This window comes from Vipera berus, assembly GCF_964194415.1.
Source record: "Vipera berus genome assembly, chromosome: W".
In the NCBI taxonomy this organism is placed as follows: Eukaryota; Metazoa; Chordata; class Lepidosauria; order Squamata; family Viperidae; genus Vipera; species Vipera berus.
The window spans coordinates 64,154,630-64,226,718 of NC_138210.1; the positions used below are offsets into that span (position 1 = coordinate 64,154,630).

General features: G+C 41.6%; 3 protein-coding genes across 3 annotated transcripts; all 3 read right to left on the reverse strand.

Moving 5' to 3' along the window:
* Positions 1-3,135: 3,135 nt before the first annotated feature.
* Positions 3,136-22,652, reverse strand: LOC308676781 (zinc transporter ZIP2-like). The gene is made up of 5 exons (XM_081342804.1): positions 21,844-22,652; positions 21,455-21,740; positions 11,229-11,359; positions 9,635-9,691; positions 3,136-4,080 (listed from the first exon to the last, which is right to left on the reverse strand). The coding sequence occupies exons 2-5, from the start codon at positions 21,567-21,569 to the stop codon at positions 3,484-3,486; spliced, it is 900 nt and encodes a 299-aa protein (XP_081198930.1). The 5' UTR covers positions 21,570-21,740; positions 21,844-22,652; the 3' UTR covers positions 3,136-3,483.
* A 3,885-nt stretch (positions 22,653-26,537) lies between these two features.
* Positions 26,538-46,333, reverse strand: LOC308676056 (ribosome assembly protein METTL17, mitochondrial-like; the record flags this gene model as incomplete). The annotated part of the gene is made up of 14 exons (XM_081341764.1): positions 26,538-29,172; positions 29,271-29,455; positions 32,648-32,740; positions 33,210-33,251; positions 33,859-33,927; positions 35,979-36,086; positions 37,116-37,186; positions 38,274-38,368; positions 38,924-38,997; positions 40,221-40,302; positions 40,772-40,859; positions 42,752-42,907; positions 43,640-43,793; positions 46,268-46,333. The coding sequence occupies 14 exons, from the start codon at positions 46,331-46,333 to the stop codon at positions 29,016-29,018; spliced, it is 1,440 nt and encodes a 479-aa protein (XP_081197890.1). The 3' UTR covers positions 26,538-29,015.
* Positions 46,334-55,612: 9,279 nt separating this feature from the next.
* LOC308676348 (ribonuclease-like) lies at positions 55,613-56,059 on the reverse strand (the record flags this gene model as incomplete). The annotated part of the gene is made up of 1 exon (XM_081342157.1): positions 55,613-56,059. The coding sequence occupies one exon, from the start codon at positions 56,057-56,059 to the stop codon at positions 55,613-55,615; it is 447 nt and encodes a 148-aa protein (XP_081198283.1).
* Between the last annotated feature and the right edge of the window lie 16,030 nt (positions 56,060-72,089).

The window sequence follows — 72,089 nt, forward strand, 5'->3', positions numbered from 1 at the left end:
GTTAAAACAGGGGGCTTCAAACTTGGCCCTTTTATGACTTGCGGACTTCAACTCCCAGAATTCCTCAGCCAGCGTGCCTAAGGAATTCTGGGAATTGAAGTCCACAAGTCATAAAAGGGCCAAGTTTGAAGACCCCTAGGTTAAAATAACTGTTCAAGACAACACAAGAAATGCAGCTTAATTTTCCGAGACTGATCATTTCACAACTACAAGTTGTTCTATGAAAATTTCTCATACCTGTGGAATCTTGTAGGTGTACAAAATGTGGGCTATGTGGACAGAGCTGTGAGAGGTGATGCCACCAATGACATCCCAGAGCTTGCTTTTCATCCTTCTGACACAGTTATAGTTTAATGCATTCCCTTGCTTTAAAAAAAGAAATTTTAGAATGTTCCGAATGGCAAATTTTGCTACAAGACTATGCTCAAAAATTGCCATTTCTAAGGTACTATTGGGTAACAGCTTAATGTTCTTGTCGATCTCATGAATGGCAAAATACATAGAAAGAACCTGTTGGTAGTCTTTGGTGATCATTCTGAAATCAAAATGCGTAAATGCACATCATTATGCCAGAAAACAAAGTGAAACAATTATAAACAATGTAGGTAATTTCAGCAATTTGCGCTGGTATTTAATTTTAGATTTTTACTTAAAGAAACTCTGTCCTTTTCACACTATGCTCACAATATCGAATCTGGCATCACCTTAACCACCGGGTAGAACCATACATTTCAACCCATTGTAAATGAGCAAGTATTCTTCTGCCTAAATAGACAGTCATTTAATCTTGTTGCTTTCCCATTATAAAAATGTAATGTCATTTCTACTCTTTGGATTCTTAATACACATGAAAAACAGTTTTGTCAATGAAAAACCAAGATAAATCAGTCTTATTCTTTCTTAGAAACACATATAGCAAAATAATACATTTGCTATTAATCATGTAGTTAATATCAACTTCATAATAAGGTAGCAACTCTTCAAATTTATTTTAATTGGGGTTTTTAATCGTACAGGGTTGGGTTTAATCTTTTTTAAATTGGTTTTTTAACTTTTGTATGGTTGATTTTTAACTCCCTGTAAACCGCCCTGAGTCCTCAGGGAAAAGGGCGGTATATAAATGCAATAAAATAAATAAATAAATAAATAAATTATTCAGGATGAAACATTCAGCAAGCTATTCAGGCAAGAGAATTGGAGGAGCATTTTGGAAGTCCTTTTCTAGATCCTATGATGCCTAAAGTTTTAAATAGATGGTAGATATAGTATCTACTAGCATATAAACTTTTGCAGTCAACACAGAGGGTATTTATGTGAAACCTCAGCAGTAAATTACTCATTAAAGGTATCAGGCAATTTCCTCGCAAAGAAAGCTACAATGAAACTGATACTGGCCAGAAGTCCCAAGTAACTCAGGACAATATAAAACATGAAATCTGAGCCTTCATTACATTGCACAATGATTGTATCCATTTGGGAGTGCATGTCAAACTCAGGGAAAGGAGGAAAGGCAAGACATGTTTCAGGAAGTATCCAGGAAGTACATATTGTGGGGTCTTCTCTGGTGTGGCTCCCTCACTTTTCAACATCATTACCCAAGAGATAAGATTCAACTCCACCTTGTTGCTTTCCTACAAAGCCTTGAAGACATGATTTTTTCAGTGGGCCTGGGACCCTATTCAGAGCTGATCAGGCGGCTTGTTTGAATCTGTTGTCAGTAACATGCGTTGGGCAGGATGGAGTTAAACTGTGAACTTTTAACTGTAGATTTTTAATGTTGCAAATCATCCAAAGTCAAAGTACGTGAGTTGGGTGGCTATATAAAATTGTTTAATAAATAAATGGTGAGGAAACAAATGGAAGGATTAGGTTCAGTGATTGATAGTGTTCTATCTAAATTGTAAAGGACTTTTGCTATCAGATTATCATCGCCTGCCTATTGAGAGTGATCCTTATAATCAAACACTGAAACCATTGTGCTGTAGATAATGGACATGATGAGTTACAGGGTGCTTACTTGGGTGCTGACTGAGTAGTACAAGGCCAACTAAAAAAAGTGAAGGAGTGGAAGCCTAGAAGTTCATATGGCAAACTAGGGTTTATTGGACAGAACAGTCATTATTTCTTCCAAAGTTTGGGAAGGATAAATGTTCTTTATAATGATGACCAGCTAACATGATAGAATTTATACAATGGTGTTGGATGTATAGTTGTTGTCAATCGCATAAGTTCTTTTCCTAGTAGGATAGTATCTTGAATGGGTGTGTGAGTAAGGTATATAGTAAGGGGGACATCAACATGACTATGTCCTTATGTTTAATTACAGAATGAATGTTCACCAGAAAAATGTTTTTTGTGTTATTTTTCAAAGTATATTGAATTAACATTTCCTTTACCTCTCCTTTTCTCATTCCAGGTACAATGGCCTGTCTTCTCTTTATATGACTTCCTAAAAAAGGAAGGGGCCATTCAATTTTTTGTTTACATCCCATTCCCAACCCTTAAATATTCTTCCCAGCCAAGTCCTGGACTTAGCAATAATAAGATGGTAGTTATTGCCTTCTTCTCAGAGATGTTTTCAAGAATCGATGTTTCGCAGAATTATGATAGTAGTAGCTATGCCCCTTTCGTGCATCCATCCAGTAGCACAACACATGTAGATAAAGATGGCACTTGTGTTGAGACAACACAACACCGTTTTCAACATTGACCTCCACTGCAGAAGGCTCTGCTTCTTCCATTATGTTTTGTTGTTGTTGTTGATTTTTTGTTTTACTCTACAGCAGACATGTCAAACACAAGGCCCGGGGGCCGGATCCGGCCCGCGAAGTGGTTTCATGTGGTCCGCGAAGCCATCCTGGAAACAGTGAGGGAACGGCCCCCACTGCCTTGGCCCTGGCCCAGAGACCCTCCTTCTGCCAGAGACCCTCAGATCTGTCCAACTCCTGCCCAGGCCCCCATAGGCACTCTTGATGCAAATGATGTAGAGCTGGCCACGCCCACCCAGTAGGCCATACGCACTCTAGCCATACCCACCCAGTAGTCCATGCCCACCCTGGCTATACCCACCCGGCCCCCTGAGGGCAACCTCAATGCTGATGCGGCCTTTAATGAAATTGAGTTTGACACCCCTGCTCTACAGTCTTCAGTTTTATGCAAGACAAGTGATTGAGAAGATTGAATTACAGCCTTCCAGTAGCTCAAGAAGTGAAAATGAGTCCCTTTGATGTCTTAATTTGTCACAGTCAACTATTTTTAAGTAGATCTCTGAGTTCTCTCTTGTACTTCCTTGGAGGATTGTTATTTGTCTTCTTACTACATTTTTGTCTACTTACTCAAGGCAAGTATGGTGGCATAAGCAGCATTAAAAGATCACAACACAAAGTGCCAGAGAAGACAAAAACAAACAGCTCTGTGTATCGACAATGGCCGATGGGCAGCCTGGAAGGCAGGTTTCCCATGTCCCTTAGCATGAGCAATGTTTCATGCCCAAATGGCAATGACAGCCATTATCGAGAAGCCTAGGCTGATAAAAAGGAACTTGGTGAGAGGGCTTTCGTGTGAACTCAGCTCGTAAGGAAGAATTTCCAGGAATGTGATGTAGAGAAAAGTTCCTGCTGACACCCCTTCAAGGACTGCTTGAGCCAGACCGCTACCGTCCCCATTGGAAAGAGAGACGCCGATGCCCACGCTGATACCGATAGGAGACATCAGAGCAAAGACCACCAGGTAGAGCATCCTCCATTGGAACCTAGTGCTACTCTGCACCAGCTTCAAAGACAAGCTGAAACTCATGATGGCTTTGTGGATGAGCACGGCCAGGCAAAGTTGGATGGTGTCTGTGGCCTCCTTTTGCACACCAATGGCAAGTCCTTCAAAGACTGAATGAAAGGACAGCGACAGGAAGAGTATAAATGCCCGGAAAGAACTGTGAGAAGGTGGGAGCTCCTTGTGATCCTCATTGTTTTCATGGTTGCCATGGGAGTGAACAGCCTGGGGGCAACAGTGGAGCACCATGCTTTCGATAAAAAACACCAGGAAGAAACCCAGTGAAATTATGAGCTCTCCATATGGGTACAGCTGCCAAGGGAGAAAGGGAAGAGAGTGGGGAGAGAAACAGAATCATTAGGAATTCACATATAAATTACATCACTGTATAATTTATAAGTTCAGGCTAAATTTCAAGAGCCTTGGTGGAGCAGTGGGCTAATGCCTCCTTAAGTAACACCAGCTGCCTGCCATTAGTGCAGGTTCGCATCCCACCAGGCTCAAGGTTGACTCAGCCTTCCATCCTTCCGAGGTAGGTAAAATGAGGACCCAGATTGTTGGGGGCAATTAAGCTGACTTTGTAATAATGCCGCTTGGGCGGGTGGTGAAAGCCCTAATAAGCAGGCATATACATAGAATGAAGGCTACTGCTAAGCTTGTAAGCCGCCCTGAGTCTTCGGAGAAGGGCGGGATATAAATGGAATTAAATTTAAAAAAAAATCTCCCCTTCCCTCAATTAGCACGTCCTTAAGTTTCTTACAGCGTTTTCTGGAGTTGGTTGAACTGAAGAAGAAAAATCCATTCAGGAAATTCGCCTGCCTAAGGATGAACCTGAACCTGGGCAAAACTGAATTGTTAAGCATGGGAACAAACTCAGATCTGTCTAAAGCAATCATGGAATCATAAAGTTGGAAGGGGTTGCTAGGTTGGCAGGAGCTGGGACGAGTAACAGGCTCTCACTCTGTTACGCGGCACTCGGGATTTGACCTGCCAAACTGCCGACCTTCTGATCGACAAGCTCAGCGTCCTAACCCACTGAGCCACCGCGTCCCTTTTAAATCTAACATAACTGAATCTAAAAAAAAAAGTTGTAAAGGATCTTGGAGATTTTCTAGTCCAACACCCTGCTGAAGCAGGAGACCTTATACCAGACAAGTGGCTGTCCAGTCTCTTCTTAAAAACCTCCAACTTCTGAAGGCAAGCTCTTCCACTGATGAATTGTTCTCACTGTTAGCAGTCAATCTCCTCTTCTTTGTGACAGTCCCTCAAGGCTATCATGTCCCCCACCCCTAATCCTTCTCTTAAAAACATGGGTGTTTTTGAGTTCTTTGGAACTCTAATAAAAAAAATGGGGATGCTAGAAAGAAGAAGAAAAAAAACTAGCTGGATGTTTAAACAATTTGGCTGAATATTGAAAGTCCTCAATTCCAAGGCAAAGGTTGCAAGCTCCCTTTGAACACAAGCTGCTGAATGAGGACTTGTATTACACATTACGCTCAGTTGTAAAGGAAACCAACTCCCCTCAACAGGTTTCCTGCCTGAGCAGGGGGTTGGACTAGATGACCTCCAGGGTACCTTCCAACTACTACTATTACTATTACTATTATTATTTTAAAAAAGAGCCTTGGTGGAGCAGTGGGCTAATGCCTCCTTAAGTAACACCAGCTGCCTGCAATTAGTGCAGGTTCGAGTCCCACCAGGCTCAAGGTTGACTCAGCCTTCCATCCTTCCGAGGTAGGTAAAATGAGGACCCAGATTGTTGGGGGCAATTAAGCTGACTTTGTAATAATGCCGCTTGGGGTGTGTGTGTGAAAGCCCTAATAAGCAGGCATATACATAGAATGAAGGCTACTGCTAAGCTTGTAAGGCGCCTTGAGTCTTCGGAGAAGGGCGGGATATAAATGGAATTAAAATAAAATAAAAATAAAATAAATAAAATATATTATTATTATTATTATTATTATTATTATTATTATTATTATTATTATTATTATTATTATTATTATTTTACAGAGGCATCCATAAATATCTCTGACCAACAGTGATGCGCACTGGCAGCTTGGCCTGGAAAACCAAACAGACAAAATGTCAGTCACTACTGCAACCAAGCTACTGTATACTGAATACTGTAATTTGGATTTTAGGCTGGCCAAAATGAATGTGATCCATCCAGAGAATCCCATGAATGACCATTGTTGAATGGAGTCTTGAATCTGGATTTTGCTGGCCTCATGACTATGCTCCATTTGCTCCAAGGATCCAAGACCAGGAGACTTATTTAGTCATGAACAACTATAGTTTTATTCCTACATTGAAAAATCTGGAAAAATACCCCAATGCTACTTTTCAAAAGTCATCCATCAGTCTGCATGGCAAAGCAGTTGTTAAGGTACACAAAGGATTTCAAATCTTTCAAGATTAACAGGCAAATGTTTGTTACATTTTTTCAGGGTTTTTCCTCCCCTCTACTTGCCAACCTCTGCCAAGAAGTGAAAGCAAAACTAAGGAAATCTTATATGTAGTAGCTACTAACTTTCATAGTTGTAATTTCAACTTAACTTCTGTTGACCTCATCCCATATTTAAGAAGTTCCTTAAGGTCCCTAGTGTGTAATGCACTAATGTGCCTACCGTTCCTGTCACAGGTTTTTCATTGTGTTTGCTCAAATTTGGAATTTTGGTTTGATGAATAAATAAATAAATACATTTTAAAGTGCTTTTACTACTGATTCTGGAGAATTGATGGGTGGCAATACTAGGATTGGAACAGCAGATGGCAGTGAAGTATCCCTGAACGGAAACTCTTCCTTCATGGATACTAATTCCTTACTCTCTAAATTATCAACATTTCTACTGGGAACAAAACAAAGATCTTCCACCCAGTATAGAAAGGCACTTGAAAAAAAGTATATGAACATTTCCAAGAATGCAATCTTGTGTGAGGCTGAATTCTCCACATCATAATTTAAAGGATGTGTCCGTGTGAAGCAAATTTTAATCTTGCTTTTTTGTTCTCTGTGGAACAAGAATGGAAAAACAAAACATGTTCTTCTAACACCCATTTATTATCTCAATTGTCCTAGGATCTACGTGAGGTTGAGCAGTGGCCCAGTTTCCTAGATCTTAAATCTGATGTCACCCGTCTTGGACTGACGTGAATCAATATACTCGTAGGACGCCTCCCAGGGGTGTAACCTATTGTCCTGATGCCAGAGACCAAGTTCTGAAGAAAAAAACATAAATTAAAGCAGGGGCAAGCAAGTTGTGATAAAAAAAATAACTTTTTACTAACTTCAGCCACAGAATAATAGTGTTTATTTTTTTTTAAAAAAGGAAATTATATTACTCTTGGGGGGGAACCCTCTGAAAATCAGGAAAGTTCAGCTCCTACCCATGTTTACATGCCCCTCCCCCATTTTCCCCCCATTCTTCCATCCATGGTAGCCTCCTCCTCAAAAGAATTTGGCTGATTTTTTGGCCATTGAAATGGGTTCCCTTCCCCAGGTTTGCATCTTCCCTCCTGTTATCTGTCAGAGTAAGCAAGAGAAATGGAAGGTGCACGGTGGCTCAGGTGGTTAGAATGATGATTAGCAAGCCTGCATTCAAGACCCGAGCGCTTCTATAGGTGACCATCATTCACTCCTGCTCCTGCCCACCTAGCAGTTCCAGAGAGAATATTGCAGGTAGATAAATAGGTACCACTTCAATGGGCATATTAACGAGGATATGAAAGGAGCCCCCAATCAGGCATCCCCCGAGGAACAGTGATGTCCCCAGCTAATTCTTTCAACTTGGAACTGTCTTAGGTGCTTCTGGCACAAATGCAAGCGAACAAGAGAAGTAGGAAATACTGCCAATGATGAGGAATGCTGGGAACTGTAGTGCAGCAATACCTGGAAGGCCAAGAGTCACCTCCTCATGGCCTACGGACAGGGTATTGTTGAGTCAAAAAGCCAGTTTGTGAAAGATTACATATTGGTTCCTAAATCACTTATAAATAAAGAAGTTCCTAAATTACTTATCCCCATCCTAATGCCTTGTGAACATGTTAGCTTACAGTTTTTACTACTCTGTCCTAACCCAGCCCCCACTGACAAAGTTCTTACTGAGTGGTGAATTCTGGAGATTGAAGTCCAATGACGTAGTGGAATCTGGAGCTGACGTGAATCTGGGAGGAATGAAAAGACTGACTAGCTTGGAACTGCTAAGGGGGTGGTGGAAAGCAATCCTCCCTAAAGCTTGCAGTACTTATCTAGTAGTTTCTGTCACGAGTGCATTAGTCTGGCAAGATTCCTGTCAACAGGTGAGCAGCAATAAACATGTCCTTCTGATCAACTGTGCAGTGGTTAGAATGCAATATTGCAGGTTAACTCTGCCCACAGTCTGGAGTTCAATACTGAGAGGCTCAAGATTGACTCAGACTTTCAACCTTCTAAGGTGAGTAAAGTAAGGACTCAGATTGTTGGGGAGAATCATTCCTGTAGCCAAGATTATTATTGTAAAGCCACTTCTGCTTTAAAGGCTTTGCAATGCTTTGGATATGACTCTTGAGCAAGTATTTTGGAGTGTACCTCTTGGTGTTTTAAAAGCAGCCATGTCTTTTTCATAATTGCTGCATGATGCTGAGAAAGTATCACTAATTTAATGAAGAGCTGGCAAGTGAAGCATATACTGTATATGCCTGAATACCTGGAAACAACTTTTCAAATTTAAATCCAAAATACTACATTGCCCTAAGAGCGATTGTTCAAAATGTGTGTATTTCAATTTACTTGTCCTTGTTTTAAAGCTTGGTTTTTAAAAAGTCTTCTAGAAAAATGACAACCACAAATTAAAAAAAAAGATTAAGTCTCAAACAGGATACCAAATCAAGAACAGTTTTCTCACATGATAAGTTATCACACCAGGTGGACCAGTGACATAAAAGCAGTGATTAGAAGAGCTCTAAGACAAGTCAACAAATAATTTAAAGTTGTCTAATCTAATCAAAACTCAAAGTATATAGCTCTTTGAAAGCTCTAAAGCCAAGTGAAAGCTGAGCTTGAGAGATTAAATAATTGAAAATATTGCAAAATGGGGAACCAATACAAAATTTAATCTTGCAAGCTATCCACACCCATTCTGTTACAAATTTGAACACTCTGCCAACTATTGGAGTTACTGGTTCTACTTCAGCTAGAATGATATAAAATATGATTCACAGAGGTAACAGTCAAGTAATTTATTTCTCTCTAACCCGGTGTTTCTCATCCATGGAAACTCTACGATGTATGGACTTCAGCTTCCAGAATTCCCCAGCCAGCATGCTGGTTGGGGAATTCTGGGAGTTGAAGTTCATACAACTTAAACATGACAAGGTTGAGAGACATTGTTCTACCCACCTATGTAGCAACATCTAGCTGATGTTAGCGGCTCTCCATTAGCTAAGCAGGATCAGACCTGGTTAGTTAGAAAGCAATGGGAAGTTACTCTGTATTTTTCAGCTACACCCCTGAAGTTCTGAACTCAAATCACATTTGACTGAAAGAATGGATTGCCTTCCCTCTGCTGACTTCATGATTGTCAAATCTCGATCATGATGAGGAATCTGTGGAATTCAAGAACATTGGAAGTTCACAGGTTCCTCATCATGATCAAAGTTTGAAGGTCATGATGTTGGCAGAGGGAGGCAATACATTCTTTGAATCAAACATGATTTTCAAACTCCAACTTCAATCATCCCAGGAAGCATGCCCAATGGCCAGGAACAATGGGAGTTGGAATCCAACATCTGGAAAATTACAGGTTCCCAATCAGTAGTAAAATCATCTGATTAATAAATGCCAAGATGAAGGGAAAGCGAAGTTCTCAAACAATGGGATACTTACCTCTGAATCATTAACAGTGTCTATGTAGGTGTTATTTTCTTTATGTCTGGCACTCTCCTAGAAACAACACAACATCAGTGTTTTGGACACAAAACTGTATTCAATCAAAACTACTGCAGAAATGAAAGGAAGATATCAGTCTGAAGGTGATATATCCCCATGTACTGAATTTGGCTTTCCAAGCAATTAACGTTTTGCAACATCACTGTTTCATACTGACTCTTAAGAATCAGTTGCAAAAGGCATCATTCTTTTAAATAGTTACACTATTTAAAGGCATGCATACACATGCAGGGAGAAGAAAATCAGATTTTCTTGCTGTCTTAAGAAAGGCAGTCTTAAGTCACTGTTCTTACTAGGTAAGATTATTGCTAACTCTGGTCCAGAATTGCTGCAGTAATTGGCAATAATTAGTTAGCAGGGTGATGTGGTCAGAGGGGGATTTGACCAACTTATCCAGGATCATCTACATACAATCTAGTTCACTGTCATTAAAACAAATAACAACATGTCCTAAACCTCAAGAGATCATAAGGTTTCATGTGATCTTGTGCATGACAGTGTAGTTGTTTTTTTATTAATATTATTATAAAACCTTTATTCGTAAAACATGAAACTCAATCAACTGAACACTCAAATTGACTGGCACTAATGGTTGACACAGGTTGCTGCCAGCATCCTAGGTATCAACCAGGTATCTCCTTAAAATGTAAGATGTTCCAAGTAGCGCAGTTTTTTGTAGCTTTGCTGGAGTTATTGCAGGAAGCCGCAATTTCTTGATGTATTTTGCAAAGTTTTGGACATAGTTCCCAGTCCCCTGATGACAATGGGTATCACTGTTACACGTTTCATCCATAATCCTGCAGTTTCAATGGCCAGGTCACAGTATTTCATAATTTTTTCCAGTTCTTTTTCTTTGACTCTGGCATCTCCTGGTACAGCGATATCAATCAACTGTACGCTTCGGTTCTCTATGACTGCAATATCTGGCGTGTTGTGTTCCAAATGGCGATCTGTTTGTATTCGGAAGACCCACAAGATCTTCATCCTCTCATTCTTGACAACTTTTTCCACCCTATGTTCCCATGACTTTTTGGACACAGGCAAGTCGTATTTTTTACACAATGCCCAGTGATAATTATAATTATAATTATTCTATATGGAAACCTATAAATTGGGTCAGGTCACTGAACAGGAAAATCCAGGCTCAATTCTTTGGGCCAGTCACTTTCATATCAATCTACATCATAAGAGTCTTGCTGTGAGAGTAAACCAGGGGTCTTCAAACTTGGCCCTTTTATGACTTGTGGACTTCAATTCCCAGAATTTCTCAGCCAGCATGCCTGGCTGAGGAATTCTGGGAGCTGAAGTCCACAAGCCATAAAAGAGGCAAGTTTGAAGACACCTGAAGCAAACAATAGCCAAGGAGATTATTACATTGACTTGCAGAGGAGATCACTGAAGTACAGTAATTGGTAAATTAGAATATCAGAATTTTTTCCTGTCCTACATTGACTTATTTTTTTCTAAATAAGCACAATCCAGTTCACATGATGGAAAAAAATGGGAATCTAGTTCTTATTAGAGCACTCACCACGTGCTGTCGTTTTCTTATTTCTGTTTCAATATCACCCAGAGCATCAGCCACCATGTGCATAATACAGGCACCAAGGAAGACCCCCGCAGCGAAGCAGCCAATAAAACTGAGGATGCGCCGATGCTTCCCTGAAAATAAATGGAAGAGAGAAAGATATTTAAGATTACCTGCCCAGGTAGGTTTGTTTTGGTAATTTGTTTGGTGATTTGTTTTGGTGATATTGTTATGTTTTCCTTGTTATTGTTTGTTTTGGTGATCATCTACTTGAATGCATCAAGCATTTCCCCCCCCCCTAATTTCCAGCACCATGGACAGTACGCCAACCGAATGTTTGTACTCAATCCATTGTAAAGGTAATCCTTGATTTACGAACGCAATCAGGACTACAATCCACGGCTAAGCAATGTGGTTGTTGAGTGAGTCATCACATCACCACACCCAGTTTTACAAGCTTTTTTTGCCAGGGTGATTAAGTGAATTATATACCCTTGTTAAGAAACCTGGCTTCCTCCACTGACTTTGCTTGTTGGAAGCCAACTGGGAAGGTTGCAAATAACATGACCTTGAGATGCTGCAAAATTGTAAATATATGCTGGTGAGCAAAGTGCTTAAATCACAATCAGATGGGAATTCTGCAGCGGTCATAAGAGCAAAGACCAGTCACAAGCCACATTTTTTTCAGTGCTGTTGCAACCTTGAACAGTCACTAAAGGAATGATTCGCAAGGACTATCTGCATCAGTGAGGATGTTGTCAAAAGTGGAAACTTATTTACATTTGTGGTGGTCCAACATGAGAATTCAGGATTGTGAAAAAGCTTTCTTTTACTGAAATAGGAAATAACTAACTGGAACCTAGATAAACTCCATTATTGGCATTCAGAGGAGCAAATGAAAACTTGCTACATAAGTACGTGCTTTGTGTTAATGGCTGCTAGACAATTTATAAGAACCATGGTGGTGCAGTGGTTAGATGGCAGTATTGTAGGCTACAGCAATTCGATTCTGACCAGCTCAAGGTTGACTCAGCCTTCCATCCTTCCATAGTTGGTAAAATGAGAATCCAGATTGTTGAGGGCAATAGGCTGACTCTGTAAACTGCTTAGAGAATCCTATAAAGCACTGTGAAGCGGTATATACAGTCATGGCCGAAATTGTTGGCACCCCAGAAATTTTTCCAGAAAATCAAGTATTTCTCACAGAAAAGTATTGCAGGAACACATGTTTTGCTATACACAGGTTTATTCCCTTTGTTTGTATTGGAACACAACAAAAAATGGGAGGAAAAAAAGCAAATTGGACATAATGTCAAACAAAACTCCAAAAATGGACCGGACAAAATTATTGGCACCCTTTCAAAATTGTGGGTAAACAAGATTGTTTCAAGCATGTGATGCTCCTTTAAACCCACCTGGGGCAAATAACAGGTGTTGGCAATATAAAAATCACACCTGAAAGCAGATAAAAAGGAGAGAAGTTCACTTAGTCTTTGCATTGTGTGTCTGTGTGTGCCACACTAAGCATGGACAACAGACAGAGGAGAAGAGAACTGTCTGAGGACTTGAGAACCAAAACTGTGGACAAATATCAACAATCTCAAGGTTACAAGTCCATCTCCAGAGATCTAGATTTGCCTTTGTCCACAGTGCGCAACATTATCAAGAAGTTTGCAACCCATGGCACTGTAGCGAATCTCCCTGGTCGTGGACAGAAGGGAAAAATTGATGAAAGGTTGCAACGCAGGATAGTCCGGATGGTGGATAAGCGGCCCCAAACAAGTTCCAAAGGAATGCAAGCTGTCCTGCAAGCTCAGGGAGCATCAGTGTCAGCGTGACCTATCCGTCGACATTTAAATGAAATGAAACGCTATGGCAGGAGACCCAGGAGGACCCCACTGCTGGCACAGAGACATAAAAAAGCAAGATTACAGTTTGCCAAAATGTACTCGAGTAAGCCAAAATCCTTCTGGGAAAATGTCTTGTGGACAGATGAGACCAAGATAGAGCTTTTTGGTAAAGCACATCATTCTACTGTTTACCGAAAATGAAATGAGATGTACAAAGAAAAGAACACAGTACCTACAGTGAAATGTGGTGGAGGTTCAATGATGTTTTGGGGTTGTTTTGCTGCCTCTGGCACTGGGTGCCTTGAATGTGTGCAAGGCATCATGAAATCTGAGGATTACCAAAGGATTTTGGGTCGCACTGTAGAGCCCAGTGCCAGAAAGCTGGGTTTGCGTCCGAGATCTTGGGTCTTCCAGCAGGACAATGACCCCAAACATACGTCAAAAAGCACCCAGAAATGGATGACAAGAAAGCGCTGGAGAGTTCTGAAGTGGCCAGCAATGAGTCCAGATCTGAATCCCATTGAACACCTGTGGAGAGATCTTAAAATTGCTGTTGGGAAAAGGCGCCCTTCCAATAAGAGAGACCTGGAGCAGTTTGCAAAGGAAGAGTGGTCCAAAATTCCGGGTGAGAGGTGTAAGAAGCTTATTGATGGTTATAGGAAGCAACTGATTTCAGTTATTTTTTCCAAAGGGTGTGCAACCAAATATTAAGTTAAGGGTGCCAATAATTTTGTCCGGCCCATTTTTGGAGTTTTGTTTGACATTATGTCCAATTTGCTTTTTTTCTTCCCTTTTTTGTTGTGTTCCAATACACACAAAGGGAATAAACCTGTGTATAGCAAAACATGTGTTCCTGCAATACTTTTCTGTGAGAAATACTTGATTTTCTGGAAAAATTTCTGGGGTGCCAACAATTTCGGCCATGACTGTAAGTCTAACTGCTATTGCTATTGATCTAACCCCTGACAGAAAGACCAGAAAAATCTTTTAATACCATTCTGGTTTCAATGATATTGGCAAATAGCCTTTAGGGAGAAATTGATGAAAAAACAAAAAAAAGACAAGTAAAGATTTAGTATAGCTGTAGGTTGCTACTTTCAAAGTTTAGTATATAGCTGTATTATATACAATCTGCATATGACATAATACACATATTAAGATCAGCATCTGTTGGAAGTGCGAAAGAGCATGAGGACGGTACAAGCTACACTGTGGTTTTCTACATGTGTCACGAAGTCATGTACATGTCCCAAAGGAACGAAGCCGACACCACTGTCGTCATTCTGAGAAAGTAGTAAGATACTGTGAAAGCTACTTTATAGATTTTTTTTGTATTTTGTGTGGTGTGTGTGTGTGTGTGTGTGTGTGTGTTGGGATCTTCAATTGTTGGTTGTCTCTGCTCTAGTGATCTTTCTTAAAGGATTTCCTGTTAGTTGCAAGAAAGCACACTTTTATATTAAGCCTGAATCTAACATATTTAAACACTGTAGAATAAGTTGTCCTTGAGGATGGAATGGAGATGAGAGGGGAGGGGAAGGCAGGGGAGAGGAGAGGAGAGGGAGAGGAAGAGGAAGAGGAAGAGGAAGAAGAAAAGGAAGCCTTGAATATAGTTAGACTACTGACTAAAGGAGAACATGCCCAGGATTAAGCTGAAAAGGCATTGCTCAAAATGAACCTCGTTCTCACTCCCACAGTCATTCCCACTGCAATCAAAGGGCTATAAATATATTAAGTGTAAAATTATACTAATCACAATGGGATTAAACAGCAGATCAAGGTATATTTCCTTTGAAGTGGGATTATTTTTTTCTGATCAAATGAGTAAGAGGGCAACTTGTGATCAGATATTAAGTCTATCAGAACAACAGAGCACTGCATACTTAAGGGATCACAATAGTGTCTGCCCAGCTGTTTCCATCTGCAGGAGTGGTGTACTCGAGGTCCCTTCAATTAAACAATGCCAAATCTCGGGACCTTTCAAGCACATCCCCCTTATCACACTACCTTCCCTCTGGAATGAGGTTTCCTTGAAGAGCTAGCGGAGACCAGCAAAAACACCAGAAACTGGCCAAAAAAAAGTCACAAATCAGAGTTACATGACAACATAACATTGCAACTGGTTGTAAATGCTAGCCGGTTGCCAAATGCAATCACATGACTGAGATGTGTGGCAGTCATAACTTCAAGGATGGGTCATAAACATCATTTTAAAAGTCTGTTGTATCTTCGAATTGCCATCAAACAACCGGTAAGTTGAGGACTACCTTTCTTGCATAAGCCCCGAAAAATTGACTTATGACCATTTTTCACAATTATGACCATTGCACTGTGGTCACATGATCAAAATCCAGGCACATGGCAACTGGCACGTATTTATGATGATTGCAGTTTCTTTCTTTTTTTTATTGAAAAGTTTTACAATACATTTTTTTAAAAGACAAAACCCCTCCCATCCCCCTCCCCTCTCCCCAACCCTCCCCAACACCTCCCTCCCATCCCCCTCCCCCCTCCCCGACTTCCCAGAGCTCAATACAGGGTATAAAAATACAAGCAATCATAGTCTACCTTATGCAAACAATAATAAAATATTAAATCTATCGCACTTTAACTCTTATAAAATAACTACAAGCAATATAAATATCACATCAGTACTTATTCAAATGCTAGATGAAACTTTTTAGTCCCATATTTATTCTGGATATAATCAATCCATCTTCTCCACTCCACAATATATGATTGCAGTTTCATGTGGTCACCTTTTGCAACCTTCTGGCAAGCAAAATCAATGAGGAAGCCTGATTCTCTTAACAACTGTGTTACGAACTTAACAACTGCGGTTATTCATTTAACAATTGTGTTAAATGGAGCAAAACTCACTTTCTTTGCAACAGAAACTTTGGGCTCAATTTTGTCATACATTGAGGACTACCTGTACTGGATTTGAATCAGCAAATTTGGTCTTCCACAGGGTTAAGCAAGATTACACTTTGTATAATGTTTGAGTGTTGATTGTGATTGCATTTACATGCAATTGTTCTTCATCCAAGTTTTTACGCTTGAGATTGTGCAAACATGAAACTTCTAGTTACTTAACTCATACATATTAATGTATCTATGCCTTCTTCCATTTCCATCCTCTTCTTTTGCTGTTTGTTTCTATGCCAACTAAAGCTGAGTGTTGTGATTCCTCACGAGCCAGTGGACCTGGCTGCTAAGTCTGAGGAATCAGATGAGGAGGGGCCTGAAGTGATATTAGAGTCAGAGGAAGGCTCTGAGGAGCTCCAAGACATACAGGCGGATGAGGAGCCTGGCCCCTCTACTCGCGCTCAGGCTGAGACACAGCTGTGCTGAGAGCCTGAGTTGGACACTGATGAAGAACAGTTGGGAAATAGCCAGGATGCACAAAAGCATAGGCAAGAGAAGTGAGTAGGACAGAGGAATGCAATGGGGCGGCTCCAAAGGCAAAGGAGAAGGCATTAGGAAGCCACACCTTAGCTGAACTATAAAAGGGAAGGTGTGGGAAGTGCTGGTTGCCAAAGGCAACCAACCGTTCATGTTGAGGATCGAGTTTCTGTGGACTGTGGTTTTTTTATTTATAATATGTTATCGGGAAGGTGTTTGTTTGCCTTGGATGTTGACTTAGGTCTGTGAGAATAAAAGGGGTTGGTTTTTTCTTGTTGTTCCTGCCTGTTTCTTGGAAGAGGGGTTTTTCCTTGTGAGCATAACAAGGACTCACGTGGCTGGGACAGAACACTGATAAAGAATTTCTTTCTAACATACAGAAATACTTAACTGTTAAGAAAAACAATGTAGCAATGCTATGTTGCTTACTCCAAAGAGTAGGCAGGAATAAGACAAAGAAATGGGAAGGGCCAGGAGAAAAAAAATTAAAAGGGGTTTAATGTACATTTCAACAGGGTTACGTACCGGCATCTTGGGTTAACCAGTTTGTTCCATCATTAAGGATGGGGAGTGAGGTGTTACCCCCCCGTTGATAGGGCTCGCAACTTGGGCGTCCTCCTGGACTCACGGCTCAGCTTTGAAGATCATATAGGAACCGTGACCAGGGGGGCTTTTGCCCAGGTTCGCCTGGTGCACCAGTTGCGGCCCTATCTGGACCGAGATGCCCTACGCACAGTCACCCATGCACTCATGACCTCCTGGTTAGACTACTGCAATGCTCTCTACATGGGGCTGCCCTTGAGGACCACTCGGAGGCTTCAACTGGTGCAGAATGCAGCCGCACATGTTGTGATGGGAGTTCCCCAATACTCCCGTGTAACACCTCTTCTCCGCGAGCTGCATTGGCTTCCGGTTGCCTTCTCAGTGAGATTCAAGGTGCTGGTGATGACCTATAAAGCCCTAAATGGGCAGTATCTAACGAGAGGAAAACGATGAAGTTGGCCGAGTACATTTGGGAAGAGTTCGATCCTGTGACTCCAGATGAAGTGGACAAGATCATGGGGAAACTAAGTGCCGCCACATGTTTGTTGGACCCGTGTCCCTCCTGGCTAGTCTATGCATCTCGGGAGGTTACACGAGGCTGGCTCCTAGCAGTTATCAATGCCTCACTGAGTGAAGGGTACTTCCCTGCTGCCTTGAAAGAGGCGGTGGTAAGGCCCCTCCTCAAGAAACCGGCACTGGACCCAGCTGTTTTAAACAACTTCCGTCCTGTCTCCAACCTTCGCTTCCTTGCGAAGGTCGTTGAGAGCGTGGTGGCACGACAGCTCCCTTTGAACCTGGAGGAAGCTGAATATCTAGATCCGTACCAATCGGGTTTCAGACCAGGGCACAGCACGGAGACGGCATTGGTCGCGCTGGTGAATGATCTCTGGCGGGCCCGAGATAGAGGTTATTCCTCTGTCCTGGTCCTATTAGATCTATCAGCGGCTTTTGTTACCATCGACCATGGTATCTTGCTGCGTCGTCTTGAGGGGCTGGGAGTGGGAGGCACCGTTCTGCGTTGGTTCTCCTCCTACCTCTCGGACCGTTAGCAGACGGTGTTGGCAGGAGGGCAGAGGTCAAGCCCTAGGCCTCTTAATTGTGGAGTGCCTCAGGGTTCGGTGCTCTCGCCCCTCCTGTTCAACATCTATATGAAGCCGCTGGGAGAGATCATCCGTAGCTTCGGGGTGAAATATCATCAATATGCTGATGATACCCAGCTATTCATCTCCACCCCGAACCAACCCAGTGATGCCCTTGATGTGATGTCCCGTTGTCTGGAAGCGGTACAGATTTGGATGGGAGAAAACAGGCTTCGACTCAACCCGGCCAAGACTGAGTGGCTGTACATACCGTCATCTCGTTTAGTCCAAGAGGTTCCATCTCTGACTATAGGAGGAGAGATGTTACCTCCCATTGATAGAGCACGCAATCTGGGCGTCCTCCTAGATTCACGACTCAGTTTTGAAGATCACATTGGAACCGTGGCTAGGGGGGCATTTGCACAGATTCGTCTTATATACCAATTGCGCCCCTTTTTGGACCGAGATGCCCTACGTACAGTCACCCACGCACTCGTTACCTCCCATATTGATTACTGTAATGCTCTCTACATGGGGCTGCCCTTGAAGACCATCCGGAGGCTTCAGCTGGTGCAGAATGCAGCTGCACGGGTTGTGATGGGAGCTCCCCGATACTCCCATATTACACCCCTGCGTGAGCTGCATTGGCTACCAGTTGCCCTCCGGGTGAGATTTAAGGTGCTGGTACTTACCTTTAAAGCCCTACATGGCTTAGGTCCGGGATACTTGCAGGACCATCTGCTGCCGGGAACAAATTCCCATCGTCCAGTACGCTCACACAGAGAAGGCCTCCTCAGGGTACCGTCAGCTAGGCAATGTCGGCTGGCGACCCCCAGGGGGAGGGCCTTCTCTGTGGGAGCGCCAACCCTATGGAATCAGCTCCCCCCTGAGCTTCGGATAGCCCAAAACCTCCAATCCTTTCGCCGCGGCCTCAAAACACACCTGTTCCACCAGGCTGACCTAGACTGACAGGCATTTTAATTAATTTATATTTAGTATTTTTAATTCATTTTTAAATTCTCTAATTTTTATTGCACTGATGTTCTCAATTTCATTTTATCTTGATTTATGTACTTATTATATGTTTTGTTGTTAGCCGCCCTGAGTCCTTCGGGAGATAGGGCGGGATATAAATCCCATCAATAAAATAAATAAATAAATAAATAAATAAATAAATGGCTTGGGTCTGGGATATTTGAGGGAACACCTGCTGCCGGCATCAACTTCCCATCGTCCTGTATGCTCCCACAGGGAGGGCCTTCTTAGGGTACCACCGGTAAAGGATTGCCGGCGGGCGACTCCCAGAGAGAGGGCCTTCTCTGTGGGTGCACCTGCCCTCTGGAACCAACTTCCGATTGAACTTAGGACTGCCTCCGACCTCCGCTCATTCTGCCGGGACCTGAAAACATGGCTCTTTGAGCTGTCGGGTCTAGACTGAGGGGTTTTAATGTTTTAACTTTTAAATTTTGGGCTCTAAATTTAATTAACTGTTTTAAATTTTTTAACTTTTGTATGGTATGATTTTAATTGCCCTGTAAACCACCCTGAGTCCTACGGGAATAGGGCAGTATATAAGTTAAATAAAATAAATAAATAAATTAAAATTAATTACAATTTTTATATATAATTTTTATTAAAGATTTTTAAAACATTTCAACAATACATTTTTTTCTAGTCATCAAATCCCTACAACACAAGTTTATTTTTTTCTTTTTCAACAAAAATTCCCTATTTGATTTCCAGGGATCAATAAATGTAATTATTGCTCTCTCTCTCTCTCTCTCTCTCTCTCTATCTATCTATCTATCTATATATCTTCTGGAACTCTTTTCTAATTGTCTATCCATTAGTCCCAACATGAAAAGTTCATTTCAAATGAATATAAAGCTTTAAAATTCTTTGAATCGCCTGTATGCATTTAAACTTAAAATTTTCTGGCTTTTTTGCAAGTCCACAGGTAAAACACAACGATCCTTCATTTATTCCACATTTTCAACATAGGTTAAGAAGTACTTTTATACACTCTAGACAATTTTTATGGAGTCGTGGCATACCATTTCATAAAAGTTCTCTTTTAAATTACAATACAGTGTTAATTTCAGTCCTTCCATATTTTATCATTGTTCCATCAGAATATTATGTCCAAAGTTCTTAGCCCAGTTTTTATCATAAGTCTTTCACTTGTTTTCCCATTCCAAGTTTCCAAAAAAATAAATAAATACACATTTTAGAAGTTACACGTTCATCATTTGTACACGTATAAAATTTTGTACGGTTTCATATCCTGTCTTGTGCTGTTCAATTTCCAAATATCCTATTATATGTTTCAAATCTTTCTCTTAACACATTGAAAACTGAGTGGGGAGGCAGGTCTCCTCACCTAAGGAGATACATCTGGCCTTTTCTGTGGTGGCTCCCTGTTTGGAACATCATCACTGCAGAGATTAGATTGGCCCCCACTATAACAGTCTTTTGCAAGACTCAGAAGATCTGGTTTTGCCAACAAGAACCCAGTAAAGGATGGAGCCCTTCAAGGGGCTTGTTTGGTTGTTGTCACCAGGAGAGGTGGGTGATTACTGGTTTTTTTTATTGTTTGTGTATTGGGGTTTTTATTTTTGTAAGCAACCCAGAGTTACTGAGAGGGAGTAGAGGGCCATACAAATATAAACAAACACAAATCTGTAGTCAATTGATTTTTGATTTCCTCTTATATTCTCCATTCTCTTGTTCTCACAATTTTCAATAGGTTAACTGCTGATTTTTTTCCTATAAAATGCTTCTTGTGCTGAGACCCATAAAGACATTTTTTAAACACAATCTGGGTTTATATCTACTCTGTATCTTCACTACGGCACTTCTAATACAATGACGTATGGACTTCCAACTCCCAGAATTCCCCAGCTAATACATCATGGCTGGGGAATTCTGGGAGTTGACATCCACACATCTTAAAAGTTGAGGAACAGTGCCTTAAGTTATTAAAATTAATTATACTTAATATGACTTGTTGGAAGTTTTCAATAACTTATCTTCACATAGAAGTAAGGGAGGCTAAATTAAAGGCTGTGGGAAAGCTTTACCTCTGTCTGAAAGGCAATAACCTATAATCCTATCAGTTATAAGGCATCCTACATGCCAATGTTATCCTAAGCACTCAGTCAAAATAAGGATACTGATTCACCAAGAGGAAAAAAAACTTGCTACAGTAAATTAGGGCCTGTCTAAGTGACACAAATTCATAACAAATTACGAGACAAAAAAAAATGAATCCCAGTTTCTTTATGGTGCTGTCTCTACATTTTCTATTATATTAGTCCCACCTAGCTGGAAATCATGATAACTGTGAATTCCTCACCTCTGGCCATGTTGATATGGAACCACTTGATCTGGGCTGGGATGAGGCCGCACAGAAGAGTGAGAAGCAGCACTCCTACCAGGCAGCCAATTTTCACAGCCAGCAACTTCTCCATCTTTGCAACCGGAAGGATTAGGGCAAAAGACACCAGATGAAGAACAGGTAAGGACCACCTACTGTTGGCTTTCGGTTCTTGTCAGGCCAATCTGCTCCTAAAGCTTCTCAGACCAATTAGTTTGGAGTGAAGAAATCCAAAGGGTCCTTCTTCACTCTCTAGATCTTCTTTCTTTAGTAGACCAAAGATCAAGGAAAGACATTCAGACTTGTGCACTCATGATGCCCACCTCCACTCACAGCAAATTTGAAAGTGTATTGGCTTCTTCTTTTACCTTCAGTCTCTTTTTAGCTCCACTACAAAATGACTGCCATTCTCCAAGTTTCTTCCTGTTCTCTCACTGTCCTAGTTTTCTGGAAGCCTTGTTACTTCTATTCCACCTTCCTTCTTTTTTCTGACTCCTTCTCACCAGGTCCTTCTCTCCTCTGCTTGCTTCCATTCCATCTTCCTCCAGCTCTTAACACTTCTCTGGATCTCTGTGAATAATCACCTTGCTACTCCACAAGGGAACCTCCCACCAATTTGGGTGTCCCAGCCCATTCCAATTGCTCTATTAAACATTAATACCCCATGGTTCACATATAGGAAACAGCCCGTCAAGGAAACTTTCCTCCTAAACCTAAGGTCACTGGGCCACAGTAGCAGTAGACAAAGGCTCCACCTTTATTTTCAATAAAATAAGTAATTAAAATTGGAGTTTGTTGACTTAACAAAAAAAATTGGACTGATCTGCAACTAGATCAGGATCTATAAATGCATGAGTCATGTCATTTACTATGCCATGCATCCAATTTCAAAGTAGTTCTCACAAAAGATTATAAACAGTCTACATTCCTGGAACAAAAATGGGCAGAAATCAACAGATCAAACTATACCAAGTACAAGTCCCAACAGCTCTTCAGATAATGGAACAGATTCGGGATACTAAGCTATGCTTGGCTAAGTATGTTATATGAACTTGGTATAGTTTGTAATATATGACTGCTTAGTGAAAAATCTGAACCCTACAAAGTATTCAGCAAAGTAGCACAGAGCAATCCATGACTTAGCTTGGCATGTATCCAGTGCATGTACTTATATTGTTAATTAGAATACTTTGTGGAATTATTCAACATAAGACTAAAACCATGACAGGAAGGATAAAATTTGAGTGGCTGGGGCTGGCCCTAATATTTTTGCAGAAGGCAGCAAAGGCTACAGTGAGAATGGCAATAATTAGAAATGCTAACTATTCCATGTATGAATTACTCTATACATGGGGTGGGTGGAGAGGAGAGGTGCAAAAATTGCCTATAGCCCTGAAGGTTATACTACCCACCTTTGCAAAATAGGTTATTTTTTTTTCCAAGTTAGCAATTGTATTGTCAATTGAAGCTTAGAAAGATACTTCAAATCTGCTACCTGTTCAATGAAGTAATCCATAGCCAAATCCTACAAAATAGGTAAGGGACTCTTCGCCTTTGATCACTGGCCATGCTGTTTCAGGCTGATGGGACTTGGAATGCAGCAGTTCCTGGCAGGCCCCGTGTACCCCTCTTCTAAATACACAGGTATGTGAATGAGCAAGTTGCACCTCTCCTCCAGAAATATTCCATAAGCAGGATTGGTGCAACATGCATGCAGCCAACTTAATAATTAGTATGCTTGCTGAATAATTGCATTCTGCCAGTGAAGATCCATTGCAGCACCAAGTCAGTTTAAAAAAAAAGGAATTCCCAGCCCAAATCAACAATCCACCATTAATGCAAATGTATACAAGCAATAGCCGCCTTTAATGATCCAAAAACAAATTCAGAAGAATCTAAATAATCAGTTGGTGATGGATAGATACCAGCAGCAAATTCTACAAGTGAACCAGATTGGTCTCAAACTGTATTAGAGGCTCAATGTTAAATCAATCAATCAATCCAGATCTGAATAGATTTAATTTTTTTTTACTGAATCTGACCATGCAAGTGAGCTGCTGATGACTAGTTTGTTGAGCTGGATACAGGTAGTTCTCGACTTAACAGTTTGTTTAGTGACTATTCAAAGTTATAACAGCACTGGAAAAAGTGACTTAGGACCATTTTTCTCACTTATGACCACTGCTGCATCCTGATGGTCAGGTGATTTATATTTGGATGTTTCACAACTGACTCACATTTATGATGATTGCACTGTCCCAGGGTCATGTGATCATCACCCAGTATGACCTTCTGACAAGCCAAGTCAACGGGGAAACCAGGTTACTAACTTTAACAACTGTAGTGATTCAGTTAACAAATGTAACAAGAAAAATTGTGAAATGGGGCAAAACTCTCCAAACAAATTTCTTAGTGTTCTGTCCCAGCCTACGTGAGTCCCTGTTATGCTCACAAGGAGAAACCCCACTTCCAAGAAACAGGCAGGAACCGCAAGAAAAAAACCGACCCCTTTTATTCTCATAGACCTGAGTCAATGTCCAAGGCACACACAGTCCACAGAAACTTGATACTTAACATGAACAGTTGCCTTCAGCAACCAGCATCTCCCACACCTTCCCTTTTATAATTGAGCCAAGGTGTGGCTTCCTAATGCCTTTTCCTTTGCCTTTGGAGCCACCCCACTGCATTCCTCTGTCCTACTCGCTTCTCTTGCCTACGCTTTCATGCATCCTGGCTATTTCCCAACTCTTCATCACCGTCTAACTCAGGCTCCCAGCACAGCTGTGTCTCAGCCTGAGCGCGAGTAGAGGGGCCAGGCTCCTCGTCCGCCTGTAAGTCTTGGAGCTCCTCAGATCCTTCCTCTGACTCTAATGTCACTCCAGGCCCCCTGCTCCTCATCTGATTCCTCAGACTCAGCAGCCAGGTCCACTGGCTCGTGAGGAATCACAACACTTAGCAACATAAATGTTGGGCTCAGTTGTGCTGGTAAGTTGAGGACTACCTGTAATCACTTTTTTTTACAACCAATCTTTTAGTTTTATGGACCGCAAACAGAACTCTATTACTATGTTAATGCAGAGCTATGTCAGATTACAGCTTCAAGCTTGACCCTTCCTTCTTAATTCAAGGTAAAGCCAAACTGCTCCATCAGTATAAAATCCATCAGCATCAGGACTCATACCAAAGCTGCCACTTTTAAGATAATGAGAGCAACAACTTAGTATGCCCTCATTTATTAGATAATATATAGCCTTCTGGGCATACGTCAGAATAAACATAAAAGGTATAGCACCTTCGCTAGAGAGTTTATAGAGTTTACTATTAAAAATTACCCCTACTTTGCTCCACAGTTCTTCAGGTAGCAAGCGTGGCCTTTGGAAAGTATTATTTGCACATAGACATTAAAAAAAACACACAACTTTGAATTGTTTGCATAAAAAAAGATGCTGTTTTTTTCAAACCTGTTTTATGAAATCGTTAATGCAATGCAAACACCTTCACAATTCATCTGCAGAAAAACAGCAGTGTATCTTCCAGATAAATGTTTGCCAACAAAGACAGAAGAAAATCCTATTGATTGTTGGGGGCAAGGGGGACAGACACTTTCCAAAACGGACAGCAAAAAACACCCCTGCATAAGGCATAGATTAGTAGTGTTTCAACAGATACACAGGTTTCAACTCCCAGAAACCCAGCATGCTGGCTGAAGAATTCTGGGAAGTGAAGTCCATATATCTTCAAGTTGCTGAAGTTGGGAAAGACTCATCTGGCATCATTTTTCAGTCATGTCATGACAGTACGCTGACATTCTAGAAAGATGACTTTGCTTTGCTTTGAGTAATTTTGTTCTGGTTGAACCAAATTCTATGTAGGTTCACTGATGGGCCAATGGGAGACTGGTATGTTGTCCTTTTCTCTTTTCTGCTTTCTCCCAAAAAGGTATGAATGGGTTGGCTGTTTTGAGGTATTGTGGGTGGGTGGGAAATAAAACTTTCACCCTTATGGGGATCTAATTGAAAATTAGTTGGGTTCTTCCCCTTTCTCTCAGAAAAAGCATCATCATCATTGGACGTTTTAACTTTCTCCCCATATAATTTTGGGCTTTTAAAAAAAATCTAATCCCCAATCAGGTTGCTCTCATATCAAATCATACCTTCTTCAAACCTAGATCAGAGCGGCTTCCCCAAGCCCTACTGAACATTGACATATTCAGGTCTTTTAGGACCCCATTGAATTCCTTGTCTTCAGGGCTACAACACTGTCCTTTAATGTAACTGTCCAATCACCCAGGAGACTGAAAAGTCAGGTTTGCTTTTGTTTTTTCCACTAGCCCTCTCAGAGATATCTGCTCTAACTTTATCACACCCATTTTAAATATCACACTTGGCAAAGCAATTAAATGGTATGTACTTTACCTTTTGTCTGATCAACAACCACACAGCTCTAGTTCAGTGGCCAAGTTTCAGGCTAATGTGTATACCACAACGTAACAGCTGATAAGTTTTGGTATTTATCAAAGTTAGCAACGTATTAGTAGAATTTTAATGGATAATTAATTGGGGTCAAGATACTACTGGACATGCGCACAGTGGATGCTTTCTTTTGTTTGATGGCTGTTATGCACCATTCTAACTCAGGACTCTGGAAAAATCTCAGGATGGACGAAGGAGGGGACAGATTCCAATTAAATAATTCCCCCCCCCCAAATACTTTATCTGCTATCAAATATTAATAGTTGTGACCAAAAGGATTCAAAAGAGCCTTGATGGAGCAGTGGGCTAATGCCTCCTTAAGTAACACCAGCTGCCTGCAATTAGTGCAGGTTCGCATCCCACCAGGCTCAAGGTTGACTCAGCCTTCCATCCTTCCGAGGTAGGTAAAATGAGGACCCAGATTGTTGGGGGCAATAAGCTGACTTTGTAAAAATGCCGCTGGGGGGGGGGAGGCGAAAGCCCTAATAAAGCAGGCATATACATACAATGAAGGCTATTGCTAAGCACATTGTGCTTTAGATTGTAAGCCGCCCTGAGTCTTCGGAGAAGGGCGGGATATAAATGGGATTTTTTTAAAAAAGAGGCAAATATTAGGTTCATTTAACCCATGTCAATTAGTTTTAAATAATTTTTTAGCCCAGTTTCTCTTTTTTTGCCTTACAGTATGCCATCAAATACCTGAAACAGGTCTCCAGATACACACTCAATAGCCAACTGGAATTTGAATTGCCCAGGTTAAAACAAAAACACTGGGTGAGATAGATCACCAATGTAATCCGCTCAAGTGTCAAATGCTCCCTAGACTGGCAACTTTTCAAACTTGGCAACTTCCAAGATGTGTCGACTTCAGCTCCCAGAATTCCCCAACCAGCAAGAGATCCTGAAGCCAGCAAAGTCTGAGAACTGAAATCCTCTTCTGATTTAAGAAACTGGACCTCTAATTTCTCCCTTCAAGCACAGTGGATAAGAACCAGATTCAGGCAGGGGTTACCAGAGATTTGTGTGGCTAGGAGACTGGAGGGGAGAGAGAGAAAAAGTTGACTAGAGCATTTTGGTGACCTAACCAAAAGATCACCCAGGTTCTTCATGGCAAAACAGGAGGCCGGAAGCCAAGGACACTGGAGACAGAAAGATTCAACCAGCTAGGCAGAATAAAATATAGAATGGAATGGAATGGAATAATTTGGCCAAGTGCGATTAGACACAAGGAATCTGTCTTTGGTGCAGGAGCTCTTGATGTGCATGGAAAGAAACAGAGTAATAATAATTATAAGAATGGCACCAATAATAATGAGTTGCTGTGGCAGCAAAATATCCACAATTTGCTTTGTTAATATCACTGGTATTAAGAATACCAAAGAGGCCTCTGGGTGCATGCCTGCGTGCAGGACAGCTTAAAAAACAATGAAACTATTAAGTGCCCAAACCTTCCTCCTTAAGTAACCAATCCAAACCAACTAAATCCCAGGATCCCTCCTATATTATTCCTTCTCCAATTTCAACCTACTTAGCATCTTTTTTCAGAGCTGGGATTAAGTGGTCATAAGCACACACCCTTTTGCATCAACCTGAAGCCAAAACTGCCTCCCACTTCCTCTTCAATCAGGATCTCCCAAGCCACTTTATTTGAACACACACTACCAAAGCCTTCTCTTAAAAAAAAAGTGTTGGAAAACATTTGTGCCCTTCTTTAGCCAAACACTTAGGAAGGCAGAACAAGGAAGGAAGCACCACATCTAACCCAAGCTTTTGAAATTGCTCATCGGCATTTCTATGCAATCCAGAATTAGGTAGGAGACATATTTGTGAGTTTCAGGGCACCCAAATGTCAGAACAGAAAAATATCATGCTGACACATATAATTTGGGCCTTTATTTCTTCTCCGAAAGGGAGTGTTACTGCATTTCTTGTGTAATACACTCCTACTGTATGCAAAAGTGTTAATAAGATAATTTTTATCACCTTCAATTAATCTTATAGATGATGTTTTAAAGGATGAGAAGATTTAAGCAGTCCATTTTCAATCCAAATGGAATAATACAGAAAGAGATATATGCAGTGTAGACTTTGGCACCCTCACGCTCACCAAGCCTTTGTCAGGCACAACAAACTCTCATAGCCAAGGACTAGAGATGGAATCTGTAATCTAAATTCTTAGTAGACCACAAGACTGAAGAAGTCGACCAAAGGGTTTGTCTCTGTGTCTTGTGAGAATGTTCAAACTGCCCACCATCTTGATCACAACTAATTAAATCTCTGGAGATCCGACTTGGCTTGCTATTATATCCAAGAGAGAAACAGCTGAATTAAATCCACTGCATCTGATACTGGCTGAAGTTGTTCCACGAAAATCAGCATTATCCATGTAACACGGATTGAGGGGTACCACCATTTGATCCTCTTGATTATACACATGCTGCCAAGCAGAAAGCTTAACAAATTTGGCTCTACAGCTCCAAACCGCATAAGGAATTTCCATTCTGGAAATCAGCAATCTGAGATAGACATCCGGTTGAATACCAAAAGGAATCATTACAAGTATGCTGGAAGGGACCTTGTTAGGCATATGGTTATAGCCTACCTGGTTGGGTTGGAAATATATAAACCATGGTGTTATAACCTTAAGGTGCTAACTGGCCAATGGGTGTGTAAGTTTTTCCAACGGCCATAAGAGGGAGCTAGAAACGTGGCTTCTTTCTCTCTCTCTTTGCTCTGTTTTTGCTTTTTGGCTTACTACTGTGTTAAACCTTAGGAACTGTGTACTTGACCTTCAGACCAGTGAGAAGACATTGTATTTTGGATACTCCATGGACTGTTGCTGTTGCTTATCTGTTGCTATTCGTGTATGACCTGGACTGTTTATTCGGATTGTGTTTTTGCTTTTACACCTAATAGTAAAGTATTTTTCTGTTTATCACAACTCAGTGTATCTGTGTGGTTACTGTGTGACTCTTTACTATTCTCAGTATGCTTTTACCTGTGCAGGTTCTTGATAACTCAAGAAGCATTTTGCACAACAATTTTTCTTATTTTGCTAACAGACCTCATTAATCCTGATCCTGGCAAGGAGCAGTATTAACTTTTTGAGAATTGTTTATCTGGTCTTCGAGGATTGCTTTGTCCTCCAAAATGGATTTGATTTCTGGAGTCAAAATAGGAAGACGATCTCCACAATTACTGTTCCGGACACATCGATAGAGATCCCTGCAAGAAGTAAAGACAGGTGATGACCCCGGGACTACATTCATGGGCACAGGCCTCGTTGATCCAAGGTGCCAGAGCCTCAAGGGGGAACTGAGTACCTGCTATGTTTCTTTGAAGTCACAACAGCATGCTGAAGGGTGCCATCAGGACAACACAGGTGCACATGGACGTGGTGTTTGCGGCAAAGCACAGGCTGGGTGATGCGGGGCCAGGGCTCCATTGACTCCCCTGATCCACGGGCCAGGATCAAGAAAAAAAACCTCTCAATTTTCTGTGGAGGATTCTGGAGAGACACATAGACATAGGAGAGAATGATCTTAGAAAGTTAGGCCCTCTTCTCACAATCCAGGGGAGAAAAGCTAGCAGAAATATTAGACTGACACGCTAATTGCTGATGTCATCTTTTTTCCCCAATAAGTCCAGAAAATGATCAGGAGACAACAACATATAACTTCTAATCGAAATTGACTGGAATGTAAACGCTGGGGAAAAAAGAAGGATGTGGGGGTAGGGTAGAAATTGGGACACCCTCCGCCCCCAAAAGTTTGACTTCTATCTATAAGCCAACAAAAAGATCTGACTGGGGCAACTGGCCTTGGGAGGCATCATTAGGAATCCTATAGCAATCTCTCGTTCCCTTCATCCCAAAGTTTGCAGATAGTCTTCAGTATACTGTATGAGAGACTTACAGAGAACAACAACTCTCCCGCTTCCCAACCAGGATGGCTTTCATTGCTAGGGAATGGTAACTCAATCCAAGTTAGGGAACGCTGAATTAAAACACCTTTATCTTTCTTCATTTATAAAGTCGTTGACTAAGGTGGGTGGCCAAAGGAATTGAAATAAACAAATAAATAAACAGAGGTGCAAAATGGTGCAATTTGTCTCCAGAACTCAGAAATCATCTCAGCAATAGGCTGATGTGTGATTTTTTTTGTGCTGAGTCATGGTGGCACAGTGGTTAGAATGCGGTATTACAGGCTAATTCTGCCCACTGCCAAGAGTTCAATCCTGCCTGGCTCAAGGTTGACTCAGCCTTCCATCCTTCCAAGATCAGTAAATGATTGTAGAGAGCAATATGCTGACTCTGCAAACCGCTTAGAGAGGGCTGTAAAAGCACTATGGAGTGGTATATAAGTCTAAGTGCTATTGCTATTTTTTTGCGTTGGGTTCATAACATGTTTCTGTAAGTGCATGAACTATTATTCCTAGTGGTTCACATTGGCCCACTACGGTCAATTATACCTAGTGGTTCACATAGCAGAAAGAATAAGGTATAAACAGTCCTCATTTAGTGACCACTCATTCAGCAATAGTTTGAAGTTATGACAGCAGTGAAAGAAGAAGACCTGGCTGGTCCTTTGACGTTGTGGCCATCACACCATGCCTACGGTCGTATGATTGCGATTCAGGTGCTGAGCAACCGGCACACAATTAACAACAGTTGCAGTGTCTCATGGTCATGTCACTGCCATTTGGGACCTTCACTGATGGCTTCTGACAAGCAAAGTCAATGAGGAAACTGGCAAGACGTGAAAGTTGCTAGTCAGGTCACACCATGCTTCATGACTGCCCCTGATTTGAGTAACAGCCACAACCAGAATTGCCGCTCTACGTTTTGATGACATGATTATTAATTAATTTATTTTTTTGGATACAACTGTGTCGCTTAGTGATGGGAGTTCCCACTCCCGATTACACTAGTTAACTGAGGACTACCTGTATTCCAGAGCAGGACAATTGTTTCCAAATCTTTATGCATGTCAGGAATAACCACCGATTTAACTTCAGGCTTTACATATTTTGAGTTTCTGTTGGCAGTGTCTTTTATTCACTTTCTCCTATGCTTGAATTGCTTTTTTCTTGTTGCACAGAATCCCACTTGCTTACCCAGAGGTTGTGCTTTCGTGCCCCACTAAACCCTAATCCGAAGACAGCTCTATTCAAACAACATCCAATCCAAAAGAAATACAGGTAGTCCCCGACTTATGATCACAATGTAGCCCAAAATTTATGTTGCTAAGTGAGAAGTTTGTTAAGTTAGTTTTGCCCTGTTTTATGACCCTTCTCGTCACATTTGTTAACTTGAATCACTGCAGTTGTTAAGTTAGTAACCCGGTTGTTAAGTGACTCTGGTTTCCCCATTGACTTTGCTTGTCAGAAGGTTGTAAAGGGTGATCACATGACCCCGGGACATTGTAACCGTCATAAATGTGAGTCAGTTGTCAAGCATCCAAATAGAAATCACCTGACCATCAAGATGCTGCAGTGGTCATGAGTGTGAAAAATGGTCACAAGTCAATTTTTCCCCACTGCCGTTGTAACTTCGAATGGTCACTAAATGAACTATTGTAAGTTGAGAACTACCTGTAAGGTATATTATGACTTAACATGGTTCATCCAACGTGGTAAGACCTGGCCTGGGTTTTCCACAATACTCTGAACCACAAACTTTACAGCTCTGTATTTTCTGAAAAACCAGCCTGTCCTTTCAAACAGGAACATGCTACTTTTTTCCAGGCTTTGCATAATCTTAAAATTGTTTTCCAGTAGAAGAGTTGTAAACCAAAGTGGGAAGGACCAGAACGTTTAAATTACATAAAAATACAGCTAAACACTACTATTTCCCACGTATCTCATATTCTTACCTCTTTGTAAACTACAATTTGGGGATGAACTGGTGGCTGCACCCAGTCCATGTTACATGAATAAGTCCTAATATCACGTATTTATTGGGACTGCTATGTTCTGAAGTGCTGCAAACATTTATGTACAGGTAGTCCTCGAATTACGTCTGTAATTCAGCCCAGAATTATGACCTTATGTCGTGCTGATACTATGTGACCGGGCCTGATTTTACGATCTTTTTGTATCAGACGTTAAGTGAACACTGTGGGCATTAAGCAAACACATCGTACCCAATAGGTGTTTTCTGCTAGAAACTGGAAGTAAACAGTGATTTTCCAGCAAAAAACATCATAAAAGTGGTCACAGTCATAAATATGGGCTGGTTGCCTAGAGCCTAAAATGCGATCATGTGACCATGGCAGGAAGGGAAAGTCAAAACTTCAGGTCTTAAGTAGCTATGGGGAGGTCTGTCATAACTTGGGACAGTCACTATCCAACTGGTCATAAGTGGAGGACTATCTGCAGATGGGTCCCTTCAGTTACGTACAGATGCTAGGAGCACAATGCAAAGAAATGGAGAGAACACACAAGAATAAAAGCAAACATACATGGCCCAGGATAATGTTGCAAGATCAAATCTGGCCCGGTCCTGTGACCACCTGTAGTCTCGGTGACCAACCCAAATTCGATTTTAGAACACACAGACTTGATCCGATCTGCTCAGACCCTGAAAGTTCACTCAAATCTCTATTGTAGTATTCAGCGGGCCCCCAAAATGCATTAAGCGCACAGGTTTATCACCCCATCTCTTCTCAAGGGACGACAAGCAGGCGGCAGGCAGACTTACCCAAGACAAAGGTAGGGTTTGATACTGCTGGAGGAAGTTGCACGGCAAAGGATTATCCCGTAACAAGCGAGGACAGGGCAGGTGGTGTGGACACTAGACAAGTAAAGGAGAGAAGTCAATTGCTATTATGTTTCAGTAATCCTGAGCCTTGATGAATACAAGAATCCTCTTTTGTGCTTCAGCATGCAAAATATGTGTTTATCCCATTCCTGCTCCTGCTCACCAATCAAGTGTTGCAATGCTATGTGTTCTCCCACCCTCCATTTTGTTCTCCCAGCAAGATTTCGTCATATTCAGGGGTGCCGATATCCCAAAAATATGGTATAAGTTCTGATCAAAAGTCAAAAATTGCATATTTTCTGGATTCCCAATCAAATATCTGATTTAGAGTCAGAAAAGTAAGAATTCTGGCTTTTTTTAAAAAAAAAAAACTTAAGAAATATTTACTGAAAAAGACAACAAAACTTGCTTGAAGTCCAACACAGCAGACTTCTCAGATGAGATATTTTTACATTCTAATGTAGCTTTGATAAAGTAACTCTGGATAGAATTTAGTACTTACCGGAGCAAAAACATGAGCTGCTCCTTTTACTTTATCTGCCTCCTGAAAACAAAACAGAAAAAAAAAGCCTCAATCAGTAAAAATGGTGACCTCCACACTTTTCTATAACCTTAACATGGAGGCTCATAGACTATGATATACGATTTTTGAGTGACTGCTACAACTTATTCAGAGCCTGGAGGATAAACAGAAATGGAAACAAAAACAAATTATTTGAGAAATTAACAATTAAATTAAATTAACCCTGCAGTAAAGACAACATCCGCTCAAAGGGGAGGGGAGTGAATCCTGAAAGCTCACACCTTGTGCATGCTAAAGAATAGAGGCCAGCTTCCCTGAAATTAAGGTAGGAGAGAAGAATCTATTCACTGCTCAATTAAATCAGGTTTGGAAAACCCGTATAAACATGTAGACGAACTGGAACAATTAAATGACACCTGTAATGCATGTGGGAGAGAACCAAAAATCAGATAATTATTAACTGTATGCCCGCTTTCAAAGAAACTTGGCAAACCATGTAAAATTATCCCCAACTGAAGGAACCATCTAATGAGACTCATCTGATGCATAATCTTTCCTTTGTCATCATTTTGCAACCTTCCCCCCCCCCTCTCTCTTTTAAGCAGGCCATTAATTGAAGGTGACTCACCTTCAAAACAATATCTCGGGCCTCCATAAGCATCTGATGTCCTTCTTTGGTTCCATTTTCAACCAGAACCTAGAAAGATGAAAAGGGTGGGGGGAAAATAGATAAAGATGGGCCTGCAGACCAAATCAACTCAGGTTGTCATTTGAACTCTAAACTCTTCCTTCTTTGCAAACCCTGACCTTTTTTCTAATGCTGGTGTCCTTCTTCAAGTATTGAGAGGACTCTTTCTTTCATGCAGTGCAAGACAGACTACTATTGCTGCCTGCCTCTTTGCAGAAAGGCAGAGCAGAGATGAGGGTCGTTGATTCCCTGTTCCAATAATATCAGGGCCAAACAGAGGATAAATCCTTGTATCATACGTAAAATCTTTTCTAACAAAAATGAGGACTGCAGTAACATGGAAAAAAGGTTCAGAGGAGGGCAACTAAGAGAGTTGAGGAATTTATTGGGCAAAGGCTGCAATACTTTTAAAAAATAGGTTTTTTTTAATCTGGAAAGTTGACTGAGAGAAGGCATGATGGAGGTATGCAAGTATGGGATAAAGTGGACAAGGAGAAGCTATTTTGGGTTTCCCAAAGTACTAGAGCCAGAGGTCACCCAATGAAATTGAAACCTGAAGTAATCAGGACAAAAGATTTTTTTTTTAAAAAAAGAAACAAACAGAACATGCAATTAAACATCATTACAAGGTGCTAACTAACAGATTGGCTGGTTTAAAAAAAAAAAGGATTGGACCAATTCACGAAAATCATGGGGCTCAATGACTACCGGCCTTGATGGCAAAATGACCATCTTCTGAAAGACTAGTGGGCTTCTTTTGTGTGATTCCATATAGATCACTGAGAGAACAGGCTCTCCAGACCAGATAAGCTAAGAGTCTGCTCCAGGAGGGCAAAAATATGTGTTTATGTTCTTCAGGGAAATGGGTTACTGATTTTATTTACATCATTGTCTGCAGAGAGTGGAACAGTTTCACTACAGCTAGTCCTCCACCTACAACCATGATTGGGACCAGAATTTTTCTTGCTAAGCAAAGTGGGTGTTAAGTGAGGCAAGCTCAATTTAACTTTTTTTTTTTGCCACAGTTGTTAAGCAAATCACATGGTTTTTAAAGCAAATCCAGCTTGTCAGAAGCCGGCTGGGAAGATCAAAAATGGCCATCACATGACTCTGAGACGCTGCAACCATTGTAAATAAGTGTGAGGATTGGTTGTAAATCATATTTTTAGTGCCACTGAACAGCTGGTAAACAGTTGGTTATGAGTACCTACAAAGCAACCCAGGTATTTGCTGAGATGGGCGGCTACAGAAATTAGATGGATGGATGGATAGATAGATAGATTCTTCCCACAGGTTGCTGATGAGCCCATGTCTTCTGTTTTTCAGCACAAATTGAAGTACTTCCAACATAGCATTCGAATGTGAGCAAGAAACACTGTCCTTTTATCACTCTGATTTTCGGGAACATCACATCATAGATACAAAGGAGGAGTTGCTATCACTATATAACCAATGCCCCTGTCCTCAATCTGCCCTTTTTTTTAATCATTTATATCCCGCCCTTCTCCGAAGACTCAGGGCGGCTTACAATCTAAAGCACAATGTGCTTAGCAATAGCCTTCATTCTATGTATATGCCTGCTTATTAGAGCTTTCGGGGGGCCCCAAGCGGCATTATTACAAAGTCAGCTTATTGCCCCCAACAATCTGGGTCCTCATTTTACCTACCTTGGAAGGATGGAAGGCTGAGTCAACCTTGAGCCTGGTGGGATGCGAACCTGCACTAATTGCAGGCAGCTGGTGTTACTTAAGGAGGCATTAGCCCACTGCTCCACCAAGGCTCTTTTTTGTAAGTGAAACTTTCAGGCAGCAGCGTGAGGAACAGCATGGAGTGCAACCACCATTTAAAGAATGATGGCTAAATTTCATGCAGCTAGCAGCACTCAGCAGAATGTGAAAAGAGGACTTGGGAGCAAACAGCGATCAGCAGGCTGCCATCTCTCAACCGACAAAAGTCAACCAAAGAGCACTCCACGTGAACCAGGCAAAGTTTCAAGGCAGAGTAACCATCTCACATCAAATGCCTGAATCCATCCAGGTAATTCAGGGCATGTTCCTTACTAGAAAGTTGTTGGTTTTCTTCCATAGGTTTTTCACTGTTGCCATCCTCTGAGTATAACTTGGTAGGTCGTTGAGAGAGAAAGCAGATACGGTGAGATCAAATGTCATCTGTGGAAGGGAAGTGAAAATGGAAATTAACCCATTCTCCAATTACAAACTGTGTCTGAGAAAGCCAACTGATAGAAATCAAGAGATCCTGGATTGGGGAGCCAAGTTTAAAATCTGGATTCAAATACGCCATGTTCTCTTCATATATCTCACAGGCCAAATGTCAGGATCCAATAAAGATACAGAGAGCACCCTTAGCAAATTAAAGGAAAGCTAGACAAATACATTTTTATTAAAAGAGTCTTCCTAGTAAGATCTTCTCATTTTATCCAATCACGCTACATGTTGGCTGGTGAATTCTGGGAGTTAAAAGTCCACATATTTTAAAGTTACCAAGTTTGAAAAACTGTCATGGTTCCGATTAATGAGACAGTTAAAAAAATTAGGCATTTTTTTATTTAAAGTCTTAATAACGAAATGCAGCATCGGCACTCACGGATGGATGGATGCCAGAATTGCTACAGATAGTTGACTATTGGAAAAATATTCTAACCATGAGGGAAAGTAAACATTGAAATAATTACCAATTCCCTTTCTTCTCTCATAATTCTTGCACTAGTCTGCTATTGGCTCTTCCAACTGCAATTATACCTACGTACACAGAATCATAAACATATAATTGTAGATATATTTTATTTAAAATATTTATATGAGTTAAGTATGTCTATGTACATTGGGAAACAGGTCTCTCTTTCATATACTGTATATAACAACCTTTTTCTGAATCCAAGCCAAGTGGATAGTTTCTAACTTTTTCTAATACGGTAGTAAAACTTTCCAACCTATAAATTAATGCACCCAAATTAGATCAGTTTCAATTACTAAGCCACAATGGAATCGGGTGGAGATTGTAAATAAGTCAGGAAAGTACGTTCTTGTGAGAGTTCTAGAAAGATCCCATAGGGGAAATGTTGCACTAAATATCCCCTGCCCAGAGATTAACAGGCACCTCAAATGTTGGCATGGTATATTCATCAAATCTACAGAGACTCAATCTCTTTTGAATGCAGCTGGGCAAGTTGTATGTACCTGTGGCCCAACGGGGGAAAACTGCCTGAAGTAGACACCAGGAAAGCAGAGCTCTTGGGATTCAGAGATGCCTAGGACAAAAACAAAACAACAGGTAAATTCACAGGGAAAGGGGTTTGTGAATGAGAGAGAGGTAGAAATCCACAGGTGATCCTGAAGGGGACACAGGGAAACCCCAAGTAAAGGTGGTGCATGGAACAAACCAGCGTTATATCTCAATCAAGACTATTAGCGCTGCCAATTCTACCCAAGCGAAATCCTTTCTACTGAACATCCATCACAATAATATACTTCCCATTTAAAAAAAAAGTTCTGAATGCTCAAACTAGAAGTTCATGACAGGCTTGGAAGAGGCCATGAAATACCATGATGGCTCTCACCAGATTTCCAGAGGTTAGACAAGGTAGATTACCCACACTGTGCTTAGCTCTGTCCTACCCAGGTCTAGCTGGAAGCAGAATTACACTGAACAGGAAACCAAGCTTCAATATGGATACCATATGTAATGTGGTAATGTGTAATTATATACACCATCTGAACAGCTTTTGCTGGTATGTGAACTACAGAGTTTTCTATGCTCCGCAGAAGCACAAGACACCTCTAGTATGTGAACTTTCTAGTTTAATGCTTTGGACTCTGTTCTTTTTTCTTCCTGTGATTTGCAATGAATTAAAATATTTCTAGTTGTAGTCAGCACCCAACTAGGGACGAAACCAAACTCAGAAACAGTGCCGCAGGAAGAGTCTGCAGGAAATATACAAGGAAAGACTATCATCCAGCTGTGCTAACCCATGGATGTATACTATTATGAAGCAAATTTATATGCCACCTGATACCCAGCAATTATGGAAAGTACTGTATGGGGATTTTGCTTTCTAAGGAGATATAGCATTTCCTCATGAGTTTTCCCCAGTCACAAAGATAAAGCATTCACTCCTCCATAAACACAAGTGAATCGGATATCTCTTCCAAATGAAAAATTTAGGAGTATGTTTGTCAGGAAGAGAACAGTGTGATGAGCAACCACTTTGGGGGCCTAGTTCAAAAGAAGTTACCCTCCCAGTCTAAAAAATTAAAAAGGAAAAACTTTATGCTTGGAAAAATATAGCCTTAAGCTGAGAAAATAAAATACTCTATATACCTTCCTTCCCATCTCACCTCGCATCAGCTTCTCTGCCAGGGCCAACATGGGAACAGAGCAATCAACATTTATATATTCTTTCAAGCTTTCACCCCAAATGCTATGGGCTGCCCTAAGATGTAGAAAAAAGCAAAGATTAGATAGATAGATAGATAAGATATAGATAGATAGATAAAGATGGATTTAGACAGATAAGAAACTCAGACAGATAAGTAGAATTTTAAGTATACGAAGACACATTACCTCCCCATCCCCCACCAGGTCCATTTCTGTTGGCTTTCTCCAATGTAACGCTAGTTGTCATAAGCATGTTGCTTCTTTTTCACTAGTGGTGTTCCCCCCTCTTACACTGACTACGGAGACCTGACTGCAGATTTTCCACCATTTTGGAACCATTTCTACACATGATCCTCTTCAAAATGGATAGGATGCTCCCATTTAGGTAAACTCAGGTTCCTAAGCCAAACCTGCTCAGTTCACATGTGCAATGGCTGAGTTAAGCAGCATTCAGCCCCTTCAAAAATTTTACGGTGAAGCCATAGCCAACAAAAGATTGCCATCCCCTCTCTTTCCCTTGATTTAAGGACTCACTCCCTCTATTAGGGAGATAAGCCATACTGTTGCTGCTGTGGGGAAAGGCTGTTTCTCTCTTCCAGGGGATTCTCACCAGCTGACAGCACCGGTACCCGAACCGAAATCTAGCAAAGTTTTGGGCTGGAAATCTGGTACTCGCTTCCGGATCTGAAGAGAACGAAGTTGCAGAGAAAAAGGTGTCACTTTCTCAGTTTGGAAGGACAGGCTTAATAAGGGTAAGCCAAGCTTAATAAGGTAAGACATGATTCTGAAAACGATCTTAAGCTTTAAGTTGGGCAGAGATGCCATTCACTCGTTTTCAAAAGAAAGAGAGGCTGCTGCAGTAAAGGCCCTCTTCATATCATCCCAAAGTTAATGGCTAGAAATGAGCATCTACAGTAAAGGACAGGCTATCCTGATATTCATGGCCAAAACTAATGGAGTATAGGAATATAGAGCCTAGAGCCTTGGTGGAGCAGTGGGCTAATGCCTCCTTAAGTAACACCAGCTGCCTGCAATTAGTGCAGGTTCGCATCCCACCAGGCTCAAGGTTGACTCAGCCTTCCATCCTTCCGAGGTAGGTAAAATGAGGACCCAGATTGTTGGGGGCAATAAGCTGACTTTGTAATAATGCCGCTTGGGTGTGTGTGTGAAAGCCCTAATAAGCAGGCATATACATAGAATGAAGGCTACTGCTAAGCTTGTAAGCCGCCCTGAGTCTTCGGAGAAGGGCGGGATATAAATGGAATTAAAATAAAAAATAAATAAATATTTTGGACTTCTAGACCTTATACACCTACTATAAAGCAACTGACTCCTATCACATTTATACAGCTGAGTATAACCCTAACCCTCAGCTAAATTTGGTTCTGGAACATGAATATGTTATTTCAATAGCAAATTTGGCTTATCCAATAAAATGATTAATACTGCAAGAATGCAGATCCAGCATTTGATAATCAGTGGTTGCACATAAAAATATCCACTTCTTTTTTTCCTAAAAAGGAGATAAAGGAGAGAAGCAACCTAGAACAAAAGAGAAAATTCCTAACAGTGAGAACAATCAACCAGTGGAACAAATCACCTTCGGAAGTTGTGAGTGCCCCATCACTGGAAGCTTTTAAGAACAGACTGGACAGTCATTTGTCAGAAATAGTATAGGTCTCCTGTGTGAGCAGGGGGTTGGACTAAATGTCCTCCAAGGTCCCTTCCAACTGTTACTGTTGCTGTTATAAAACTGAGACATTAACGATGAGCGAAACTCAAATTCAAAAGAGTGACAGGATTCTAAGCCTGGCATTATCTCCATGCTCCCTCCATGAAGTCCTGCTGGATTGTCTTCCCTACGTCATCTTGCCCATTGCACCCCAGAAGCTACAGCTGCAACTTACTTCTTGGAAAGCTCGGCTCACTGCTGCGAAGTTTGCATCCATCCGGGTGACCATGTAAAGAAAGCTGAGCTCTTCAGTGTATCTTGAGAAAGAAAAATTGCAACTGTGGTCAGTACAAGAACAGAAAGCTACACAAACACCAGCTAAACAGAAGTCATCTAAAGTCATGAGAACAGGCACCATAAAGTGGTGGCAAATAGCAGACATATACAGAGCATAAAATGAAAAGCGATGTAGCTCTCACCCTATTGCTAAATCAAGCTAGGGCTTATTTTCAGGGTAGGTCTTACTTTTGGGGAAATACGGTATATAGAAGAGGTTTGTATTTTTTTAAGCATAAACAGCCAAACTTTCTGAAATCAGGCAGAGAATAAATAATCATAACACCAACACCAATGACCACAATAATAGGAAGAAACTGTATGAAAAGAAAAGAGACTGTGTGAAAAGAAAAAAAGCTAACAGACCTTTATGATTCAAATAAACGAAAACAAGAAAGGTCAACTGAGTCATCCTCCAGAAATCAAGAGTCCTGAGTTCTAGACACTCACTTCAACTCCTCCCAGTGGTAGGTGATTTTACGAAGAGCAGTCAACACGTTTTGCTTCAGCTCCTCATCACTTTCATCCAGGGATCTATCTAAGAAAAGATGTATGAGAACGTGTACTGGGATTATTGTTGCAATTATTACATTTTCATCTCATCCTTTCTCAAGGGCACAGTAGTATACATCATCGCTCAGCCTCTTACCGGTCTATCTACACAATCAGCCCTGAGAGGTGGGATCAGGTAAGACACATTGATCAACCCAAGACCATTCAGCAGGATGGTGGTGGGAGTGGGGGGTGGGTTGGAATTCTGGCCCCTCTATTCCTGTTTTTGAAAAAAAATCCTGATAGAAAAATCAACTTTCCAACAGAATTTATTTTTATTTATTTGCTGGAGTCAGAGCCCAGCTTTTCTGCAGGGGCTCAACAATTCCATAAGATAAGCTGTCCTGACAGAGAGAAACTGGGCAAACATCTCCATGTATTTTGTCCAAGTGAAGAGAGACTAACATTCTAATATTTAGAATTCATTGGACTCCATCTTTATAGAAAAAGACTGCCAAAAACAGCATTTCATTGGAGATGCAATAAAGGATAGTACTTCTTTAAAACATGTTTCTACAGCGTCCTATATTTACCAAGTTTAGGGACAAAGAAGTTGATTATTTAAGTTGTGCAAAATAGTTGATTATATAAATTGTGCAACACAGTCTAAAATTTTCAGAGAATAACATTCTTTAGAATTACAGGTAGTCCGTGACTGACAACCATTTGTTTAGTGGCTGTTCAGAATTGCAACAGCATTGAAAAAAGTGACTTGTGACCGTTTTGTACCCTTATGGCTGTTGCAGCAACCCCATGCGTACATGATCAAAATTCAGGCACTTGGCAACTAGCATGTATTTATGACAGTGGCACCGTCCCTTGGTGATGTAATCACCATTTGCAACCTTCCCAGCTGGCTTCCAGTAAGCAAAGTCAATGGATTCACTTGATGACAGAATGATTAATTTAATAACTGCAGTGATTTGCTCAACAACTATGGCAAGAAAGGTCATAAAATGGGGCAAAACTCATTTAATAAGTGTCTTGCTGAGAAACGGAAAATTTGAGCTCAATTACAGTGTAAGTCAATGAGTACCTGTATATACGAAATGCATGGACAACATAACTGATTCTCTGCACACGTTCCCATGGCCAAAAAGCTAATGTTGCAGCATTGGAAATATAAATGAACGGCTCAATTCACTCAATAGATTGAGGACCTGATTGCACTTGTCACCTGTGAGCTGATTGCCTAGAGCAGACATGTCAAACTCGCGATGTCATGTGACATCGCGCAACATATCGGGACAATTTTGCCATTGCTGGCAATGGGGTGGGCGCAGCTTCCGGATGACGTGTCCAGCCTGTGGGCCGGCAGTTTGACACCCCTGGCCTAGAGACACAGTCTTTGTATAGACAAGTATAAAGAAATACGAGACTCATTTATATAGAATTCAGATTAAAAAGACACATAAATGTATTAAACGTATACATAAATGCTGCTTGCACTACAGTTATACATAGAATTGTAACTGTTTGTTATAATGGTTCATCATATTATTTTGTAATATTTCCCCATTATTTCACATCTAACTATTCCGTAGTGGTGCAGAGCAATTACAATGCATTATTACAGGCTAGCTCACTGCTCACTGCCAGGAGTTTGATTCTGACCGGCTCAGCCTTCTGAGGTTGGTAAAATGAGAACTCACTGTTGGAGGCAACATGCTAACTCTTTAACTGCTTAGAGAGGGCTCTAAAGCACTCTGAAGTGGTATATAGGTCTAAGTGCTATCGCTATTCCTCAAGTTTTCTTTCAGTTTTCCCGTCTCTTTTTTTTAAACTATCCTGTACATTTCTGATATCTTATTTTCAATAAAAAAATTAAGAAGTGTGGTTGCTCCGTTTTTCTGTCTATCATCCACACCCCACTTTCACCTTTCTGCTGGACCAGAACTTCTGCATCCTTCCTCATCTTCTTTTCCAGGAGTTGTGCTTTTCTCTGCAGATCCTTCAGTTCTACTGGACGTTTGCGGCTCCAGAGGTAGTTGCTAAAAGACTCGGACTTCTTCTCCAGATCATGTATGGGGGATTCTGGGAGAAAGAACAAGATTCATGACAGAAACCAAAGGAGTTGGGGTCTATGACAGCAATTGCCCCTAAAAAGCATCCCAGAAGACAATGGTAAACCAATTCCATGTTGCTGCTAATGAAACTATATGGATATTACATCCATAGAATTGTGCTCAGTGTAAGAATATCTTGATGGATGTGTTTTGCAAAGGCGTTTTATCATATAAAAACACAACTGAACACATTTGGTACATTGTTAGAGATGTACTGCATGAGAGGGATCAGATTAAGATTTAAATGAAAGAATAGAGAAATAATACCCTCCAAACTGAAAAGGTAGGATCATGGAATTCACCCTATCATTTCAATTTCAGAAACAGCAATATTTAAGCAATATTTAATGGAGATTAAGCAAACTCATTGTCTGCAATGGATGGGGCTGTTTTGCCAGAAACTGGAACTAAACAATAGCTTCTGGAAAAAAAAACATTTTAAATTGTGTTCATGGGACTGCAATATGCTGCAAACAACCATAAATGTGGGACAATGGCCAAACAACAAAGATGTAATCACGTGGCCGCTGGGGTGTGTTTGTGTGTGGCATTGGAATTTCAATTATAATCCAAAAGTACGGTACTTTTGGGGGGTCCATTGTAATGTTGAATGGTTGCTAAGCAACCAGTAATAAATCCAGGACCACCAAGACACCAGCTGATATACCCAGACAATCCAACTTTAATGAGTTTTACTCACGGGCTACCCAAAAGGAAACTGCTTGCACTAACTCAGGTGGAAGCTTCAAACATTTGAGGTGGAGGATGCCTGGGTGTTTTCGGTGAGGAACATTGTTCAGGAAATTTGAAGAATTATCTACTTGAGAAACACTAGGAACAATGGTCGCCAACCTCTGAGCAAGAAGACAAAAAAGAAAAAATTAGAGCAGAGTTTCAAGATCTAATCATATAGATAGGCAAATCCAAAAATGGCTAAAATCATGTAGAACTACAGGTTGTCCTCAACTTATGACCACAGTTGAACCCACAATCTGTTGCTAAGCAACACAGTTAAGTTAGTTTTGTCCCATTTTATGACCTTTCTTGCCACAGCTGTTTAGCGAATCACTGTAGTTGGTAAGTTAGTAACACAATTGTTAAGTGAATCTGGCTTCCCCATTGACTTTGCTTGTCAGAAGGTTGCAAAAGTTATCACATGACCCTGGGACACTGCAGTCATCATATGAGCCAGTTGTCAAGTGTCTGAATTTTGATCATGTGACCATGGGGATGCCACAGCACTGGTAAGGGTAAAAAACAGTCATAAGTTAAAACAGTTAAGGTTGTAACTTCAAATGGTCACTAAATGAAAGGTTAAGTCAAGGACTACATGAACAAGGTTCTTTCTAAAGTGCACCTGTCACAAGAATATGCAGACTTTAATTTTCTGAAAGTTATTATTTGGCACTTTTGAAATCACAGCAAGTTACTGTAGGTGTTTCTAATTATAATTAGAGTATAACTGTATTCCTTGAATTAAAGCCAGCTAGCCACATTGCTGTTTCTGGAACAAAAGCTAAAACTGATTCTTGTTCTCATAAGAAATTGCCTTTCTGGAATGATTCTTACTTAACAGGCAAAAGAGTGGGGATAGGGTGAAAAATTGGGGCTGAAAATTCCCAAATCTACTTATTAACTATTAAGACTTCTGAAGTTGTGAAAAGAATAATTACTCCTTGAAAGCACTGAATGGCAAAATATTTATTTAGAACATTTAAAGGTAAAGGTAAAGGTTCCCCTGCACATGTGTGCTAGTTGTTTCCAACTCTAGGGGCCAGTGCTCATCTCCGTTTCAAAGCCAAAGAGCCAGCACTTGTCCGAGGACGTCTCCATGGTCATGTGGCCGGCATGACTAGACGCCAAAGGCACCCGGTACACTGTTACCTTCCCACCGTAGTGGTCCCTATTTTTCTACATGCTTTCGAACTGCTAGGTTGGCAGAAGCTGGGATGAGTAACAGGCGCTCACTCTGTTACACGGCACTCCGGATTCGACCCGCCAAACTGCCAACCTTCTGATCGACAAGCTCAGCATCCTAACCCACTGAGCCACCGCATCCCTATTTACCTTTTAGAACATTTACTACAGCCTTAATTTGGATCTGAAGCATTAATAGCCTTGGGCACACCAATGATCTTATTTTTATTATTTCAAGTTACATAGCCATCCACCTCAAATTCATGTCTCTAGGCATCTTAGTGAGTTTTTTTTCCCCCAAGAGGCTGTACCAGCTACTCAGTTTTATGAACTGAAGGATCAACTTTAATATTAGACTATAACTGAAAACACACAATCAATATAATTTTTTTATATTTCATATTTCTTAACCACCCATCTGCCTCAAGACGCATGGCATATGACTAAGTCCAAAAGAAGATTAGAACAAGATTGCTGGTAGAAATATGAGATTAACATATTTAACAGCTCCTACATTTAATTCTGAGCCCTTTATGATTACCCTCAACATCATTCAGATATGTATCTATTTAAATCCTGCCTTTATTTTTACAAATAACTCAAGATGGCAAACTTATCCACACACCTCCTATTTTCCCCATAACAACCCTGTGAGCTGAGTTAGGCTGGCTTTCATCCTAAAGAGGGACTAGAACTCACTGTCTCCCAGTTTCTAGTAGTTCTAATGAAACTATTAATAATTATAATAATTAATAATTGATATATTAATATCCAAACTTTTTTCTAAAAAGAACAGACGTGAACCAGATTTCCATGGCCGATTTGCTTTCAAATTGGGGGTCTCCCCACCTCTCAGCCACCAGTTCCAAACCAGCGCCTTCACTGAAGGATGGACTAAAAAGCCCATCAGCCACAACCTCGCCTTCTCTCACTACATCGTTTTGCGGTAGAAATACCCACATGGTGTGTACCGCTCGTTCCCTTTTAACGGTTATTATTTGCACTGCTCTAATTACCGGTAATTGGGATTCAGAGTCCCTGCTTTTGAATTAATACGAATTGCACACCATTCGCTTTAATCCAGATTAAAACTCACTGGAGCCCTCCCGCTCGCCCTTCGCCCGAGCAATTACACGCAGGGGTCTTCACACCTGGCCCTTTTATGACTTCTGGACTTCAACTCCCAGAATTCCTCAGCTAACATGCCTGGCTGAAGAATTCTGGGAGTTGAAGTCCACAAGTCATAAAAGGGCCAAGTTTGAAGACCTCTGAATTACAGTAATCATAACATAGAAGGACCAAACAGAGAGAGAGAGAGAGAGAGAGAGAGAGAGAGAGAGAGAGAGAGAGAGAGAGAGAGAGAGAGAGAGAGAGAGAGAGAGAGAGAGAGATAATAATAAAAAAGTCTCACTCTGACTATTAAAGGAGTAAAACCAGCGTGCGCGCCTGCTATTCGTAAATGTTTCATTGCCGCCATCTTCAGAAGGTACTTGCTGATCAATGCGCAGGCGCAATATTAGACCCGCCCCTCTGGAGCTTCATCGTGGCCGCCATCTTGGGAAGGCATCGAAGAAAGACGCACAAAAGGTTTCTCCGCGTCTATCTCGCTCTCATTGCCTTGCTACTTGGGGGGAGGGGGCGGCCAGAATACTTCCCGAACGGCTGATTGGTTGTCGAACCACCTTTGCGTCATCAACAAGCTTCCGCGGGCGGGCAAATGGATTTATTTGCATAAGGCTTTCAGATTGGTTGACCCGATACTTTCAGGCAGTATATCCCGGGCCATCATTTGCATGAAGCGCGCAATTTATTTCAGGCTGATTTGGAGAAAATTTGAAATTTGAAATTTGTTTCAGCAGATGTGCACGAAGGAAACGGAAGAGAGGCGGGGAACATGAGTTTCTCTCCCCCTCCTCGTTTTCTTTGCATCTGGGAGGAAGGACTCTTTTTGAAATAATTCAAGATAATAAATAATAAATATATTTAATAAATAAATAAATAATAAATTTTAAGAAAGGGGGGAAAAATGGATCCAGGAAACTTCAGACCTATCAGCCTGACCTCAAGAAGATCTTGGAAAAGTTAATCAAGCAACGAATCGGTGAACAATTAGAGCAGGCATGTCAAACTGTTGGCCCACGGGCTGGATGCGTCACTCCGAAATCACGCCTTCCCCATGCCTGACCTAGAGGCAAACAAAGTCATTACCAAAAGTCAACATGGGTTTGTCAAAAACAGATCGTGCCAGACAAATCTTATTGCATTCTTTGACCAGGTGACAAAATTAGTGGACCAGAGGAATGTTGTGGATATAATTTACTTGGATTTCAGTAAGGCATTTGATAAAAGTAGACCACTTAATAAAGTAGATAGATGGGGAATTCATCAAATTTGCAGACGACACCAAGCTGGCAGGAATAGCCAACATTCCAGAAGATAGGTTTAAGATACAGAAGGACCTTGACAGACTTGAACATTGGGCGCTATATAACAAAATGAAATTCAATGGTGAAAAAGGTAAGGTTCTACATTTAGGCAAGAAAAACCAAATGCACAGGTATAGTATAGGTCAAGGGGTGTCAAATTGCCGGCCCATGGGCCAGATGCATCACCAGGAAACTGGACCCACCCCATTGCCAGCAATGGGAAAAAAACTCCAATACGTTGCATGACATCATGTGATGTCACGAGTTTGACATGTCTGGTATAGGTGGTACCTTGCTCAATAGTAGTAACTGTGAGAGGGATCTTGGAGTCCTAGTCGACAATCACTTAAATATGAGCCAGCAGTGTGCTGCAGCTGCCAAAAAAGCCAACACAGTGCTAGGCTGCATTAACAGAGGGATAGAATCAAGATCATGTGAAGTGTTAATACTACAATGCCCTAGTAAGGCCACACTTGGAATACTGCATCCAGTTTTGGTCACCACGGTGTAAAAAACATGTTGAGACTCTAGAAAGAGTAGATAAAACAGCAACAAAGATGATCAGGGGACTGGAGGCTAAAGCATATAAAGGATGGTTGCTGGAATTGGGTATGTCTACTTTAATGAAGAGAAGGACCTGGGCTGAACTGATAGCAGTATTCTAATATCTTGGGCTGGCACAAAGAAGAGGGAGTCAGGCTATTCTCCAAAGCACCTGAAGGCAGGACAAGAAGCAACGGATAGGAACTAATCAAGGAGAGTGCAATGTTGCTGGGTTAATGACCACGAAGAGACAGCAGGCTCGTAGTTGAGAACCTTTATTTTGTGAGGAACCGGACAGCTGACAGTGTGTTGGGGATGCTCTTTTATACCCCAGCTGGCGGACCCTTGCCCAATCCAGGTAGCGTATTTTCCCGCTGCGGATGCTAGACCCAATCAGCAGCGGCCTAGGAGCTGTCAACCGGTTGCCGCGCCTGCGTAGTATCCGGCAGCCACTTTGACAGCTGAGAGCTGTTAAAGCTGCCGTGTGTGCGCCATCCGCTGTCGGCAGCCTTTGACAGCTGGTAGCTGTCAAAGCTGCCGCGTGTGCACTGTCAGTATTTTACCTCATAACCTTTTAACATATTAACGTGGTGTAACTTAACAAGTATAACATCTTAACACATAACAGAGAGACGCAACCTAGAACTAAGGAGAAATTTCCAGACAGTTAGAACAATTAATTAGTCAAACAACATGCCTCCAGAAGTTGTGAAAGCTCCAACATTGGAAGTTTTAAAGAAGAGACTGCACAACCATTTGTCTGAAATGATATAGGGTCTCATGCTTGAATGGGGTTAGACCAGATGACCTCCAAGATCCCTTCCAATTGTTGTTGTTGTTGTTGTTGTTGTTGTTGTTGTTGTTGTTATTATTATTATTATTATTATTATTATTATTATTATTATTATTATTATTATTTAATATTTCAGTTCTGAATTCCCCAGAGAGTGATTCACAAACTAGCCCTTTGATTGTAAGTGTTGTATGAAGCCACCCCATATAATGTCAATCCCCCAAATTGTCTTGAGTCACCCAAGGTTTACTTAATTACAGCTAGTTTATTGAGAAGTCTGGATTATATATAGGTAGTCCTCAACGTACGACCACAATTGAGCCCAAAATTTATGTTGCTAAGCAAGACAGTTGTTAAGTGAGTTTTGCCCCTTTTTACTATCTTTATTGCCACATTTGTTAAGTGAATCACTGCAAACAACTGACTGGCAAAACAACTGACTGTGTAGCCTTGCCTCCCCCCTCCGGAGCTCGGCGGCAACGGCAACAATGGCAGCAATTGACCGGGTCTAATATCTATTACCTAATCAATACCTAATTTTAATTAATATTGAGTCCCTTATTCTTTAACATCTTACTAACATCTTCCCCATTTGTAAATAATGGCTTACACGGACATGTCTATTAGCTACGAAGTCACTCTTTAATCAATGACTCGTCTCAAGTACTCCATCACTGCCTTATTCGCCCTTAGGGGTTCCCCCTCCTCCTGGATGCGACCCGCCTCACTTACCAATCTACCTCTTGATGAAGGGCCCAATTGTTGGGACCCAGAGAGATGGCTGGGCAGGGATAGGGGCCTCAGTTACAAACCTAATAAGAGGCCCCTGGTTAATTTTCTAGCTAAATGTTTTATGGGGTTAGGGAGAGGGGAGGGTTTAGAGTTTCGGTCAGATACCGGGAGGTGTCCACCAACCGCTACTCAGAGATTGATCACGCTGAGATTGATCACGCTGAGAGGGAGCTTAGACTAGCTACCCTCGGGGCCCCGAAGCGGAGTTTGGGATTACCTATTCCAACGACGGTAGGGAATGGCAGTAGGTGTCCGAACAGAGGACCGCATCAACATCCGGGAGTGCGTCCCCGCTATCTTCAAGCGGTGATGCACTCCGACCCTCTGGTTTCGGCCCGTGGTACCGGGAGCGAAGATAATCAACCACCTGAGCTCAGGCTTGTATATCTTAATGCCAGATCCATAGTCAATAAAGCTCCTCTCATCCGAGATTTGGTTGAGAGTGAACATGCGGATCTGGCCTGCATTACGGAAACCTGGTTAGGACCTGAGGGTGGTGTCCCTTTGGTAGATCTTTGCCCACCAGGTTTCCGGGTGCTACACAGGCCTCGGGCTCAGGGAAGAGGCGGGGGAGTGGCGGTAGCGGTGAGGGAGAACCTGTATCCGCGAGAGGCCACTGTTGTCCAAATAGCCGGGTGTGAGTCTCTCCCCCTTAGATGTGGCCCTAAGGCTCAGTTGGGCTTGCTGCTAGTGTACCTTTCACCTAGTCGCGTAGCAGCAGCCCTGCCCGAGCTTCTTGTCATCCTCTCGGGACTGGTGGTTGAGTTCCCCAAAATTATGATCTTGGGTGACTTCAACTTACCATCCCTGGGGAGATCATCTGAGTTGGCTCGGGAGTTCATGGCTTCCATGACAGCCATGGACCTGACGCAGATAATCCAGGGCCCAACTCATGTAGGAGGACACATGCTCGATTTGATTTTCCTATCTGGACAGTGGTTAGATGATCTGGGTGGGGGCTCTCCAATTGTTACGCCCCTGTCATGGACAGATCATCATCTCCTGCGGCTGACCTTCCGCTTTGCCACTCCCCGTCGTGGGGTTACTGAACCAATGAAATGGTACCGCCCTAGGCGGCTTATGGACCCTGGGCGGTTCCAAACAGCCCTTGGCCCCCCCACCTGCCTCCTTTGCTCATAGCTCGGCCAGTGCCATGGTGGAAGCCTGGGAAAAGGCAGCCACAGAAGCACTCGACCGAGTTGTACCCATGCGGCCCCTGACCCGTTGCAGATCCCAGTGGGCTCCATGGTTTTCTACGGAGCTCCGGGAGATGAAACGGCAGAGACGGGGCCTAGAGAGCTGTTGGAGATCCAGCCGATCCGAATCCGACCGATCGCGACTAAGGTCCTTTACGAGGTCTTATCTCGCGGCGCTAAGGAGGGCAAGTTCTAATTACTTTGCTGCCCTTATCGCGTCCGCAGATAATCGCCCGACCGCCCTGTTTAGGGTGACCCGCTCCCTCCTTAATCTAGAGGTGAAGGAGGATCCCTTGCAGGGTCGTGCTGAGGAATTTAACCAACATCTGCTGGACAAAATCGCTCGGATCCAGACCAGTCTGGATTCCAACTGGGCAGAGTCTGACGATGAGAACATGGACAGTCTTGTTGTTGTTATCTGGGAAGAGTTCGATCCTGTGACTCTGGACGAGGTAGAAAGGATCATGAGGAAGCTAAGCTCCACTACATCCTTATTGGACCCGTGCCCCTCCTGGCTGGTCTATTCGGCTCGGGATGGGACACGAGGCTGGATCCATGCAGTGGTAACTGCTTCATTGAAAGAGGGCAGTTTCCCCGCAGCCTTGAAAGAAGCGGTGGTGAGACCCCTCCTCAAAAAGCCTTCCCTGGACCCAGCTGTTTTAAACAACTTTCGCCTGGTCTCCAGCCTTCGCTTTCTTGCGAAGGTTGTTGAGAGCATAGTGGCGCATCAGCTTCCTCTGTTCCTAGAAGATACTGATTATCTAGACCCGTACCAATCGGGTTTCAGGCCCGGACACAGCACGGAGACGGCATTGGTCGCTCTGATGAATGATCTCTGGCGGGCTCGGGACAGGGGTCATTCCTCTGTCCTGGTCCTATTAGACCTCTCTGCGGCTTTTGATACCATCGACCATGGTATCTTACTTCGGCGTCTCAGGAGATTGGGAGTGGGAGGCACTGTTCTTCAGTGGTTCTCCTCCTACCTTCTGGAACGTTCACAGTGGGTGTTGGTGGGTGACCAGAGATCGACCCCGAGGCCTCTCATTTATGGAGTTCCTCAGGGGTCGGTCCTCTCACCTCTCCTGTTTAACATCTATATGAAGCCGCTAGGTGAGATCATCCGTGGTTTTGGAGTGGGTTATCATCAGTATGCTGATGACACCCAGCTTTTCATCTCGACCCCAAACCACATCAGTGATGCCCTTGACGTGATGTCCCGTTGCCTGGAAGCGGTCCGGGAATGGATGGGGAGGAACAGGCTTCAACTCAACCCGGACAAGACTGAATGGCTGTACATACCGGCATGTCAGGATATTCAGAGTATTCCATCCCTTAATATTGGGGGCGAGTTACTGCCCCCCGTAGATAGGGCTCTCAACCTGGGTGTCCTCCTAGATTCACAGCTCTCCTTAGAAGATCACATAGGAGCTGTGACTAGGGGGGCTTTCACTCAGGTTCGTCTGGTGCGCCAGCTACGACCCTATCTGGACCTGGATGCCTTACGTACAGTCACCCATGCACTTGTGACCTCTCGTCTTGACTACTGCAACGCTCTTTACATGGGGCTGCCCTTGAGAATCACTCGGAAGCTTCAGCTGGTACAGAGTGCAGCTGCACGGACGCTTTTGGGGGCTCCCTGATACTCCCATATTACACCTCTGCTTTGTGAGCTGCACTGGCTTCCAGTTGCCTTCCGGGTGAAATTCAAGGTGCTAGTGATGACATACAAAGCCCTACATGGCATGGGTCCGGATTACCTACGGGAGCACCTACTGCCAGCGTCAACACCCCTCCGTCCTGTGCGCTCCCACAGAGAGGGCCTCCTCAGGTTGCCACCGGTCAGAGAATGCCGGCTGGTGACCCCCAGGGGGAGAGCATTCTCGGTGGGTGTGCCAATCCTCTGGAACCGCTTACCAGCCGAAATCCGGATGGCCCCCGACCTTCGCACCTTTCGGCGAGATTTAAAAACCTATCTATTCCAGCAAGCCAGCCTGGCCTGATAGATTTGGGGTTTTATTTGTAGATCTGGGGTTTTATTTGTTTTATTGTTGGTTTATTGTATACTTACTTTGCTCTGTACACCGCCCTGAGTCCTCCGGGAGAAGGGCGGTATATAAAACGAATAAATAAATAAATAAATAAATTGTTAGTAACACGGTTGTTAAGTGAATTGGCATTTCCCCCATTGACTTTGTCAGAAGGTCGCCAAGATGATCACATGACTCTGGGACACTGTAACCATCATAAATAGAAGTCAGTTGCTAACTATCTGAATTTCGATCATGTGATCATGGGGATGGTGCAATGGTCATAAGTCTGAAAAATGGACATAAGTCACTTTTTAGTGCCGTTGTAACTTCAAACGGTCACTAAGTGAACTGTTGTAAGTTGAGGATTACCTGTACTCTGAATAATTAAATATTCCCATCACTTTGGACATGTTTTCTGGTTTATGTGCCTTTTGTCATGGAATCTAGCTGAAAAAAAAATAAAGGTAGAATCTGATTAATACCTGGATGGGAGACTACTAGGAAAAGCCCAGATCTGTAGTGTATGCTCGGAAAGCAAAACAAAATTGTGGAAGAAGGCAACACCATACTGTTTCCTGTATTGTTTCCAAGAAAACATGTTAAACTCTGGCCATTATAGACACGATCATTAGATGGCAGCAAAGAACTGGAGAGTTGTATACTTCTTAAAAAGGTAAAGGTTCCCCCACACATGCGTGCTAGTCGTTTCCGACTCTAGGGGCCGGTGCTCATCTCCGTTTCAAAGCTGAAGAGCCAGCGCTTGTCCGAGGACATCTCTGTGGTCATGTGGCCGGCATGACTAGACGCCAAAGGCACATGGAACGCTGTTACCTTCCCACTGTATTGGTCCCTATTTTTCTACTTGCATTTTTATGTGCTTTCGAACTGCTAGGTTGGCAGAAGCTGGGACGAGTAACAGGCGCTCACTCTGTTACTTCTTAGTTGTCCCCTAAATATTTGCAGCCATGATAAAGACTATCTGCCTGATCTCCTCTTAAAAGTCTGTTCCCATGAACACAATTAATCCTCTCGGTTAAAAACCTAGTAACTGCCTTCACACAACATGCTATCCTGGGTTATGCTACACAGTAGTTCACCTTTTGTGGTTTTGTGGATTGTAGGAAATTGAGTGAACAGAGTAGATCAACGTGTTGTGCAAAACCAGAAAAATGGCTAATGCAGTATCAAGGTTAAGCCTGTGTACACATAAGTTATGCTTTTGGAAGGAGGAGGTTTGGATGGCAAAGGGAGAGGAATTCAGATTGAAAACCAGATTTGACCCAATGGGCTGCACCATCTGCTTTCCCAAAGCGATTGCATACCGAAAGCATTGGAGGAGGTTGATGTAATCTGTTACTGTGGAATCTGCCTGTGCAATTAATTTGGCAAGCAGCTGCTTGAGTGAGAGAGTTATTTGCCAAGACTTAACCATCTGGAACTGAACAAAATCATGACCTCTCAAACCATAAAAACAATCTATGACACGAGCAGTTTAGAATTCCTGGTATGTGCATACAGCTAGAAAAATAAAAAAAGGTTTGTTTTTCCTCCAATTATGCTTCTTATAATAGTTATTTTGTCTCAGAAAAAAAGAGGGACACAACCATTTCCATTATCTTATTTTATCAAAGATGCAAACAAAACTGTGCTAAATGGCTATTGCAACTTCCCTATCGCTGAACCTTAACTTTTGTGTCCAAAAGTAAGTCTGTATAATATTGTGTGGATTTATATGTAGGGATCCATCAAAGAGGGCTTTCAGAAACAGGCAAGACAATAATTAAGCATCTAGATGGGTGGGGGGCAGTTTCAGTAGAGCCTCTTTTGTTGTTCCAATAAATTGAGTAAAGCAGACATGTCAAACTCACGATGTCACATGAGCTATCGGAACTTTTTCCCCATTGCCAGCAATGGGGTGGGCGCAGTTTCAAAGCTCCGCCTCTTTGGGACATGCATTGTGATATCACTTACCCAGTGGTAGGATTCAGCCAGTTCGCACCACTTCAGCAGAACCGGTAGCTAACTTTTTGTTGCCCAGGCCCAGAATGGACCTCTGGGAAGCAGCATCCACATAGAGAAATGGTTGTTCACATATTTGAATCCCACTACTGCACTTACATATTAAAGGGGAGGAGCTGCAATGCAATGCTGCTTTTGTCGCGTGGATGAATTCTCTACAAATCTAGTGAAACTCAGAATTGGGAAACCTGTAGGGGTTTTTTGGGGGGGTGGTTCAGCCGCATCCCAAACAGACTATTTAATTCTGGAACCCATCATCATGAACAATAGAATAGATTTTAGGAGTTTTTCTTATCTGCAGGGGTCATGATTCTCATAGTCAGATGTTATTCGTGAAAGGATGTCTGTAAATATTGGGGAGATGATTAAGTGTCCTTGAATCCCTCTGGACAGAGATGGACTCATCCTGAGAGAAGTGTTTTCCTATATGGTGCACAGCCTATCTTGCATACATTTCATTTTTTTCCAAGCTAAACTACTATTATGAACTGCAGTGTCCCTAATGCCATCTATGGCTGGTAGGCTGCATAGTGTAGTGGGTGCTATATTACAGGTTTCACCTAAATTGAACACCAATAAAATGACTCTGATCCAAATGAGTGAGCCTATGTGGAAAGTTCTATATTATATATCAGATCAGTTGGACCAATTGATATCATCCGGATCAATTTGGCATGTCTTTTTGAAATATTAATTCAGAGGTGTACATTTGAGTATGATGGTTCAACCTAAATTGTCAATTCCATCCAGAAGTCGAATTTCAGTTCAGTTCAGAACCTGGAACTTTGCAGAGTCACCTGGCCTGCCAGATTCATTATATCATGAGTTTATAAAGTGTTGTATCACAATATGATATAGGTACAAAAGCAAAGCGAGGATTATGCATTGCATTGCGGTGACTCTATGAAATAACCCAACTGCCCAAAATGTACTGCTGTAGTTTTGACCGGGTGAACTCTACATGAAGTTGCTCTCTTCAAAATGGACAGGCCAGCCAGAAGAGTCACAGTTGATCAGAATTTGTCGCTGTCCTGTCTGAGACGAATAATGACACTGGCCTTGTGACATTCTCTGCAGGTTGCAGGTGGTGACAGAGAAGATGGCTTTGCTAAGCCGTAAAGCTCTCCGATAATGGGTCCCAGCCCAGCTGCAGATGTCCTTCAGCTGGTTGTCAGGAGCATGGACAAAAGTGTTGGTGGTCTTGCAGGGCCTGGTCATGCCTCTTTGTAGCATCATAACCATACAGTAATCCTGCCCTCCAACTTTGGTCTGGGGGAAGTCTTGGTGCTCCCTTAGAAACTTCTTGTGCCGAGGATTCTCAGAGAAGGTTTGGTTTGGAATCATACAAGATGCCATCATCAGGAAGAACATCATAGAGCCCCATTTCTTCAGAACTGGAAGCATAGCTGATGTCAGGTGGACCTGAAACCAGAGAAGAAAAGGATGAGGATTAGGAAGGAGCTGCCTAATTTGTGACTAGCTAAAATAAAAACAATTCAAACAACCGTCCTTGAGACCTTCAACATGGCTGGTCATATCCCACTATAGCAGTGTTTTTTATTTTATTTTAATTCCATTTATATCCCGCCCTTCTCCGAAGACTCAGGGCAGCTTACAAGCTTAGCAGTAGCCTTCATTCTATGTATATGCCTGCTTGTTAGGGCTTTCACACACACCCCAAGCGGCATTATTACAAAGTCAGCTTAATTGCCCCCAACAATCTGGGTCCTCATTGTACCTACCTCGGAAGGATGGAAGGCTGAGTCAACCTTGAGCCTGGTGGGACTCGAACCTGCACTAATTGCAGGCAGCTGGTGTTACTTAAGGAGGCATTAGCCCACTGCTCCACCAAGGCCATCATGTTAATAATAATAAACCTTTATTGTCAAAGTACAACATGTGTACATTGAGATTAGCTGAGCCTCCCCCCCCCGTGCTCTCTCCCCCCAATACACAGTGACAACAAACCCTCCATCCCACCACACCATGTGAACCAACTACACCACACACCGGCCTCCCAAGTCAATTCTGCATAAGATTATGTCCCGTTTAAAAGCCTAACAGCCCACGGATAACAGCTATTTTTCAGCCTGTTGGTACGGCTGGCTATGTTCCTATATCTCCTACCGGATGGTAGGAGAGTAAAGAGATACCATCCAGAGTGTGAGTCATCCCTGAGAATCTTCCATCTGATAGGAGAACATTTGTGCAGATCAAAGATTAAAGGATACTTGTGCTTTCTTTAATATTTATAGTTTTCTGAGATAATAAGCATGAATTAGTTTCCGGCACTGGGAAAAATGTCTGCTAATTTTGGGAGAAGTTTTATGGTCTTTCCCAAAGTTGGTGCCTTCTGGATATTTTGAAGGTTAACTCATAGAACATAGAGTCATTGAAGTGTGAAGTCAGAAGAGACAAGATTTATCTTCTTTAGACTGAACATCCTCAGTTCCTCCATAATTCCAAGACATGATAACATCTGGAAGGAAGCCACTTGAAAATAAGGATTTATATATGCAATAGAATAAAGTCTGAACTGGGTGACCTCTATTTTAGAATGTGATAGCAGAAGACTCTTTTTAAAATAATTCCACTGTATGTCTACGAAGATTATCAGTCATCCCGCTCATAATTGTCTCAAAAGTGCTTTTTTTTCTTTTTAAAGGCACCTGGACTGTTTTTTGAGGAAGAAGAAGTTTCACTTCTTATCCAAGAAGCTTCAGCACTTGTCACAACCGATGAAACTTTTTGGATGAGAAGCGAAACATCTTTTTCTTCTTCCACTATATAAATATCCATCAGGTAGCAGCATTTAATTCATTTTGACCATTTTTGAAAAACTAAGAAGCGTCAGACCCTGTTAGTGCAGAGTGAAGACCATCAGGAAATGCTAAAGCTAGTAACCGTAGTGGTAAGTAGAAACAAACACACAAAAAGCACTGTGGTAAAGAACTTTGGTACAGGTAGTCCTCAACTTACAACCATAACTGAGCCCCACATTTCCATTCCTGAGCAAGACGTTTGTTAAGTGAATTTTGTCCCATTTTATGACCTTTCTTGTCACACTTAATAATTGAATCACTGCAGTTATTAAGTTAGTAACACGGTTGTTAAGTGAGTCGGGCTTCTCCCATTGACTTTGCTTGTCAAAAGGTCGAAAAAGGTGATCACATGACCGAGGGACAATACAACCGTCATAAATATGAGTCAGTTGCCAAGTGTCTGAACTTTGATTACGTAACCGTGGGGATGCTGCAACAGTGAAAAGCAGTCATAAGTCAGTTGTTTCAATTCCGTTGTAACTTTGAATGGTCACTAAATGAATTTGTCATGGTTCCGATAGATGAGACCAGAAGAAAATAATAACTCTGAGGCAATTGCATTCCTCAAAGAATACTTTTAATGGCTACACAGTATCTGCATGGTCAAAGGTGAAGCCAAGACTGAAGGTTCCCTCCCCCCCCCAAGGTTACAAAGTAACCAGTTGAACTTCCCACCCCTATAAAGGTAAAGGTTCCCCCACACATGCGTGCTAGTCGTTTCCGATTCTAGGGGCCGGTGCTCATCTCCGTTTCAAAGCCGAAGAGCCAGCGCTTGTCCAAGGACGTCTCCGTGGTCATGTGGCCAGCATGACTGGACGCCAAAGGCGCCAGCACGGAACGCTGTTACCTTCCCACCGTAGTGGTCCCTATTTTTCTACTTGCATTTTTACGTGCTTTCGAACTGCTAGGTTGGCAGAAGCTGGGACGAGTAACAGGCGCTCACTCTGCTACACGGCACCCGGGATTCGACCCGCCAAACTGCTGACCTTCTGATCGACAAGCTCAGCGTCCTAACCCACTGAGCCACCGCGTCCCTTTTTCCCACCCCTATAATATGTCATAAATCACAATCTCCAATTATCTACTTTGGCGGGCTTTCTAACGGAAACCCCAGCCCGCCAAAACTTAGGTAGCTTGACCTTGGTTTCCACAGGAAAATATTTGTTATGACTAAACTAAGAGAACACATCACCCTCCTCCCATTGCTGTGGCAACTGAAAGTGAGCCGAAGATGGCTGTGGCCAGGATCTTTTGAAGGTTTGACAGAATTGTTGTAAGTTGAGAATTACCTGTATCCACATGTTTGAGTGGTCAACAGGAACTGGAGGTTATCAATAAATGGACACTTGGCTCTGCCAACTTGCATGGGTCTCACTGAGCAGCATGTTTCACAGCCTGAAACATGATCTTCACCCTGCTTTTTACCTTTTAGCACAAATGTCTTTCTAATGTAATTCTTGTTTATGTCTGTCTTTTTCTGAAGTAGTATTTTTATATGGTTTTTAAATTTTTGATTGTATACTGCCCTGAGTCACTGCCCTGAGTCACCTTGAGTCAGTGAAATGGGCGATATCTAAATGTTACAAATAAACTGAATTTAAGTTTAAAGTGTCTAACTTCGGGGCACGGGCTGTGCAAAGTAGAAAAAGAGCAAACCAGGGTGAAAAAGATAGCTTCACCTATTTTAATTTATTTCTTGCATAGTATTTTTTAGGCACTTGAAAACCAGGAAGGCTACTTTAATAGTACCAATTTCTTTTGACACAGTGAATGACTACAGTGAACACAGAACGTAGCTCGCGCTGACGGAAGAGATCTCATGTCCACTTTTCTGTCAGATTCATCCAAAAACAACTTACAAACTAGTGCTGTGCATGCTTGGTTGGGCATCAACCCTTGCAAAATTAGTTGCAAAAGTCCTGCTTTTAAATTAACACTGTTGCAGTAAAGCCAAGAGGAAGTCATTTACCAAAAGTGCAAAAAAAATGTCTTTAGCATGGAAAGTACTATCTTTGAATGCAAGGTGCATGTTTTGAGGAGAACAATCTTAGGATAGCAATCAGTTTCTATGACATTTCTCCTGGGTGCCCTGATCCATTTTTGGTACACAACAAGTCTGCCCTTGCATTTTCCTCATTAACATTTTATTATAGTCTTAAACTAAGAGTCAAATGTTAGAGTTATTTGTATATAAAAAGAAGTCAGAAGTCATTCTTTGTATCTATTTGTTTTTTCCTTTTCTTTGTACTTTTTAAACATTTCTATCCTTATTCTTTTTTTTTTACTCTTTATTGTTTATCTTAACTGTTCGCTTATGCTATATTTTATGTGTAAGCTTTGTAAAATTAATAAAATTATATGATGGAACAAGTGTTTTCCTGAAAGGGCTCCCCTTTAGATGCCTCGTGGTGATTAATACTAGATGACAACAGTGAACAAACACTTAGCTTGTCATGAAGCAGAAACAGATGGGAAAGCAGGGATTTTTTTTTAAAGTTATTTGATTAACGAGAGTCCTTAGTGCTCTCTGAGCTTGGTTGTTTTCCTGCAGACGTTTCATTACCAAACTAGGTAACATCAGTCCACTGATGATGTTACCTAATGTGAGTAATGAAACAGCTGCAAGAAAACAACCAAGCTTAGAGAACACCACTTCAACCCTGAGCTACAAATATTCCCCTTTATTAATCAAATAATTGCAATTGATTAATTGCAATGTTTAGTCTTCCTTTCATCCATTTGCTCCCCTCAACAGCATCCCTGTGTGATGGGTGGGACTGAGATAGGAATTTGCCCAAATTAAGCTACCAAGCTCCTGTGTTGAGGGAAGCGTAGAATTGGAGTTTCCCCATTCCTGGTCCACAGCTTAACCACAACAGGACCCTGGCCTGCTTTGTGGACTAGACAGAAGAGATGTTTTTCCAAAAAGTGTTGCATGGATACAGTTGCCATCTACAGCTGCAAACAGCTGGTGAGCATGAGAAATAGCCACAAAGAAAGAGGTGAAACTCTCAAGACTTTGCAGCCATCTCTTCTTTATGTGCATTGGACTGTGTTTTTAATCTTGTTCTTTCTCTGAATGCTTGAGCTGCCCAGGGTTGTTTGGGAGTAGGGCAACACCTACATCTAAATAAATGAAATCCCATAACAATGCTCCATTCATTATAAATAGTCTTTCCCTTCCTGCAAGCAAAGAAACTCTGAAACCATAATTGTGTTTCAGGTTTCGTTTCTGTAGGCAGACTCAATGAAACTCGGTTTTAAATATGTGAAACAAAGACTTTTTTTTTTGCTTCTCATCATCATCTAGCCTAGGGAGTGACGATTTACAGATCTTCTCTGCCTATCCCTCTAGCATGCCATGGAAGACTTCCAAGGCTTAGGAACACAAAACATCTGGAGAACATCAGCTCACTTTTTCTTGATTTTGAGTTTTCAGCCTGAAAACATACCCTGTCCCTCCCCCCCAAAAAAATACAGAACTCACCTCCAAGGAATCCACACAATTAGCAGTCAAGTCAAATGATGCTTACATTTTCTATCACTTTCTGCGCCTCTTTATACATCACTTTGCCAAGGGTTGGGGCAAGAGTGCAGTGCTCACTTAGAACTGGACAGAACCAGTGGATGACATGTGGCTAAAGGAGGAGGAGAATTGGGATTAAGAAGAACAAATTATTCAAGGGTTTCTTTCTTAATCAGTAAACACATCACCATTTTCTGAGTCACAATTTTGTTTTCCGGCATGTGATTCTTGGTTTGTTTGACCTTTCAGCTGATGATGAAGAAATGGGAGCAATGACTCCCTTTTTAAGGAATTAAGTCAATACCTGCTGTTTATGACCAAGACTACATATCGAAAGAAAGGACGCGGTGGCTCAGTGGGTTAGGATGCTGAGCTTGTCGATCAGAAGGTTGGCAGTTTGGCGGGTCGAATCCTGAGTGCCGCGTAGCAGAGTGAGCGCCTGTTACTCGTCCCAGCTTCTGCCAACCTAGCAGTTCAAAAGCACGTAAAAATGCAAGTAGAAAAATGGGGACCACTACGGTGGGAAGGTAACAGCGTTCTGTGCACCTTTGGCGTCCAGTCATGCCAGCCACATGACCACGCAGACGTCCTCGGACAAGCGCTAGCTCTTTGGCTTTGAAACGGAGATGAGCACCGGCCCCTAGAGTCGGAAACGACTAGCACGCATGTGCAGGGGTACCTTTACCTTTACCTTTACATATCAGAATGGAGAGGTTGAGAATTAAAGGATGTTTATTTGCTTTGCATTTGAATAAAAAGGTATGTAATTTGCATGTCCTTGCGTCTTTTTGAAACCTCTTTTCTTTTGCCAGTCAAATTTTTCTTCTAATTGTTTTCTGCAATTCATTGTATTTTTCTTTGTTTTTATTTTTATAAGGTCTTCTTTCATCCATGAGATGAAGAATCTCCTCCATCATCCACTGTTGTTTCTTGTGGTACCCTTCTCTGTTTTGAATTTGTTACCTCTGCTATTGCATTTTTAAATTTATTCCAGTTCACTTCTACATCTTCATCATTCAGGTTGTTGGTTTCTCTTAAATGAATTTCTAGTTCTTCTTATACAATGTTTTGGGAAGATTAATTACATATATACATTTGATTTCTTTGGAGCAATGTGAAATATTTTCAGATGTCCATATTCTTTGGATCCACATATTTATTACTTAGGAGAAAGCTTGCTTACAGATGTAGATCATTACACAGTTTATGGATGGTTATGATGATGTATGGTCACCTTTTATTAAAATTATGACTTCACATTCATGTATGCCATGGTGTCCCTCAAGGGAGAGTCAAAGAAGTCAAGATGGTGGCCATGAGCAGATGATCAAAGATCCACTCTATCTTTAAAGTACACTTTAAAAGGGAAGGAGGGGATTTTTTTTGTCAAGGTTCTATTGTAAACATCCCAGCATGTATGGAAATGCATATTCTTTTGTATTGTATTCTTTTTATCTACCATCTTCTTTCCTTTCTCTTATAGTGTTATAGTGATTTTTCCCCTTTGTTCTATTTTATTAAATAAACCATGTTTTTTTTAAAAAAACACCAGAATGATTTCCCTAAAACTTCTCAATTCTTTAGTCACATGGAAGGGGACCTGAAAGGGAGGTTGTAAAAGACCACATTTCTACATGAAAACCACTTCTTTGTTGGGATAATTTTGCAACCCATCGAAGAGTAACTACAGCACCTATAAAGCTCCTGATTGTTCACAGCCTATGTGAATTGGACATGCCTTCAGTGGAAGGCATTCACGTGATTGGAAAAATGTGAGTTTTGTTTCCTTGGCTGGGCTGCTTGCCATCTCAAAAAATAGGGTTGGGGGGGAGTGAGTTGAATAGGATCTTCCTGTGAAAAAAGGCACAGAGGGAATTCCTGAAGGATAAGCCATTTCAGAGTATTTGTGTCAGGTTGCACAAAAGGATCAGGTGTGGAGTCATCTGGCAACCAGCACTTGGCCTAATTTCAAAGTCTTCTGCAAGAGATCAGGTTAAGCATCTCTCTAGAGTAAAGTTTTCCAAAATATGAGGGTGCCTCCCTTAGGGAGGTGCAGGCAGAGTCTAGAGGAGGTGTGAAGAACCTTCAGTTATACCGTACATTATTACAATAAAACCTTCTTTCTCAGTGTTTTTATTGTATTTCTTCATTGTTCATTTGAGTTCATTGTGATATTTGGAATTTTGGGAGAGGTATGTATTAAGATTACACTAAAGGAAGGCCAGATCCTAAAGCTAAAACTCAAATACTTTGGCCACCTAATGAGAAGGAAGGACTCACTGGAGAAGAGCCTAACGCTGGGAAAGGTTGAGGGCAAGAGAAGAAGGGGATGACAGAGAATGAGGTGGCTGGATGGAGTCACTGAAGCAGTAGGCATGAGCTTAAATGGACTCCAGAAGATGGTAGAGGACAGGAAGGCCTGGAGGAACGTTGTCCATAGGGTCGCAATGGGTCGGACATGACTTCGCAGCTAACAACAACAACAAAAGGAAGGCAGAATGTCAAAAAATTTAGGAACCCCTGCTCTACAGCAGGGGTCTTCAAACTTGGCCCTTTTATGACTTGTGGATTTCAACTTCCAGAATTCCTCAGCCAGGCACGCTGACTGAGGAATTCTGGGAGTTGAAGTCCACAAGTCATAAAAGAGCCAAGTTTGAAGACCTCTGTTCTACATTATACAGTACATCAAATCGGTTGGATCAATTGATATCATCTGGATCAATTTGGCATAAGTATGGCCAAATGGGCTGCAAAGAAAACATGACATTCCTAAAAGAATGGCGGGGTCACTTTAGCTCCTTCCCCCAACAGAGGCACATATTTTGAAGGGATTAGACTGAAGATGGCTGCTTTCACACAATTCTGCAGAACAGGATAGATAACCTGTTTAAGGAAGTCTTAAAGAAGATCTTCATTATATACAATTCTCAGCATAAAGTACATGATGGGATTTATTAAGTACATTCTTGACATTCTAGAGTGAATAACTCAAGTGCTGATGATCCTAGCCCTTATCTTAAGAAAGGCACATATTATTCTTTCGGTCAGTTTCCATTGGACTGGTCAATATTTGGTCATAGGTAGAACAGCAACAAACAGGAACAATCCAGTGTAGGCAGGACAGCTTTGGTTTTCACCTCTAATGTTCACCAAGCTTTTGATGCTGCCTTCGGGTCTAGTGTTTGTTTCCTTATCTACTAATTTTGATCCCAAAGATTATGGCTGGGGAAAACCCATTTTCACAGCTCAAGTACCTTTATTATTTCTTGAAATCCATCTGGGTCAAAAAAAAAAAAGGGTGAGCAACCTTCTTCAGATGTAGAATCATCACTGGAGCTCCTCTGGTTTGTGAAAACATTTTCACCCATATGCCTTTGTGGTTTGGTTAGGTAATGAGAGATTGCAGAATCTGGAACTCCTTTGAGTTGTGAACATATTTTCTTCCACATTCAATGCTGGCTTTGTTAGCTAATGAGAGGTTGCATTTTTTTTTCCAAGCCACAAGTCATGCTTGGCTCATGGTAGTTCAACTCAACTGGACAGGAGTTTTGAACATTTTCGTTCAACATCTACCATTTATCCTAACCCACAGATCTAGAAGATAGATAACTTTTATTGTTATTTTTTTTCTGGGAACACACAGAAAATGAAACACATTAAAAATGAAATTCTGATGCCCCGCTCTAAGAAAGAAAATATACACCCATACACATATATCCACACACATATACATATGTTGTATATATAAGGTAAAGGTAAAGGTTCCCCCGCACATGTGTGCCAGTCGTTTCCGACTCTAGGGGCCGGTGCTCATCTCCGTTTCAAAGCCGAAGAGCCAGCCCTTGTCCGAGGACGTCTCCGTGGTCATGTGGCCGGCATGACTAGATGCTAAAGGCGCACGGAACGCTGTTACCTTCCCACCGTATTGGTCCCTATTTTTCTACTTGCATTTTTACATGCTTTCGAACTGCTAGGTTGGCAGAAGCTGGGACGAGTAACAGGCGCTCACTCTGCTACGCGGCACTCGGGATTTGACCCGCCAAACTGCCAACCTTCTGATCAACAAGCTCAGCATCCTAACCCACTGAGCCACCCACCCCCACAGATATGTGTGTGTGTGTGTATTTCACAAGGTTGATACTGTATGGAAAAAAGCTGAGAATGAATCTAGATGTTCTGCTTCGGATACTACGAAGCCTCCCCCCAGAAGGTAACAAGGAAAACAGGTTGTGAAGAATATGTATAGAAAAGATTGAGACTGGCCGGTGGGAGGAAAATGACTTCTATAGCTATGTTTGATATTACCTAGAATACTTTTCTGAATGTAAGATATTCGTGCAGGACATCACTAGAGTGGAAGGGAGTGGTCAACTATAATAAGATGGCACCCATTAAGATTTGTACTTACATGACAAGAACTATGCTTTTTTGTGGACAATGTAAAATAGGTTTCGAGGCTTTATCAGCATCTTGTCTTTTTTGACCCTTCCCTCCAGTGGATGCTTATACTGTGGCAGGACAATTAGCTTTTTCTTTTACACAGAAACATGTGTGTGTGTGTGCTTGTGTGTGCATACACACATACAAATACATTATGTATGCTCAATCCACAGTGGAAAGCAATTTGGATGGGATTCACCCAATTTTCATGTTACTTACTCAGAAATAGTCACTAATATTCATCTCCTCTTGGTTTAATATAAGCAACACTGCTTTCTTTAGTCCATGTTATGTTGAACTATGAACCCTACGGGAATTCTCCCCACTACAGCCTTGTGTTAGGCAATGTTCCTGAGCTCCACCAGATGGCAGGAAAGTGAAATAGAAGATAGTAATGCAGTGGGATGCCCTCTTATTTGGCATATGGTGAGAACTTGACAAAGGAGAAGTAAACATATATACACAGAATCCTCATATTTATGTATGAAACTTCTACGGGAATACAGCAGTGGCCTCATAACTGGATATTCAATTTAGCTATCCAGGTGAGCATTTATGGCAGTTGCTGTGTGCAGATCTAGAGGATCAGAGAATGCACGTGTTAAGCAATCTTGCACAATATGTTTAACAGTTTGCATAACAGCACCACAGTTGCAACAAGGGGAATCTTTCCATTCCCACCACTACAGGGTAGAGGCACTTCTTCCAGTATTACACACCTAATTCTGGTCAGTTTTAACCAGACAGAGCAAGGCAGGTTAAAACCAGGTGATGGGCAGTGCAGAAGGTACCATTCCTCTCTCCAGGCATTCTTGGGTTAACCTGGGTAGATATTGTGAATATCTGTTTTCTCTGCTGGTTTAAGGGGTTTCAAAAAAATAGTGGTGCCCTCTAGTGACACTCTAGTATGTTTGCAGCCCAGATCTGTAGCCCTACTTTTAAATAATCACATGGTTTCCCTATTACACCTTTTGCAAACATTCAGCTCATTTCTGAAGTCTAAATCTAAGGGGTTAGATACACTATGACAATCATAGTGAATAAGATGTCCTAAGTCATTCAAAGAGAATATTAAAATGCATTTAACAACATTCCTAATGGGTCTCATGTCCATTGCCTAACACAAGAGGCATTTCTAAAACTTTTGGGACTGGCAAAATAATAAAGGAGCAGCAGATGAAAAATGTCATTCGTTTTGAAATAACAACAATAGTAGTAGACATAATATAATGCCATTCTGTATGTAAACAATGACTTTATTGCATGAAGCTACTAAAGACATTCAGGCATAAACTATGAAATACATATTTTCCACATTCCATCAATCCCAGAAATAATAATATACAGTTTCATTCTTGATTTTTCCATCAAACGATTTGTGATCGAGGTGAAAACTCCCAAGACATAACAGCTTACAGAAACTTTCGGTGATCAGGAATCAGTCTGAGCAAGAAAGGGCTCAGAAATTCAATTCTCTTTAAAAAATATTTTTAAGAAAATTATTTTTGAAAGAAAATTGCCTTAAATTTTAATTTAATTTGAAAATTAAAATTAATTTTTTATTTACTTAATATATTTTAATTGAATTAATGTAAAATTAATTTAATTCTAATTTAATTTATACTTTTTATATTTTATATTTATAAAAGAAATTCAGACCACCTCTGTTTCTCCAAGTGCCTAAAATTATTTTTCAATTCAATCAATCAATTTTTATTATGGTCACAGACCAGCATTATGCTTCAAAACACATATCCCTAGGAAGGAAAGCAAATGGTGGCCTCTTTTAAAATGTAAGATGGCCATAGAAAATATTTCCTAGCAAAAAAAAGTGACCTTATAAGGATAATTTGCGTATATAAGACTTTAAATATCATAACTTCTCACATGTCATGTGAGAAGTTTTCCCAGTTTTCTGTGCAGAATTGTTAGTCCTAATTTTCCTCAGAAAGCAGAATAACTGAAAGTATGAGGTTAGAGAAGCTATGTTAGGATTTTGATGGGTACAACAGTAAAATTTTGATTCAAAGCCACTAGAAGGCAGTACAGAACAAAAAAAGAGAGACTGAAATATATTATTGCAATATTTGGGTTCAGTGTTTTATTAGGTGGCAGCAAAAACTTCAGATTGTTATTTTTCAGACCTGGCAGCTTTCAGACATGTAAACCACAACACTTAGAATTCTCCAGCAGATTTTGTGTTTCATTTTGCAGCCATCTTGTGGTCACACAGTCTAGCTGCGGTGACCAAATGCAGGCCTTCCACAGCTCAGATCCCCACAATTGCATTGGGACTACATCTCCCAGAGTTCTTGTCAGCCATGCTGACTGGGAGTCCTGGGAAATCACAGCTCCAAACTATTTGGAGATACCCGGCTTTTCTTAAAACAGTTGGAGAAGAAAACTGAAAGAAGACTTTGAGGGGCTGCCACTGTTATGTCGTGGGTTCTTCGTGCAGGAAAGAAGACGAGGCAAGTGAGTTCAGGAAAGCTCATGGTTTATTGCTTGCAGAATCTAAACTGAGAATTGGGCTGCAACTAGCAGCAATTTCTAGCCTAGCCCCTAGGTGGCAGTCAACTAAACCTTTGCCACCTAAGGACAGCCAATAGCAGCACTGGAGACCTGGAGTCTGGGTTGCTGGAGAGCCGTTAGCTGCTCCAGCTAACCACGTGGTATTACAAGTGAACCCAATACATAACAGCCGCAAAGAAGAGGGCAGGACAAGAAACAATGGTTGGAAAATGATCAAAGAGAGGAGCAATCTGGAATTAAGGAGAAACTTCCTAACAGGCAGGTAAAAAAAAAATGAAAAAAAATGTCAAGAGCAAATTGTAGCTGAAATATACAGCATTGCACTAAAATTAGGACTTGGAATCCTCTTGGCTTCTAAAATAGCTGAAGATATATAATCTCTAACTAGCTACCATGGTCAATGGTATTTCCAATGGTGGTCATCGCTATTTCTAAAGACGTTGTTGGAAATGCACTGGCAGGCCATTTACGCAGGCAACCCGGATCCGCTGGGTGCTAAGCGAGCCCCGGTAGTTACAGGGAGGCTCCGTTCCTCTCCCTGTCAAACGGCAATGGGTGAGCTCAAACAAGCTATTGCTGTCGTAGTAATTTTCACTTGAGTGAGTCCCCTCATTGTTGCAGATGGCATCCACTGCTGTATCTTCCCCATGGATGAAGGTGTTGACAGGTTTACATTTGACGTTCGTCATACCTCTTCGTTGCATCATCAGGTTGCAATAGAGCCTGGCATCCAGTGCATTGGATTTTGCGGCAACATGCTGCCGGTGGAATTTCTCATAACGGGTTTCTCTCTGGGCAAGAGTTGGCAAGGATCCCAGCAGCAATGTGACAAAGAGTACCAATACTGAATAGGTCAACATCTGAGGCATGATGTCAACTCCACCTAAAAGAGAAAAGAACACAAATCATAGAATTGATGTCGGGGTGAGAATTGCACCCCAACTGTCCATTGGCAGAAACCAAGATGATTTTGGATTTTCAGAACTTCTGAAGAGATCTAGATTGGCAAAGGGTGTTGGGTGTGGCCAGTCTAGAGTAAAGAAAAACTAGGGGCGACGTGATAGCAGTATTCCAGTATTCGATGGGCTGCCACAAAGAAGAGGGGCGTCAATTTATTTTCCAAAGCACCAAAGGGCAGAACAAGAAACAATGGATAGAAACTAATCAAGGAGAGAAGCAACCTGGAATAAAGGAGAAACTTCCTAACAGTGGGAACAATTAATCAGTGGAATGGCTTGCCTCCAGAAGTTGTGGGTGCTCCGTCACTGGAGGACTTTAAGAAGAGATTGGACAACCATTTGTCTGAAATGGTATAGGATTTCCTGCTTGAGTAGGGGGTTAGACTAGAAGATCTCTAAGGTACTTCCAGCTCTATTTTGTTTGATTGATTGAAGGTTGGCTATTCCTAAGTGGCTGGATGCAAACCATTGCCATGTTTTCCAGGCATTGGCTGAGCTGCTCCGATATCCATCATCTTAGATGGACATTCGGAAAAAGATTGTTACAAGAGGATAGCTTTTGTGAAGGAAATGAAAATTGTGGAGTATATTTTTTCCCCCTAGAATGCACAGTGGAAAAAACAAAGCTATTGCCAAAAAATTCATCCGATTAAGGTAGTCCTTGACTTACAACAGTTCATTTAATGACTGTTCAAAGTTACAACAGCACTGAAAAAAGTCATGTTTTCACACTTATGATCATTGCAGCCCCACTTCTGTCACGTGATCAAAATCCAGACGCTTAACAACTGACTCATATTTATGACGGTTACAGTGTCCCAGGGTCATGTGATCACCTTTTGTGATCTTCTAACAAGCAAAGTCATTGGGGAAGCCAGATTCATTTAACAACTGTGTTACTAACTTAACAACTGCAGTGATTCATTTAACAACTCTAGCAAGAAAGGTTGTAAAATGGGGCAAAAATCACTTGACAACTGCCTCATTTAGCAATGGAAATTTGGGGCTCAATTGTGATCGTAGGTCAAGGACTACCTATATTAAAAAGAACAGAGGTGATATTAATAATAATAATAAGTTGGAAGGGACCTTGGAGGTCATCTAGTCCAACCCCCTGCGCAGGCAGGAAACCCTATACCATTTCAGACAAATGGCTGTCCAGTCTCTTCTTAAAAACCTCCAGTGTTGGAGCATTCACCACTTCTGGAGGCAGGTTGTTCCACTGGTTAATTGTTCTAACTGTCAGGAAGTTTCTCCTTAGTTCTAGGTTGCTTCTCTCCTTGACTAGTTTCCATATTTTCCTTACTACTATTACTATTTTCCTTACTACTCTACCACTGCAGTACTACTTTAACAACATTTTTATTTTTATTGGCTTTGACATTGTTAAGATAAATGGAGTATTCGCTCATGCACTGCTGACAATTTTGTATCAAGAGTAACGCTGAGTTGGAAGGGAGAGAAGAGAAAGTAGGCCAAAGATTTTTTTTAAAAAAAGATATAAGTAAGGATTTTTTGTATTTATCTTCCCCCTTTTACCCACCATGCCTCAGAGAAAGTCTTTAGACATTTTAGGAACTCACCTGAAACTCTGAGGCTGGATCACTCCTCCTTTTGATTTTTCTCCGTTGCTTTGCCGGGGGAAAAAAGCACGCACAGCTTTCTCTGTGAGCTGGGTTTTCTCCTTTGTAGAACTGGGTGGAGACAAGGAGAAGGAAGAAAACAAGTTCCAGAAATATCCTAAACTGCCAAAATGTTTTGCAATTCGGCCTCTTTTGGAAAGGCGAGACCATCAAAAGGGGAACCTGGTTCTAAAAAAGGCCGATTTCTTTCTTTCTTTAATCTTCCTTGATGTGTTGCGATTTTAATTCTGCATAAAGTAAATTAGGTAGTAAGCTAGCCTGATGTGCAGCTGACAGAGTTCAAGTTAAAGAAAACATGTTAATTTAACTCCCCCCCCTCTCTTAACAATGAGAAGAAAAAAAACATGTGGAAGTGATTTAGTGAGTCAGGAAAAAATAAAACTGAAACAACTTGTTACTTAACAGTTGTTATGTGCCAATTTTAGGAGGACTGCTGCAAAGGGGGCTTGTATACAGCTAACATTGAGAAAAATATGTCTCAGCTGTATCTTTGGATGAAAATAAAAATAAGTCTGCATAGCAGACAAAGGTGATCATATTTATTTATTTATTTATTTATTTATTTATTTATTTATTTATTTATTATTTTTTATTTATTTATTTATTATGGGACTTATATGCCGCCCTATCTCCCAGAGGACTCAGGGCGGCATATAACAACAATAAAAAACCAACAGTACAACAGTTAAGAAAAAATTAAATAACAGCCCCAAATATTAATTACACAGTTAAAATTAAAACTTTTAAAAACCCATCATCAATCCAGGTCAGCCTGATGGAAGAGAAAAGTTTTGAGGTTGCGGCGAAAGGACCGGAGGTCCGGGGCCATCCGAAGCTCAAGGGGGAGCTGATTCCAAAGGGCTGGTGCTCCCACAGAGAAGGCCCTCCCCCTGGGGGTCGCCAGCCGACATTGTCTGGCCGACGGCACCCTGAGGAGGCCCTCTCTGTGTGAGCGCACTGGGCGATGGGAAGTCGTCCCCGGCAGCAGACGGTCCTGCAGATATCCCGGGCCTAAGCCATGTAGGGCTTTAAAGGTAAGTACCAGCACCATATGACCCCAGGTTCATATCATAAATATGAACCAGCTGCCAAACATCTCAGGTTTGATCACATGATAATGGGGATGCTTCAATGGTTGTAAATGTGAAAACAGTCATAAGTCACTTTTTCAGTGCCGTTGTAACTTTGAATGGTCACCAAACAAATGGCTGCAAGTCAAGGACTACCTGTAATGGTTAACAAGAGATGATGTTACAATTTTATTATGACATTATGTTTATGTCCTGTGGAATGCTTAGCAGCCTTCTTAGAGAGCTAATATGTAGTCAGCACATTATATAAGCCTAGCTGGGGTGGTTAGCCCTTAGTTTGGTGCTTGCCCAAAGCAACGGGGTTAATTTAATTTTGTGTGGTTTAGGGTACAGGTGAGCCTCTGCGTAAACACTGTGCCTATGTGTGGGGATAGCCAAGCTGGAACAGAAGCAAACTAGAAAATGGTTCAAAACTCTGCAT

Bases quoted from the DNA above. Each gene is read 5' to 3' on its own strand.
- LOC308676781 (XM_081342804.1), bottom strand. From the start codon at position 21,569: ATGGAGAAGTTGCTGGCTGTGAAAATTGGCTGCCTGGTAGGAGTGCTG. The intron at 11,360-21,454 runs GTGAGGAATTCA...ATTTATTTTCAG, and splicing joins CCATATCAACATGGCCAGAG to GGAAGCATCGGCGCATCCTC. The intron at 9,692-11,228 runs GTGAGTGCTCTA...TGTTGTTTCTAG, and splicing joins TAAGAAAACGACAGCACGTG to GAGAGTGCCAGACATAAAGA.